We start from the raw sequence: 72,089 nt of genomic DNA, 5'->3' as shown, positions 1-72,089 counted from the left end.
ACGCTTTTCCTTCCTACTTGCTTATGTTCTACGCCGGCAGAGCCCGGCCCCGCGCATACCTCAGCCGCGTTAGCCCGACCGGAAACCAGGACGGGACCAAGGAGTGAGGGGCTACGTGACAAGTTAGGCTCCTGAGTCGCGATGCTCAGGAGTCCCCCTTGGCGCACGAACAACAAGTAGGGAGGTGTGATGTGGGTGGATTTACCGTTCTACGTCTGCAGAGCCCGGCCGCGCGCATACCTCAACCACCGTTAGCCTTTCGGAACTAAGGAGTGAGGGGCTACGTGACCAGTTAGGCTCCTGAGTCGTGATGCTCAGGAGTCCCCCTTGACGCTCAAACGGCCTTCGTACCTTGGCTCCGCTCGGGGAGAGACGCGCGACGAACCAGGCCCGGGGGGGGCCTGGCTGGGTGGCGTGCGTCTGGGCGTGACCCAGGCGCAGCCCCCGTGCCCAGCCCCCTCGCGCGGCACTCCCGAGGGGAGGCGTTACGATGAGGCTAGACACTGAGCTCTGGGCTCCCCGAGGTTGATGCGGCCCGGGGGCCGCCCTCAGTTGTTTATCACCAGCGCGGAGCATAGCGCTTCCGTATGTGTACGGGCATAGCCGCTCCTCGGCAGTGTCGTCAGCCAGCGCGGAGCATGGTGCTTCCACTGGTACGTGGGAGGGGGCTCCCCTCCGGGAGGAGCCCCCGGGGCGTGTACAGCCCCGCCCTGACACGTGGCTGGCACGGTAGGGCCTGGCGAGGTGTATCTGGGCACCCGTGAGCCAGCGCGGGACTCACGGGGCCCTACCTCTAGGCGGGTTGCGCCTGGCACTGGGCCTTATCTTGTGATGTGTCCCTGCAAATTTGGTTAGATGCCGGCACTCTACGTCCTCGGGTCCCGGCCCTCGAGCTGGTCTCAGCCGTCGCTGGTATGCCAGGTCGCGATGCCGTGGACAAGGCCAGAGGGTGAGGGCTGGAGAGCCAGTAAGAGCCCTGAGTCACGATGCTCAGGTACCCCCCCTTTAACGTGCAAGTGGTCGGCATGGAGAAGAAGAGGTGCCGTGGACAGGCATCAAATAATCAAGCATGGTGGGTCGAACGCATAGCCGGAAATAAACGCAAAAGGGATACATGCCGCTGGGTCTGGCCCGAGCGACTTGGGGATGATGCAGCCCGTGGGGCGCCCCCAACAAGGTAAGCTAACAACATGAAATAAAAGGGATACATGCCGCAGGGACGGACCCACGCGACCTGGGAATAATGCAGCCCTGGGGGGCGCTCCCAGCTGGAAATGAAACTTGAAAGATGTCACCTGATGATGTTGAGGACGAAGGAGTGTTGGTGTAGCAGACTCGGTGGGCTGCGGAAGCCGATCCTCACGAGCCCCCAGGCCCAGGGGCCTCAGGAGGCTCCGGAGGCACTGGTGGCTCCTCGCGGACCATCTCCATCTCCGCCAGGGCTGCGGAACGCCTGGCCTCTTGAGCCTCCATGATACCCCTCATGAGGCGCTGGTACGTGGCAGCCGCGTTCGGCAAGCCGTGAGGCATGCGAACGTAGCTGTGGGGTGGACCTTCGCAGCGTCCCACTCACGAGGGCCAGTGGCGCTCCAGAGAGGCGACTCGATTGAGCCCTGGTATGTCAATGCAGATGCGCAGCCTACCATCCTCGCCTGGATGGGGAGCCACAACTGGTAGGCGGCGGCCGCCCTTCATGACTCTTGACTCCTGTAGCTCCTGGATGGCCTTGCTGACGAACTCCTGAGGGTCCGGCTCTCCTTGCCTTACTCCTTCTTAAGGGAAACATGCTTCGAAACACGCCTCCATGTGGTGCCCAAGCGCCTCCCTCGTGACCTTAGCCAGGTCGGTGGCCCTCTAGGGGAGAGCCCCCGAGCCCTGCCTGAGGAGGGCGCTGGGCGCGCTTTCCTATGTGATGGAAGGAGGTTCCCCCTGGGCAAGCGCGGGCCCTGAGGGGCCTGCCTCCTGAGGGGCCGGGCCGGACGATGTCTTCTTCTTCTTGGGGGCGGTCTCGGGAAGCCTCCTGCTTCCGCGATCCGGGTCTTCCAGTGATGCGGCCTGAAAGGCTCGTTCCAGGGAACACACCGCGTCCTTCTCTTCACAGGGCACCGTGATGACTCCGCCACCTCCTGGCATCTTGAGGACGTTGTAGCCGTGGTGAGTTACGGCCATGAACTTGGCCAGCGCTGGGTACCCAAGGATGGGGTTGTACGGCAGGCGAATGTGAGCGACGTCGAAGTCGATGAGCTCGGTGCGGTAGTTGTCGCGTGCCCCGAAGGTGACAGGGAGGCGGACCTGCCCAATCGGGACCGTGGAGCCGTCGGTGACTCTGGAGAAAGGCTTGGTTGGCTGAAGCTGGTTGTAGGGCACTTGGAGATTGTTGAATGTTTCCACGGACAGGACGTTGAGCCCTGCCCCGCCATCGATGAGGGTCCTGGTGACCACCACGTTGCTGATGATTGGGGAACAAAGCATCGGGAGGACTCCGGCTGTGGCCGCACACTTGAGCTGATCTGCTGAGCTGAACATGATGGCGCACGCCGACCACCTGAGAGGGCGCGTGGCTTCAAGCTTGGGGAGGACTGCATTCACTTCGCGGGCGAACTGCTTGAAGATGCGTTGAGAGGCTGGGGCTTGAGCCCCGCCCAGGATGCAGGCGATCGCGCGCGGCTCCTGGAAGCCCCCAGCCCCCTCGTCCTGATGGCGGTCCTCGTTTCTCCTTGGCTGCGGCGGCAGCGGAGGGAGGCCTGCGTTGCCTTGCGGGCGATCCTCGCGAGGCTGATCCCTCCAGTCTCCCTCGCGAGGCGGGTCTTGCCAGCGATCCTCGCGAGGTCGATTGCGCCACCCTTGGCGCGGGCAGCGATCTTCCCAGCGTCCTGTGTTCCTTCCTCCTCCTCGACCGTAGCCCCGGTCACCGCGGTCGGGGCGACGGCCGATCCTTCCTTCTCGCACGGCTCGGAGCTCTTGACATTCGTTGGTGTTGTGGGTGTGGAGGTCGTGGTACACACAGTACCGACTGCCCTTGGAAGATTCGGGCTGATCTCTGCCCCGCTTGGTGTCTGGTTCTGCCGCGAGCACGGCAGCCCCCTTGCGCTTCACATCCTTGGCCTTGGGCTTCTTCTCTTCTGGGTCTGCGGCAGGCAGCTCGAGGAGGGAGAGACGCCCTTCCTCAGCCCTGGCGCACTTGGTTGCCAAGTTGAACAACTCCAAGGAAGTGCACAGGTCTTCATGCATCGCCAGCTCCTCCTTCATCTTGACATCGCGCACGCCGTCGGAGAAGGCTGAGATGATGGCCTCCTCGGTCACCTTGGGAATCTTGAGGCGTGCGTTGTTGAAGCGCTAGATGTACTTCTGCAGGGTCTCTCCGGGTTGTTGCTTGATGCGGCGCATGTCGCTCACATCGGGTGGCCGGTCGCGAGTACCTTGGAAGTTGGCGATGAAGCGGGTGCGCATCTCGTCCCAGGATTAGATCGTGCCTGGAGCCAGGTTCAGGAGCCAGGTGCGGGCCCTGTTCTTGAGCGCCATGGGAAACCAGTTCGCCATGACCTTCTCGTCTCCGTTGGCAGCTTCGATGCCCAGCTCATAGAGCTGGAGGAACTCCGCAGGGTCGGCCGTGCCGTCGTAATGAGGAGGCAGGTCTGGCTTGAACTTGCCGGGTCACGCGACGCTGCGTAGCTCGGTGGTGAAGGCATGGCAGCCTGCTGTGACCACGGGAGGCCTTGGGTGACGGAGAGCTTGGTCTCGCATGTCCCCACGCGCTGCAGCTGGGAGCAGCACGGGGTCTTGACGTGCGGGAGCAGGAGCATGGTCGTGACGTGCTAGAGCAGGGAGCGCCCGGGCAGCTTCTTGCGGGCGAGGGACTTCTTGGCAGCTCTGCTCTTGCCGCGCTGGCACCTAACGGAGCGGGTTCCGCCCAAGGGCCATGCTCCTTGGAGCCATGGCGCCTTCTTGAGGAGGAGGCGGCTGGGGCACCCCCGGAGCTTCGTCGCCCGCGCGGGGCGGGGTGCGGCACAGCGGAACGGACGGCGCAGGAGAGCCCCCTGCGGCGCGGACGAGCTCGGCGACGCGGTCGAGCCATTCTTCGTAGACGGTGTCGATGGGACGATAGCGCAGGAGCTCGTTTGTCGCGATGAGCGCAGCTCGAGCCTCCATGGGTGCGCGGAGCGCGCGGGATGAAGAACCAGCTGGGGTGAGCGAGGGAGTAGCGGTGCGGCCATCTTGCCGCACGGACGGATGCTGAGACGACGCTTGCTGCTCGTCCCCCGCCGGGCCGGTGGCGGTGTTGACTGCAGGTGACGGGGAAGCGAGAGCGTCCCGGCGCTCGGCGCGGGCCCGACGAGCGTCAGACATGGACGCGATGGTCGGATGAGAATAGGGTGGTGGAAGACGAATTCCGGCGCACCCCTACCTGGCGCGCCAAATGTCGGATTTCAGGTTCCGGCAGACCCTTGAGGTTCGAACACTGGGGTGCGCGCGGAGATTTCGCCTTCTACCTACCTGCACCCCTCCACCTCGCTAAGATCTAAGCTATGGAAAGAACAGCACAAGAGACACAGGGTTTATACTGGTTCGGGCCACCATTGTAACACCCTCGATGCGACTATATCTCCCACGTGTCGAGGCACGACTTAGAGGCATAATCGCATTGAAGGCATATGTCGCAAGTTAGGCAATCTTCACAACATCCCATATAATATAAATATAATAAAAAGGGGAGATAACATAGTTGGCTTACACTCGCCACGTCAATCAAGTACATAAATAACATTACATCATCCAAACACTCATGGCCCGACTACGGCGCCAAAATAAAAGATAACCCAACATGCGACACGGTCCCGATCACCCCCAACTGGGCACCACTACTGATCATCAGGAAAGGAAACATAGTAACGTTGAGAGTCTTCGTCGAACTCCCACTTGAGCTCAAGCGCGTCACCTGGAGCGGAATCATCAGGCCCTGCATCTAGTGTAATAGTAATCTATGAGCCACAGGGACTCAGCAATCTCGCACCCTCGCGATCAAGACTATTTAAGCTTATAGGTAAGGCAAGGTAAATATGTGGAGCTGCAGCAAGTGACTAGCAAATATGGTGGCTAACTTATTCGCAAAAGAGAGCGGGAAGAGGAGGCAAAGCGCGAGCGAGAAACTAGAGAGCAACCTGCGCAAACATTACTCCAACACCGTGTCCACTTCCCGGACTCCGCCGAGAAGAGGCCATCACGATAACACACTCAGTTGATTCATTTTAATTAAGTTAAGGTTCAAGTTATCTACAACCATACATTAACAAATTCCCATCTGCCCATAACCGTGGGCACGACTTTCGAAAGTTCAAATCCCTGCAGGGGAGTCCCAACTTAGCCCATGATAAGCTCTCACAGTCATCGAAGGAATATACCTCCTCCCAAGACATTCTGATCAGACTCGGTATCTCGGTTACTCAAGACAACTCCGACAATGGTAAAACAAGTCCAGCAACACCGCCCGCTGTGCCGACAAATCCCGATAGGAGATGCACATATCTCGTTCTCAGGGCACACCGGATAAGCTAAGCGTATGCGAGCCAACATAACCCAAGTTGCCAAGGGACGGCCCCGCACGGTGCTCTAGGTTGGACCAACACTCAGAGGAGCACTGGCCCGGGGGGGGGGGGGGTTAAAATAAGATGACCCTTGAGTCCGCGAAACCCAAGGGAAAAAGGCTAGGTGGCAAATGGTAAAACCAAGGTTGGGCATTGCTAGAGGAGTTTTATTCAAGGCAGACTGTCAAGGGGTTCCCATTATAACCCAACCGCGTAAGGAACGCAAAATCCGGGAACATAACACCGATATGACGGAAACTAGGGTGGCAAGAGTGGAACAAAACACTAGGCGAGAGGCCGATCCTTCCACCCTTTACCAAGTATATAGATGCATTAAGATAACATAGCAATATAATGATATCCCAACAAGTAAATAAATGTCCCAACAAGGAACGGCCTCCAGTCTTCGCCTGCAGCTAGCAACGCTATAAGAGGGGCTGAGCAAAGCGGTAACATAGCCAATCAACGGTTTGCTAGGACAAGGTGGGTTAGAGGCTTGACATGGCAATTTTGGAGGCTTGAAAGCAAATGGTAGGCATCGTAGCAATGCCATAGCAAAAGAGCGAGCAAACTAGCATAGCAAAGATAGTAGTGATTTCGAGGGTATGATCATCTTGCCTGCACAGTTGTCAGAGTTGACTGGATCCTTGAAAGCAAACTCAACGGGCTCCTCATTGGCGAACTCGTCTCCCGGCTCTACCCAACAAGACAAACAAGAAACAAGGACACAATCAACCACGTGCAAGACTCAAACAAAATGATGCGATGATGATATGCTATGCGGGATGCGATGCGGGATGCAAAATGCAAGATATGACAAGAAATGCAAGAACCTGGCCTCAACTTGGAAATTCAAGTGTGCCACTGGAAATATGAGATGAAATCGCTTGAAAACGATATAAAGAACGCCAGAATCGGAATTACGGTTTGGAAATGGCAAGCGATTAAAATATGACACCGGTCTGCGATTTACAGCAAGTAGCCATCTAAATGCAATGAGATGAACATGCTATAGCACCCAAACATGACAACAAAATACATGGCAGGGATGCATTCAAGATGCTTAACAAAAGTCTAGCACTGAGCTACAGCCAATTCATCCATTAACATGTTCAAACAAGCATGGCAAAAATGCATATGACAAACAGATTTCAGACTTAGTGAAATCAACACTTGTCTGGAATTTCAGATCAGGTAGCACACTTTGGAGCAACAAAACTACATGCTACAGGACCTGAACATGGCAAAGTAAAGCATGTCATGGAGCTACTCAAAGAGCTTAACAAAAGTACCTTAGTGACCTTGAGCCAAAAGGGATCAGAAAATACAATTGCAGGCATGTGAACATAGCAAAAACATAATCAGTTTTCAGACAGTGAAAACTGGCACATGCTGAAACATAACTCAACTAGGCATGTTTACGAGCTCGATGCACTCACTACGGTGCAATTCATGACAAGACAAGCATACATCCAGCAAGAAGGCACAAAATTTAAGCTAGACATGGCAAGAACAATAGCATAGAATGCACGGATCAACTACAACATCATCGGCAAAATTGCAAACAAGTTGACAATCTGCCAAGATTCACAAAGTAGCAAAATAGAGCTCGATTGACTCAAGCTAGGTTGCTCCATAATTGCAAACAAATACATGGATGGATAGAGCACTACAAGATTAACAAAACATCCTTACTGATCATCCTCAAAAGAGGCACAGATCACTAGGAAACAACATGAACATATGGCATCATGAGATAGACAGATCGAGGACTTAGTGGAATTGCTAAGTCCCTGAAAACAGAATTACCAAGCGCACCACTTTGCAAGCTTGCACTAGTCACCACACTCATCACAAAAATACATGGGTTGCACCTCTGGAAAGATGACAAAACCCTTAACAAAACACATGTAGAGCATCAGGGCATATCATGCACACATTAATCATGGCAAAAAATGACAAAAACCTAAATGGAGTAGCAGATCTGACAATTAACTCAAGTAGCCCTCTTCTAACCGCATTTCGGGCATCAATATGAACTCAAATGAAAATGATCCATTGGAATGAAATGATGTACTCTTTGAGATGAACATTTTGATATGCTATATGCATGAATCAGAGCTACGGATGCAAAGTTACGGGACTATGAACATGAGCATATGGACTAGAAAATTCCGAGGACTTAGTGGAAAAATCAACCTCTCCGGGACAGATCTAGGGTTTTGGCGGGCACGCGGATCGAGGCGGCGCTCTCGCCGGAGTTGACGAGGACGACGGCGGGGCGGCGGTAGAGGAGGTGGCAAGGCCGGCGATGGCGACGGCGGCACCGGCTCGGGTCGGTCGCGGTGGTGGCGGTCGGGGCGGCCGGCGACGACCTAGGCGGCGCGGGGCGGCGGCTGCTCCGGTGCGGCGGGCGGCGAGCGACGGCGCGCCGGCGGGTAGGCGGTGGATGGCGGCGGGCGCGGGCGCGGCGCCGTGGAGGAGAAGGGCGTGGGCCGGCCGAGGCGGCGGATGGCGGCGCGAGGCGGCGGGCGGCTACAGGTCGCGGGGGCCGGCCCCGGGCCGAGCGGGCTTCGGTGGGAGGAAGTGGCGGCACGCCATGTGGCGCTCTGCCAGTGGCCGCGGGTGGCGGCGCGGCGTGTCCGGCGGCGGACGGACACGTCCGGCCGGTGCGGAGGCGAATTTCTAGGGTTTGGACAAGGGGGGATCCGGATTTCGGGGAAGGGGTCTATTTATAGGCATAGAGGGAGCTAGGAGACCCCAAATGAGGTGCGGTTTTCGGCCTCGCGATCGTGATCGAACGCTCTAGATGATGGAGAGGGCTTAGGTGGGTTTTGGGCCAAATTGGAGGGGTGTTGGGCTGCAACACACACGAGGCCTTTTCGGTCCCTCGGTTAACCTTAGGAGTACCAAACGAAGTCCAATTGATACGAAACTTGACAGGCGGTCTACCGGTAGTAAACCAAGGCCGCTTGGCAAGTCTCGGTCCAATCCGGAAATTTTTAATCCCCACACACGAAAGAAAGCTAGAAATGACCACCGGAGGAGAACAAAGCGCCGGAATGCAAAACGGACAACGGGGAAAATGCTCGAATGCATGAGACGAACATGTATGCAAATGCAATGCACATGATGACATGATATGAGATGCATGACAACGACAACAACACATGGAGACAAAGACCCGAACCCGAGAAAATAAATTAACTTAACGCCGGAAATGGCAAGAGTTGGAGTACAAATTGGGAAAGTTACATCCGGGGTGTTACAACACTCCACCACTACGAAAGGATCTTGTCCCGAGATCTAGGACTGAAAGAACGCCGGGTACTCATAACGGAGGTGATCCTCGCATTCCCAGGTAGCTTCACGGTCGGAATGGTGTGACCACTTGACTTTGAGAAATCTGATTGACTTGTTGCGAGTCTTGCGTTCAGTCTCTTCGAGAATAGCAACTGGGTGCTCACGATAAGAGAGATCTTCTTGGAGCTCAATGTCCTCGAAGTTGATGGTGCGGTCAGGAGTCTTGAAGCACTTTCGAAGCTGAGAGACATGGAACACGTCATGAACATTTGCAAAGTTTGAAGGAAGCTCGAGTTGATAGGCGAGGTCGCCTCTCTTGCTGACAATCTTGAAAGGTCCCACGTATCTGGGGGCAAGCTTCCCTTTGATACCGAAGCGACGAGTACCTTTCATAGGAGAGACGCGGAGGTAAACATGATCTCCGATCTCGAAAGCCAAATCACAGTGCTTATTATCATAGTAGCTCTTCTGACGGGATTGGGCTGCTTTGAGGTTATCTCAAATGACTTTACACATTTCTTCTGCCTCTGTGATTAAGTCATTACCCAAAAGCTGACGTTCACCGGTTTCAGACCAGTTGAGAGGTGTACGACACTTCCTGCCATACAGAATTTCAAATGGGGCCTTGCCCGAACTTGCTTGAAAACTATTGTTGTAGGAGAATTCTGCATAAGGAAGACAATCCCCCCACTTCATGCCGAAGGAGATCACACAAGCCCTGAGCATATCTTCAAGAATCTGGTTGACACGCTCGACTTGACTGCTAGTTTGAGGATGGAAAGCTGTGCTGAAGCGGATGTTAGTGCCCATGGCCTTCTGAAAAGAATCCCAAAACTTCAAGGTAAAGATGCTGCCACGGTCTAAAGAGATCACTTGGGGAATACCGTGCAGAGAGACAATTCGAGAGGTATAGAGTTCCGCCAATTGAGCTGCAGTGATCGACTCTTTGATAGGCAGAAAGTGAGCCACTTTAGTGAGTTTGTCGATGACAACGAATATAGCATCATTGCCACGCTTGGACTTTGGAAACCCAGTCACGAAGTCCATTCCAATGTGGTCAAACTTCCATTATGGAATGGCAAGAGGTTGGAGGAGACCAGCTGGCCTTTGGTGTTCTGCCTTCACTCTTCTGCAGACATCACATTCATTCACGAATTGAGAAATCTTGCGCTTCATTCGAGTCCACCAATAAGCTTGCTTGAGGTCCTGATACATCTTCGTGCTCCCAGGGTGGATGGAGAGGAGAGAATTGTGAGCCTCGTTCATGATCACTTTACGGAGGTCACCTTTGGGTACAACAATTCGATCCTCGAAGAAGAGAGTGTCCTTGTCATCAAGGCGGTAGCACTTGTACTTGGGCTGACTCTTAGCAATCCCAATCTTCACCTTTTTCACCATAGCATCAAGAAGCTGGGCTTGGCGAATCTGATCTTCCAAGGTAGGAGAGACTTGAAGGTTGGCGAGGAAACCTTGAGGAACAACTTGTAGATTAAGCTTGCGGAAAGCTTCACAAAGCTCGGGTTGATAAGGCTTGAGAATCAGACTGTTGCAATAAGCCTTCCTGCTCAATGCGTCAGCAATCACATTGGCCTTGCCTGGAGTATACTCAATACTCGGATTATACTCTTGAATCATTTCGACCCATCGAGTTTGCCTGAGGTTGAGATTAGGCTGAGTGAAGATGTACTTGAGACTCTTGTGATCAGTGAAAATGTCCACTTTTCTTCCCAATAAGAGATGTCTCCAAGTCAAAGAGCATGCACAACTGCTGCCAACTCGAGATCATGAGTGGGGTTGTTCTTCTCATTAGGCTTCAACTGGCGAGATGTATAAGCAACAACTTTCTTCTCTTGCATCAATACTGCGCCAAGACCTTGGAGAGAGGCATCACAAAAGACCTCGTACGGCTTGGATTCATCAGGCGGAGTGAGAACTGGAGCAGTGATCAATTTCTCTTTCAAAGTGTTGAAAGCAATGTCACATTCCGGAGACCAAACGTACTTGACGTGCTTCTGGAGAAGATTTGAGAGAGGCTTCGCGATCTTAGAAAAGTTTTCAACGAATCTTCGGTAGTAGCTTGCGAGACCGAGGAAACTATGGAGTTGCTTCACGTTCTGTGGAGGTTCCCAATTCACAATTGCAGACACCTTCTCAGGATTCACCGCAATGCCCTTGGCAGAGATGATATGACCAAGATAAAGAACCTCATCGAGCCAAAATTTGCACTTGGAGAACTTGGCGTAGAACTGATGTTCTCTGAGCTTATCAAGAACCAAATGCAAGTGCTTGGCATGATCTTCCTTGTTCTTCGAGAAAACCAGAATGTCATCGAGATAGACCAAAACGAAGTCATTGGTGTTGGCGTTGAAGATGAAGTTCATCATGCGAGAGAAAGTCGGAGGAGCGTTGACGAGGCCAAAAGACATGACAGTGTATTCGTATGAACCATAGCTTGTCCTGAAAGCCATCTTGGGAATATCTTGCTCACGGATTCGAATCTGATGATAACCCATACGGAGATCAAGCTTGGAGAATACTTGGGCACCTTTGAGTTGTTCGAACAGCTCATTGATGTTGGGAAGTGGGTATTTGTTCTTGATGGTCTTCTTGTTCAATGGACGATAATCAACACAAAGTCGGTCCGTTCCATCCTTCTTCTTCACAAAAAGAACACCACAACCCCACGAAGAAGAACTAGGCCGGATGAGACCCATTTTCTCTTGAATATCGAGTTTCTTCTTCAGCTCCTTCAACTCTTCAAGTCCGAGCTTGTAAGGACGTTTGCACACAGGTTCCGTGCTGGGCTCAAGATCAATAACGAATTCAACTGGCCGGTGCGGAGGCATTCCTGGAAGCTCTTCTGGAAAGACGTCTTGATATTTGCAAACGACTGGAATTTGCGAGATGGCATCGAGTTCACCCTTCTCATTGAGAGAAAATAGACGGATGGTATCGTCATTCGCGGCAAAGACAATTACATCCTCAGACGAATGAGTCAATTGAATCTGCCTGGCTACACAATCAAGCTGAGTATTGTGCTTAGAAAGCCAATCCATTCCGAGAATAAGATCAATATCCGAGTTACCAAGAACCATTGGAGAAGCCAGAAACTTGAAATCACCCATCATGATAGAAACATCCGGGACTATTGAAGTAGCCCTCATAGACTTAGCCAGAGAAACCACTCCCATAGGTTTACCCAACATTTGCGAAACGAAGTCATGCTTGGAAAAAATGATCTTGACATGAAACAATGGGATGCACCAGTGTCAAAAAGAACTTTAGCAGGAACATCGTTAACTGGAAAGTTACCCATGATGACATCTGATGAATCCTCTGCCTGAGCTGCATTTAGCAAGTTGACCTTGGCGTGCTTGGGGTTATGCTTGACCACAGCTGTACTTGCCGATCTGACAGGAGGAGGAGGAGGAAGACGCCTCTGGTTGAAACACTTGTTGGCATAGTGACCCTTCTGTTGGCACTTGTTGCACGTGACCTCTGAAAGCGAACGGTGATACGGAGCACTCGATCTTGGAGCTTGAGACGAAGTCTTGTTCTGAAAGCCAGGGTTGGGTGGGTGGGAAGAACCACTGCCACCTTTGCTCTTCTGCTGATACGGCTGACGGAACAGAGGAGGAGGAAGCCAATACTTCTGCTGCTTGGCCACTTGAGTAGAGGAAGAAGGAGTAACATCTCTGACTCGCTTCTTGGAAGCATCACACCTCAACTGAGCAGCCTCTTGCTTCAGTGCCATGTTGTTGAACTCATCGTATCTCAAGGGCTCAAAGAGGACAAGAGCTAGCTGAATTTCTTCTCTGAGACCACCCCTGAACTGGTATATCATGCTTTTCTCATCAGGGACGTCCTGCTTGGCAAAGCGGGCGAGCTTCTGGAACAACTTGTTGTAGTCATAGACAGACAAAGAGCCTTGCTTCAGATTGCGGAATTCCTCTCGCTTGCTTTCAACCACGCTCTAAGGAATATGATGAGCTCAGAAATCTCGACGGAAATCATCCCAAGTGATAACACGTCCACCTGTGGAGTCCTTGTACTGCTGGAACCATTCTGCAGCTTGATCTTTGAGTTGGAAGGAAGCGAACTTGAAAAAGTCCTCAAGCCTGACGTTACTGCACTCGAAATGCTTGCACAGATCCACAAGCCAATCGTCAGCATCGGTTGCCTCAACACAATTGCTGAAAGTCTTTGGCCCGTTAGCAAGGAACTGGTTGAGTGTAGCAAAGTGATTCTGATTGTTGCCTTGATTCCCTTGGTTGCCTTGATTGCACTCTTGAAGAATTTGCATGATCAACTGTGTGTTTGCATTGGTTGCGGCCATCACAGCTTGCCATGCCTCCGGAGGAGGTGGAGGTGGTGGCAGATCAGGATTCGGAGTTGTGCGTGTTGGAGGAGCCATCCTGAAGAGGTTGACCACCATTAGCACATTGATAGACAAATATTGAAGCTGAATCCAATGGAATGAAAATTGCAACATATAGTCTTCACATCCGAACAAAATGAACGAATGCATTCCTCTTGAAATGGTCACATATCCATAAATTGAGAAGCCACGTAGAATTAAGGTAGAGAAATAAATCAACAAGGTACGGATCAAGAACGAATAATCGATAAGAAATCCCAATCTCAAAGCAATATCCATGGAAGAAGAACTAGAGCTACAAGAATTCCCACCTATGAAACTCCCGAACCTTTCCAGTTATGCAATTAGGTGTTGGGGATACAGGGGAAGCATAATATCTCACCCAAAGTAGCAAATCCTACATCCAGCTATATCCATCCTTCAACACATAACCAAGAAACCTTCGGAAACCATCTACCTCAACCTTCGAAAAGCATCCATTATACAAGTTATGGCGATACTCCCGAACTCCCGCCCCAGTACTGGGTGGCATCGAGGTTATCTCACCAACGAACTGCATAAAAGAGATTTTTGATGTCGGCGTACTAAACTCAGGTATTCTAGAACTGCAACGATAAAATTATGATGACAACACCTTAGAGCTCAACTCCCCGGGACACTTCCACTAAACCCCTGACAGGAGGCACCAAGACAATGTTCTCATTATAAAACCATCGGAACGATTCCAAGATACCCGCGTGATCCTAAATTTTTTTTAGTGAAATTTGAGAAGAGAAGAGTCAAAACTCTACGTCAGGATGCCTTACCAGAGCGATGAGGAGACTGGGGAGTAAAAAGAATTCCTAAACTCTCCGATATATAATTCCTAAATGACTCAAAACATTTTTCTAGACACAACTCGGCTGCTAAAAACGATCAAGCAATGGGGCTCCTAAGGTCAGGGAAGGCTCTGATTACCAACTTGTAACACCCTCGATGCGACTATATCTCCCACGTGTCGAGGCACGACTTAGAGGCATAATCGCATTGAAGGCATATGTCGCAAGTTAGGCAATCTTCACAACATCCCATATAATATAAATATAATAAAAAGGGGAGATAACATAGTTGGCTTACACTCGCCACGTCAATCAAGTACATAAATAACATTACATCATCCAAACACTCATGGCCCGACTACGGCGCCAAAATAAAAGATAACGCAACATGCGACACGGTCCCGATCACCCCCAACTGGGCACCACTACTGATCATCAGGAAAGGAAACATAGTAACGTTGAGAGTCTTCATCGAACTCCCACTTGAGCTCAAGCGCGTCACCTGGAGCAGAATCATCAGGCCCTGCATCTGGTGTAATAGTAATCTGTGAGCCACAGGGACTCATCAATCTCGCACCCTCGCGATCAAGACTATTTAAGCTTATAGGTATGGCAAGGTAAATATGTGGAGCTGCAGCAAGCGACTAGCAAATATGGTGGCTAACTTATTCGCAAAAGAGAGCGGGAAGAGGAGGCAAAGCGCGAGCGAGAAACTAGAGAGCAACCTGCGCAAACATTACTCCAACACCGTGTCCACTTCCCGGACTCCGCCGAGAAGAGGCCATCACGGTAACACACTCAGTTGATTCATTTTAATTAAGTTAAGGTTCAAGTTATCTACAACCGTACATTAACAAATTCCCATCTGCCCATAACCGCGGGCACGGCTTTCGAAAGTTCAAATCCCTGCAGGAGAGTCCCAACTTAGCCCATGACAAGCTCTCACGGTCATCGAAGGAATAGACCTCCTCCCAAGACATTCCGATCAGACTCGGTATCTCAGTTACTCAAGACAACTCCGACAATGGTAAAACAAGTCCAGCAACACCGCCCGCTGTGCCGACAAATCCCGATAGGAGATGCACATATCTCGTTCTCAGGGCACACCGGATAAGCTAAGCATACGGGAGCCACCGTAACCCAAGTTGCCAAGGGACGGCCCCGCATGGTGCTCTAGGTTGGACCAACACTCAGAGGAGCACTGGCCCCGGGGGGGGGGGGGTGGGGTTAAAATAAGATGACCCTTGAGTCCACGAAACCCAAGGGAAAAAGGCTAGGTGGCAAATGGTAAAACCAAGGTTGGTCATTGCTGGAGGAGTTTTATTCAAGGCGGACTGTCAAGGGGTTCCCATTATAACCCAACCGCGTAAGGAACGCAAAATCCGGAAACATAACACTGATATGACGGAAACTAGGGTGGCAAAAGTGGAACAAAACACTAGGTGAGAGGCCGAGCCTTCCACCCTTTACCAAGTATATAGATGCATTAAGATAACATAGCAATATAATGATATCCCAACAAGTAAATAAATGTCCCAACAAGGAACGGCCTCCAATCTTCGCCTGCAACTAGCAACGCTATAAGAGGGGTTGAGCAAAGCGGTAACATAGCCAATCAACGGTTTGCTAGGACAAGGTGGGTTAGAGGTTTGACATGGCAATTTTGGAGGCTTGAAAGCAAATGGTAGGCATCGTAGCAATGTCATAGCAAAAGAGCGAGAAAACTAGCATAGCAAAGATAGTAGTGATTTCGAGGGTATGATCATCTTGCCTGCACAGTTGTCAGAGTTGACTGGATCCTTGAAAGCAAACTCAACGGGCTCCTCGTTGGCGAACTCGTCTCCAGGATCTACCCAACAAGATAAACAAGCAACAAGGACACAATCAACCACGTGCAAGACTCAAACAAAATGATGCGATGATGATATGCTATGCGGGATGCGATGCGGGATGCAAAATGCAAGATATGACAAAAAATGCAAGTACTTGGTCTCAACTTGGAAATTCAAGTGTGCCACTGGAAAGATGAGATGAAATCGCTTGAAAACGATATAAAGAACGCCGGAATCGGAGTTACGGTTTGGAAATGGCAAGCGATTCAAATATGACACCGGTCTGCGATTTACAGCAAGTAGCCATCTAAATGCAATGAGATGAACATGCTACAGCACCCAAACATGACAACAAAATACATGGCAGGGATGCATTCAAGATGCTTAACAAAAGTCTAGCACTGAGCTACAGCCAATTCATCCATTAACAGGTTCAAACAAGCATGGCAAAAATGCATATGACAAACAGATCTCAGACTTTGTGAAATCAACACTTGTCTGGAATTTCAGATCAGGTAGCACACTTCGGAGCAATAAAACTACATGCTATAGGACCTGAACATGGCAAAGTAAAGCATGGCATGGAGCTACTCGAAGAGCTTAACAAAAGTACCTTAGTGACCTTGAGCCAAAAGAGATCAGAAAATACAATTGCAGGCATGTGAACATAGCAAAAACATAATCAGTTTTCAGACTTAGTGAAAACTGGCACATGCTGAAACATAACTCAAGTAGGCAGGTTTACGAGCTCGATGCACTCACTACGGTGCAATTCATGATAAGACAAGCATACATCCATCAAGAAGGCACAAAATGTAAGCTAAACATGGCGAGAACAATAGCATAGAATGCACGAATCAACTACAACATCATCGGCAAAATTGCAAACAAGTTGACAATCTGCCCAGATTCACAAAGTAGCAAAAGTAGAGCTCGATTGACTCAAGCTAGGGTGCTCCATAATTGCAAAGAAAGGCATGTATGGATAGAGAACTACAAGATTAACAAAACATCCTAACTGATCATCCTCAAAAGAGGCACATATCACTAGGAAACAACATGAACATATGGCATCATGAGATAAACAGATCAAGGACTTAGTGGAATTGCTAAGTCCCTGAAAACAGAATTACCAAGCGCACCACTTTGCAAGCTTACACTAGTCACCACACTCATCACAAAAATACATGGGTTGCACCTCTAGAAAGATGACAAAACCTTTAACAAAACATATGTAGAGCATCAGGGCATATCATGCACACATTAATCATGGCAAAAAATGACAAAAACCTAAATGGAGTAGCAGATCTGACAATTAACTCAAGTAGCCCTCTTCTAACCGCATTTCGGGCATCAAGATGAACTCGAATGAAAATGATGCAATGGAATGAAATGATGTACTCTCTGAGGTGAACATTTTGATATGCTATATGCATGAATCGGAGCTACGGATGGAAAGTTACGGGACTATGAACATGAGCATATGGACTAGAAAATTCCGAGGACTTAGTGGAAAAATCAACCTCTCCGGGACAGATCTAGGGTTTCGGCGGGCACGTGGATCGAGGCGGCGGCGCTCTCACCGGAGTTGATGAGGACGACGACGGGGCGGCGGTAGAGGAGGCGGCAGGGCCGGCGATGGCGATGGCGGCGCCGGCTCGGGTCGGCCGCGGTGGTGGCGGTCGGGGCGGCTGACGACGACCTGGGCGGCGCGGGGCGGCGGCTGCTCCGGTGCGGCGGGCGGCGAGCGACGGCGCGCCGGCGGGGAGGCGGCAGATGGCGGCGGGCGCGGGCGCGGCGCCGTGGAGGAGAAGGGTGCAGGCCGGGCGAGGCGGCGGATGGCGGCGCGAGGCGGCGGGCGGCTACGGGCCACGGGGGCCGGCCCCGGGCCGAGCGGGCTTCGGCGGGAGGAGGTGGCGGCACGCCACGTGGCACTCTGCCAGTGGCCGCGGGTGGCGGCGCGGCGTGTCCGGCGGTGGACGGACACGTCCGGCCGGCGCGGAGGCGAATTTCTAGGGTTTGGACGAGGGGGGATCCGGATTTCGGGGAAGGGGTCTATTTATAGGCATAGAGGGAGCTAGGAGAGTCCAAATGAGGTGCGGTTTTCGGCCACGCGATCGTGATCGAACACTCTAGATGATAGAGAGGGCTTAGGTGGGTTTTGGGCCAAATTGGAGGGGTGTTAGGCTGCAACACACACAAGGCCTTTTCGGTCCCTCGGTTAACCGTAGGAGTACCAAACGAAGTCCAATTGATACGAAACTTGACAGGCGGTCTACCGGTAGTAAACCAAGGCCGCTTGGCAAGTCTCGGTCCAATCCAGAAATTTTTAATCCTCACACACGAAAGAAAGCTAGAAATGACCACCAGAGGAGAACAAAGCGCCGGAATGCAAAACGGAGAACGGGGAAAATGCTCGAATGCATGAGACGAACACGTATGCAAATGCAATGCACATGATGACATCATATGAGATGCATGAAAACGACAACAACACACGGAGACAAAGACCCGAACCCGAGAAAATAAATTAACTTATCGCCGGAAACGGCAAGAGTTGGAGTACAAATTGGGAAAGTTACATCCGGGGTGTTACAACCGTTGTGGTGTAATACCCTACTCCAGTGTGTGGTGTGGTGGATTGCCTCTTGGGCTGATGATGATGAGCAATACAAGGAAGAACAGCCTCGCGAGGGTCTGTTCTTGGTTGGGGGGATGAACTGCTGGGAGGAGTTCAGTCACCCCTCTCTCTCTCTCTTTTCGATTCTCTCTCCGATTTCGATCTCGATCCCGATCTCGATCCCGATCTCAATCTCCCTACCCTGGGGGTGGCTAGTCCTATTTATAGGCAAAGGCCCTGGGCCTCTTCCCAAATATTGAGCGGGAAGGGCGCCAACAATTGGCCATTTTGAAGGGGAACATCTGGTACACTTATCCTGACTAAAGTTGGTCCTCGCCTGCCAAAGGCTCTGGTGGTGACGCTAGCTTGGGCTCCACAATGACTTCCTCCCTGCCGTTGGACTGGTCTTGGTCTCGTTGCACCAAAACGGGTGCCTTTGCTTGATGCTCTCGCCTGCGCTTGCTCCCTTTGCACCAAAGAGGAAAGGAGGACACTGCGCGGCTGGCGCCCGCCTGGCGCCTTTGGTCGTCATGGCTTGCATCACGGGCATCTCGTGAGGTACCCCGCCTTGATCTCTCCGCCTCCTCGCGAGCCAGCCTGATGAGGCCGTGCCTGAGGAAGCTCCGTGTCGTCTACCCCGCGAGGCTTGGCCCCTCGCGAGGGTCTTGGGTCTATGTTGATGAAGACGGGCCGTGCTGGGCCCCCTTTTGAGCCACGCCGCAGGCCGCAGGCAGGCAAGTCTGGGGACCCCCGTTCCCAGAACACCGACATATACGTATTTATATTTAATGGTGGAGCTGTCAGTTGGTGCAGTTCCAAGCAGAGCATTGTGGCGGGATCTACGTGTGAAGCGGAGTACATAGCTGCTTCGGAAGCAGACCATGAAGGAGTCTAGATGAAGGAGTTCATATCCGATATGGGTGTAATAATCAGTGCACTGGGTCCAATGGAAATCTTTTGTGACAACACTGGAGCAATTGCCTTAGCGAAGGAATCCAGGTTTCATAAGAGAACCAAACACATCAAAAGACGCTTCAACTCCATTCGCGAAAATTCAAGGATCGAGACATAGAAGTTTGCAAAATACATATGGATCTGAATGTAGTAGACCCGTTGACTAAGCATCTTCCGTGAGCAAAACATGATTGAGGGAGTCCTGGACTAAGGGGTCCTCGGGCGTCCAGCCTGTTAACTATGGGCCGGACTGATGGGCCGTGAAGATACGAAGACCGGAGATTAAACCCGTGTCTGGATAGGACTCTCCTTGGCGTGGAGGGCAAGCTTGGTGATCAAATATGTAGATTCCTTTCTCTGTAACCGACCTTGTGTAACCCTATATCCCTCCCGTGTCTATATAAACCGGAGGGCTAGGTCCGTAGATAGGCCGAATATTCATTACCATAGTCATACAGGCTAGACTTCTAGGGTTTAGCCATTATGATCTCGATGTAGATCAACTCTTGTAATACTCGTATTCATCAATCTAAATCAAGCAGGACGTAGGGTATTACCTCCATAGAGAGGGCCCGAACATGGGTAAACATCGTGTCCCCTGTCTCATGTTACCATCGACCTAAGACGCACAGTTTGGGACCCGCTACCCAAGATCCGCCGGTTTTGACACCGACATTGGTGCCTTCATTGAGAGTTCCACTGTGCCGTCGACGAAAGGTCCGATGGCCCCTTCAATCGTTGATAGTGACGTTGTCCAAGGATAAACCTTCCTCCCCAGACAGATCTTCGTTTTCGGCGGCTTCGCACTACGAGCCAACTCGTTTGGCCACCTGGAGCAGATCGAGAGCTACGCCCCTGGCCATCAGGTCAGGTTTGGGAGCTTGAATTACATTGCGGACATCCGTGGAGATTTGATCTTTGCCAGATTCAAGACCGCGGCGACCGCTCCTGGTCACCTTGATGAACATGACCTAAGTTTGTCATTAGACTGCATCCGGGAGATAGCTCATGTAGCCACTCTGGCATTAGAGCCGAAGCACACCGCGACATCCAAGGATTGGAGGCTCAACCCCACCACGGAGGCCATAGATTCCCCGACGTTGGAGCCGCAAATGGACTTAACCTCACACAATATTTGTGTCACCAGAACTTCGGACTCGTCTTTGGGTGTAAGTTCTGAACCATGTGAATCCGCGGATGCCGGACTTGATCGGTTGTCGATCTTTGAGTTCAGCATCGCAGACATCTTCCAGCACTCGCCTTTGGGCAACATGCTAAACTCATTAAAGAACCTGTCCTTGGCGGGGGACTCCGAGCCGAACTATGTACGGTTTGAACTAGAGGCTGATGGTGGGGAATTTTGCTTCCCACCCGCCACCCACTTCATAGCTACTGTCGAGGATTTAACCGACATGCTTGAGTATGGCTCCGAAGACATCGCCAGTACGGACGACGATGCCGACAAGGAGCAAGGCCAAAACCCGCCATTCACTAGAAGACGGACGGCCAATTCTTCCTACGACGTATACATGGTGGACTCACCTGGAAAAACTAACAACGATGACAAACAGGATCCAGTTGAGGATAAACCTCCTGAGAGACAACCCAAGCACCAACTTCCTCGACGCCTCTCTAAGTCACGTCGTTCCAAAGACTGCAGTACGGGTACCGGAAAAAATAATACTCCGGACGATGCCAAAAATAATGAAGATCCCGTCAAGGTAGCCTCCGAACAGGGGGAACGGGATAACGGGCAAGTTTGCCCTGATGAGCAGGCCATACTCGGAGACTCGGAGGACAGTAATTATTTTCCGCTCTCCGAGGAAGAGGAGAGCCTCGACAACGAGGATTTCATTGTGCCTGAGGAACCTATCGAGCAGGAGTGCTTCAAACGCCGGCTAATAGCCACTGCAAGGAGCCTGAGAAAGAAGCATCTGCAGCTTCAAGCGGACCAAGATCTGCTCAATGATAGATCGACCGAAGTCCTGGCCGCCAAAGAATACGGCCTTAGTGGCCCAGCCAAAAGCTACCTGAAGCGTAGATTGCTAGCTCAGTTCGATGACGAGGCGCTGGAGCCCGTACCATCATCGCACAATGCGGCGGGTCGACCACAACTTGGTCCGGATAAAGCGGCAACTCAAGCCGAACACCAGACCACCCCACCTCCCCGTAAAGGCAAGAACAGAACAACTCGAGGTTGTACATACGACCTCCGACAGGACTTGGATAGTAGAACAGGACACACAAGATCGATCTACGGATCGCGAGGACATGCCTCGACACGCGACGATGGCTACCTATTCGGACGTGACAAACCTAGCCACGCCCGGGCCGAAAACCGCAAATGGACTCCATCAGAGGTACGTCAGAGTGTGGCCCAACATAGAGGCGCCGCACACCCTCTTTGCTTCCCAAACGAAGTAATAGAGCATGAATTCCCAGACGGGTTCAAACCCATGAATATCGAATCATACGACGGAACAACGGATCCCCCGGTATGGATTGAGGACTTCCTCCTCCATATCCACATGGCCGGCGGAGATGACCTTCGTGCCATCAAATACCTACCACTAAAACTCAAAGGACCAGCTTGGTACTGGTTAAACAGTCTGCCGGAAAATTCTATTGGCAGCTGGGAAGATTCGGAAGACGCCTTTTGCGACAACTTCCAAGGAACATATGTCCGGCCACCGCATGCCGATGACTTAGGTCACATTGTCCAGCAGCCCAGAGAATCAGCCAGGAAGCTCTAGACTAGGTTCTTAGTTACAAAGAACCAAATAGCCGACTGTCCAGATGCAGAAGCCCTTGTGGCCTTCAAACACAGCGTCCGGGATGAATGGCTTGCACGCCACCTCGGTCAAGAAGGACCTAAATCCATGACAGCCCTTACCGCTCTAATGACTTGCTTTTGCGTGGGAGAAGACAGCTGGCTCGCTCGCAGAAGCAACAACGCTAGCGACTCGGGCACTTCCGGAATCCGAGACGGTAATGGCAAGCCACGACGAACAAAACACAACAGTCGCAATGATAATGAAAGATCATGCGACACAGCGGTCAACGCCGGATTCAGCAATCCCAAACCCGGTCAACGGAAAAAGCCATTCAAGGCGAACCGATAAGGACCATCCAACCTAGACATAATATTGGACCGACCCTACCAGATTGGCGGACACCCTGATAAACCAGCTAATCATACCAACAGAAGCTGTTGGGTCTTCAAGCAGGCCAGCAAGCTCAACGCCGAACACAAGGGGAGGAGGCCGCCAGGTGATAGGGATGATGGATATGTTCACCAACCAAATACTGGGGTCAGACGCAATTTCCCCCCGAGGATCGATCAACCCCGGAGCAGAAATAGCAGTTTGGCTTCCGCCACCCGCCTCATATACCCATAAAATTTGCACCGCGCATACATCACTACGCACTCAAGATACCATGGGCATTTGCGGAAGCACAATACGGACAAGCCGGCAAGCATTCCCGTAACATTTATTATCTGCTTTCCTTTTTTCTTTCTTCATTATCTCTTAAAAACAGGTGACGCAAAGGACAAACATCTAAACTGGCTCTATCGGAGTTCGGATCCGAACACTCACCTACGGGGCTACTTCCGTCAAGGATTCCCCTCACCAAGGACAGGCGGTCCAAAACAACTTTTTGTAAACCGCACTCTTTATTTCGAGCCTGTAATATGCCTTTTTCCTCAGCCTTCGACCCCGGGCATGTCAAATAGCCGGGGTTGTGGTCTTTTTATATATAAAGTAATCATCGGCATATCACTTAGGTCCTAGTAAACGTAGTCCGCATTAATCATTCATTTCTTTTTCACAATTGAATTTGGCTCCTATAGCTGTTTCACAGCCATACCTCGGCACAACCTGCCAGGGGCTCGGTATGAGAACAAATGAGTTGCCAACAAAGTCTCAACAACTTTATAAGCGTACTTCGGCGTCGCAAGTTTGGCCTTATATGCATCAGCTCCGAATCATGTCTTGTGTCAATGGTTGGGTTGCCCGGTTCCTGTGCTTGCTACCTTATGTTCCGCTCTATCGGCTAGGGTAGTAAAGGGAGAACTACTGCGATTGTGCTTCCGATTCATCTGGTCAAGCACCTCAGTAGAGAAAGCCGAAAACCGACTGTCATGATGCTGTGAGAGCTGGCCAACCACTCGACGACTTATCGGAATCTGCCGCGGTTCCCTTCGTGAAACACGAAGGACCTTTTTTTTCCAGGTCATATATGTAACGCACCATATTGGAATAAGCCGTACACATACTAGGGGCTATATCGTAGTCCCCCCTATAAAACTCCTATGGCTAAGTGGAAGTGTTAGCACCCTATAGTCTGATTGCCTGGTTCGCCGCATTGTCACCTCCTTCATGGACCAAGACGTTGGGTCAAGAGTGATTAAATGCTTTTCTGAACACCCCCATAGTTCCTATGTGGGGGCTGAAGCCGACGACTGGAAAACTTTTAGATTATATAAAAATGGCCGCATAGGAGGAACACAAGCTTTCGAGCAAAACATAAAAATAGATTAACTATAAAATTGTCTTTTACAATTCCCATACACCTCACTCGAATATTATGTTTTTCGAGCATTGATCCTCTATTAAGCGGGCGGCCTCTAAGACATCTTCAAAATAATGCTCCGGTGTGTGACAGTCCTTGCCCTTGGGTGGACTCTTCTCCGCAACATCGATGGCCTTCATCTTCCCCCAGAATGTCTTGACACGGGCAAAGGCCATCCGCGCACCCTCAATGCACGCCAACCGCTTCACAGTGTCGATACGTGGCACCACATCAACAAACCACTGCACCAAGCCAAGTAGCTATTCAGAACAGGCTCAGTCGGCCACAGTCGGATTATGACGTTCTTCATGGCAGCACCGGATATCCTATGAAGCTCGGCCCATTGGGACATCTGTTCATTCAGCAACAAGGGGTGGTTTGATGCGCCAAATTGTGACCAGAAAAGCTTCTCTGTTCCATACCCCTCTCGCACTTGGTAAAACTACGCCGCATCGGATGAACTCTTCGACAAGTCTAAAAACTTGTCCGGAGAACTCCACACTTGGTTAAGCTAAGCATAGTTCAGATCGCCGGACTTACCCTGTAGCAAAAAGGGCTTACCAGCCGCAATCTCCCCAGCTTGCCGGATCTCCTCACGAGCTGCTCTGGATTCAGACCGCGCTTCTCTCGCCTCTCGCAAGGCCTTGTCAAGTTCAACCATTTTGGCTTCATTCTCCTTCCCAAGAAGTTCACAGCGGCTAGCAGCATTTTTTAGTTCAAGCGCCATTGTGGATATCTTCTCCTCGTCTTGGTGCCTAGAAGCTTGTTCGACCTTTAACTCAGCCGACGCCTTTTCGGCAGCCGCATTACTAAACCGGGCCTGCTCCTTGGTCTGGGCCAGCTCTGCCCGAAGAATTTCAACGGAGGCAGCACCATCTGCAGCCATGCATAACTTTCAGCGTCACGCTTATATCACAAAAATGTATGTGAAGGGACTGCCCCGACTACATACCTTGCGACTCGTCAAGACGCATATTGATTAACACAATGTGTTCCCCGGCCACATCAAGCTTCCGCTGCAGCTCGGCAATATCCGTAGTCTGGGAAGTAGCCAGGGGGAAACAGCCTGTGTTCATGTTAATCAGATTAGTCCTTGAATATTTCTTCTTGATCCTCCGTTTGCCTCCCATGGGAAGCCAACCCGAGTCTCAGGGGCTACTACCTATACATAGGTGCATCTTTGCAAATAAAATATAGTCGAAAACATTACATCACAAACCTCGAAGCCTCTTAGCAGGCTCATGAAGCTTCATTTAATCCGCTCTTCATGGACAGAATCTTCTCAACCACCGTGCCCATCAAGGTATGTTGTTCCCCCGAGACAGATGCTTTTTGCAGCATATCCCTCAATACATCCGGCGCCACCGGGTCTTCGGAAGCCGTTGTAGGAGCATGACCATCCTTTAAGGGAACTCGTTCACCCGTCTCCAGAATCATCGTTGGCTGAAAACCGGACAGTCCGAGGCCTTCATTATCGGCCCCCCGAATCCCGAACGATCGGAGGTCCACCTTCAGGTACTGCCTCTTTCATTCCCTACACAACTTGTTGATCAAGAAAAACCCTCTGAGATGGCACTTCGGAGTCATCTGCCTTACTGGGCGAGGAGGTCGGGGGAGGCGTCTCGCTTTCCATCAACTCTGGGACGAGATCTCCCTAAGAAGAGGATTGCCCAGAAAAACTTTGTGCCGAATTGTAAAAAAAATACACAGGCACATTACGTATCTCTTCGGTAACAGGAAAGGAGTGGGACGCTATCAAAGCACCCCGGATTCACGTACGGTTTGGTTGAGGGATTGACCTCATGACAGAACTATTCAGCGGCATCGCCTTCTAGTCCCGAGCCGCTCGACAGTGGTATCTTGCCCCTCTTAGGAGACTGCCCCTCCCGACCTTTGGAGGCGGCCCTTTTCCTCCCAAATGGAGAAGGGACACTGGCTTCTTTTTCACTTTTGTCTTCGGATTAGGGAATTTTGATTCCTCCAGACACAATGTCTGATGTACCCTGGGAATAGGGGCCATCTTTGGTTTTCCCACTCTCCGTCTCGCCCTCCCTCATGGGCCTCTGGTATGGTGCCAGGGCCAGCATCCTTGTTAGAACAGGATTCGCTGGGCCTTCAGGAAGAGGGGCCGAACACATAATTAGTTCCGCCTTCTTTATCCAGCCCTGGAAGAAGATATCATGCTCAGTACCATATTATGGTATGTGTAATTACAAAGTGTTCGGGAGACAAGTGCTTACCAGGGTATCTGGACGGTTGCAGTTAAGGCCAGCGTCCTCGTTAGTGTCCGACCAATGTTTTGGTTCCAGAAAAACAACTTCCACATCCCTTCGTGTGTAGTGCCGAAGAAGTGTTGGAGGGTTTGTGATCTTTCTGGATTAAACTCCCACATACGGCGCGACCTACACTGGCATGGCAGGATTCGGCAAACTAGTGTCACTTGAATCACATTGACAAGATCGATGTCTCTCTCAAGGAGGGTTCGAATGCGGCTTTGTAGAGTCTGCACTTCATCAACTGATCCCCAGTCCAGCCCCTTGTTAAACCATGATGCAAGCTGTGGCGGAGGGCCGTAACAGAACGCAGGTATAGTTGCCCACTTGGTACTACAGAGTTCCGTGACATAAAACCACTCTCGCTGCCATTGGTTGGAGGTTTCGGTGAAAGAGCCTTTTGGCCAGGAAGTGTTGATAAATTTGCTCAGTACAACACCACCACACTCTGCCTGTTCCCCATCAATTACCTTCGGCTTCACAGTAAAGGTCTTGAGCCATAAGCCGAAGTGTGGGGGGATTCAGAGGAAGGCCTCGCATGTGTTGATAAACGCCGAGACGTGGAGGAAGGAGTCCGGAGCTAGATCGTGAAAATATAGTTTGTAATAAAACATTAGCCCCTGGACAAAGGGGTGAAGAGTGAACCCTAGCCCTCGGAGGAAGTGGGAGATGAATACGACCCTCTCGCCAGATCTGGGGGTCGGAATAACCTGTCCTTGAACAGGAAGCCTGTGCTGTATCTCCGTGGTCAAGTATCTGGCCGCCCGGAGCTTTGCAATATCCTCCTATGTAACGAAGGAAGCTACCCATCGGCCTTGAGGGCCGGGTCCGGACATGATGGGGAGGCTTGAAGCAATGAAATCGAACCTTGGGTGCTAGAACTCGAGGTTGGGAAGGCTGAGGAGAAGTTTGGCGTAAAAAAGACGGCCCTTGGTTCCTTTATAAAGGCAGCGGGTATTGGACGCCTCCTCCTAAAGCCTAAGAACCTGCCTATTCCTAAGGAATCTTTCCCGCGGGATGGTTGGGTTACCCACACTCGTATTGATGAAAATCCTGCAATAAGGGGACACGATCTCTGCTTCGACAAGACGTGCCAATAAAAACCACGCCCCGAAATGTGGAATGGCGGGACGGGAAACGGTTCGAAATAATGACCGGGAAAGCATGACATCACATTACTAAAGTTGTCAGCAGATCGGATTCGTGAAATACTATACTCTCTACGGCTATGTGTTGCAGATCCAAACACAATTTTTTTCGTCCGAAGACTATCTTGGAGTTCGGAAGGAGGAACCCGCCTTGCAATGCCGAAGACAGATCTACGCACCGGATACCTTGTCATTGAAGCCAGGTTCAGGGGCTACTGAGGGAGTCCTAGACTAAGGGGTCCTCAGGCGTCCAGCCTGTTAACTATGGGCCGGACTGATGGGCTCTGAAGATACGAAGACCGAAGTATGCACCCGTGTCCGGATAGGACTCTCCTTGGCGTGGAGGGCAAACTTGGCGATCAAATATGTAGATTCCTTTCTCTGTAACCGACCTTGTGTAACCCTAGATCCCTCCCGTGTCTATATAAACCGGAGGGCTAGGTCCGTAGATAGGTCAAATCTTCATTACCATAGTCATATAGGCTAGACTTCTAGGGTTTAGCCATTACGATCTCGAGTTAGATCAACTCTTGTAATACTCGTATTCATCAATATATCAATCAAGTAGGACGTAGGGTATTACCTCCATAGAGAGGGCCCAAACCTGGATAAACATCGTGTCCCCTGTCTCCTGTTACCATCGACCTAAGACGCACAGTTCGGGACCCCCTACCGGAGATCCGCCGGTTTTGACACCGACAATGATCGACACCAAGACTCCATGGGTGTTAGATTCATTACAATGTAATCTAGATTATTGACTCTAGTGCAAGTGGGAGACTGATGGAAATATGCCCTAGAGGCAATAATAAAGTTGTTAATATTATATTTCCTTATTCATGATAAAGGTTTGTTATTCACGCTAGAATTGTATTGATCGAAAACTTAAATACATATGTGGATACATAAACAAATACCATGTCCCTAGTAAGCCTCTACTAGACTAGCTCATTGATCAAAGATGGTTAAGGTTTCCTAACCATAGACATGTGTTGTCACTTGATAACAGGATTACATCATTAGGAGAATGATGTGATGGACAAGACCCATCCGTTAGCTTAGCATATGATTGTTCAGTTTATTGTTATTGCTTTCTTAATGTCAAATACATATTCCTTCGCCTATAAAACATCACAACGTAACTGGGTGATCATAAAGATGCTCTACAGGTATCTTCGAAGATTTTTGTTGTGTCCTCATGGATCGAGATTAGGATTTTTCATTCATTGCATCGGAAAGGTATCTCTGGGCCCTCTCAGTAATGGATATCACAAGAAGCTTGCAAGAAAAGTGACTAAGGAGTTATTAATGAAATGATGTATTACGGAACGAGTAAAGAGACTTGCCAGTAATGAGATTGAACTAGGTATGAAGATACCGACGATCGAATCTCGGGCAAGTAACATACCAACAGACAAAGGGAACTACATATGTTGTCATAGAGGTTCGACCGATAAAGATCTTCGTAGAATATGTAGGAACCAATATGGGCATCCAAGTTCCGCTATTGGTTATTGACCAGAGAGGCATCTCAGTCATGTCTACATCATTCTCAAACCCGTAGGGTCTGCACGGTTAACGTTTGTTGACAATATAGTAATATATGAGTTATGTGATTTGGTGACCGAATGTTTTTCGGAGTACCATATGAGATCGTAGACATGACAAGGATCTCCAGAATGGTCCGGAGGTAAATATTGATATATAGGATGATGCTATTTGGACACCGAAAAAGTTTCAGAGTGTATCGGGTAGCCATCGGATCACCGGAAGGGGTTCCGGGAAGCCTTGAGAGGTTAATGGGCCTTTTGGGCCAAGAGGGGGGAACACACCATCCCACAAAGGGGCTAGCGCACCCCTTCCCTTGGCCGCCAGCCCTAGGGATGGAAAGGAGGCATGGCTAGCTGAGGGAGTCCTGGACTAAGGGGTCCTCGGGCGTCCGGCCTTTATCTATGGGCCGGACTGGTGGGCTGTGAAGACATGTAGGCCGAAGACTGCACGGTGTCCGGTGATGTCTACTACACAACCTTATTCTTGTAGACGTTGTTGGGCCTCCAAGTGCAGAGGTTTGTAGGACAGTAGCAAATTTCCCTCAAGTGGATGACCTAAGGTTTATCAATCCGTAGGAGGCGTAGGATGAAGATGGTCTCTCTCAAGCAACCCTACAACCAAATAACAAAGAGTCTCTTGTGTCCCCAACACACCCAATACAATGGTAAATTGTATAGGTGCACTAGTTCGGCAAAGAGATGGTGATACAAGTGGTATATGGATAGTAGATAATAGTTTTTGTAATATGAAAATATAAAAACAGCAAGGTAACTAATGATAAAAGTTAGCGTAAACGGTATGGCAATGCTAGGAAACAAGGCCTAGGGTTCATACTTTCACTAGTGCAAGTCCTCTAAACAATAATAGCATAATTGGATCACATAACTATCCCTCAACATGCAACAAAGAGTCACTCCAAAGTCACTAATAGTGGAGAACAAACGAAGAGATTATGGTAGGGTACGAAACCACCTCAAAGTTATTCTTTCCAATCAATCCGTTGGGCTATTCCTATAAGTGTCACAAACAGCCCTAGAGTTCGTACTAGAATAACACCTTAAGACACAAATCAACCAAAACCCTAATGTCACCTATATACTCCAATGTCACCTCAAGTATCCGTGGGTATGATTATACGATATGTGTCACACAATCTCAGATTCATCTATTCAAACCAACACAAAGGACCTCGAAGAGTGCCCCAAAGTTTCTACCGAAAAGTCAAGACGGAAACGTGTGCCAACCCCTATGCATAGGTTCATGAGCGGAACCCGCAAGTTGATCACCAAAACATACATCAAGTGGACCAATAGAATACCCCATTGTCACCACGGGTATCCCATGCAAGATATACATCAAGTGTTCTCAAATCCTTAAAGACTCAATCTGATAAGATAACTTCAAAGGCAAAACTCAATCCATTACAAGAGAGTAGAGGGGGAGAAACACCATAAGATCCAACTATAATAGCAAAGCTCGCGATACATCAAGATCGTACCACCTCAAGAACACGAGAGAGAGAGAGATCAAACACATAGCTACTGGTGTTGGGTTTCGTAGTAATTTCAAAAATTTCCTACGCACACGCAAGATCATGTGATGCATAGCAACGAGAGGAGAGAGTGTTGTCTACGTACCCACGCAGACCGACTGCGGAAGCGTTGACGCAACGTAGAGGAAGTAGTCGTACGTCTTCCCGATCCAACCGATCAAGCACCGAAACTACGGCACCTCCGAGTTCGAGCACACGTTCAGCTCGATGACAATCCCCGGACTCCGATCCAGCAAAGTGTCGGGGAAGAGTTCCGTCAGCACGACGGCGTGGTGACGATCTTGATGAACTACAGCAGCAGGGCTTCGCCTAAACTCCGCTACAGTATTATCGAGGAATATGGTGGCTGGGGGCACCGCACACGGCTAAGGAATAGATCACGTGGATCAACTTGTTGTACCTTTGGTGCTAGCCCTGCCCCTCTATTTATATGTTGAGCTCCGGGGTCGAAACTTGGAGCAAAAGCCTCCTCAAAGTCGGTTTTGCCCGAAAGGCAAGAGTCCCACTCGGACTCCAGGACCAAACGCCACAATCCTTGGCGTCTGGCCCAGACGCCATGGGCCTCGGCGTCTGGCCCAGGGCCAGACGCCAGGGTCTCCGGCGTTTGGCCCCCTGGCCTCCGCAAAACTCCTTTTGCACCGACCTAAAGCCTCATGGGCTTGACCCCTTGGCCTAACCATATCATCCAATATATGAATCTTTACGTCTCGACCATTTCGAGACTCCTCGTCATGTCCCCGATCTCATCCGGGACTCCGAACTCCTTCGGTACATCAAAACATGTAAACTCATAATATAACTGTCATCGTAACCTTAAGCGTGCGGACCCTACGGGTTCGAGAACAATGTAGACATGACCGAGACACGTCTCCGGTCAATAACCAATAGCGGGACCTGGATGCCCATATTGGCTCCTACATATTCTACGAAGATCTTTATCGGTCAGACCGCATAACAACATACGTTGTTCCCTTTGTCATCGGTATGTTACTTGCCCGAGATTCGATCGTCGGTATCCAATACCTAGTTCAATCTCGTTACCGGCAAGTCTCTTTACTCGTTCCGTAATACATCATCTCACAACTAACATATTAGTTGTAATGCTTGCAAGGCTTATGTGATGTGTATTACCGAGAGGGCCCAGAGATACCTCTCCGACAATCGGAGTGACAAATCCTAATCTCGAAATACGCCAACCCAACATCGACCATTGGAGACACCTGTAGTACTCCTTTATAATCACCCAGTTACGTTGTGACGTTTGGTAGTACCCAAAGTGTTCCTCCGGTAAACGGGAGTTGCATAATCTCATAGTCATAGGAACATGTATAAGTCATGAAGAAAGCAATAGCAACATACTAAACGATCGGGTGCTAAGCTAATGGAATGGGTCATGTCAATCAGATCATTCTACTAATGATGTGACCTCGTTAATCAAATAACAACTCATTGTTCATGGTTAGGAAACATAACCATCTTTGATTAACGAGCTAGTCAAGTAGAGGCATACTAGTGACACTTTGTTTGTCTATGTATTCACACATGTATTATGTTTCCGGTAAATACAATTCTAGCATGAATAATAAACATTTATCATGATTATAAGGAAATAAATAATAACTTTATTATTGCCTCTAGGGCATATTTCCTTCAGTCTCCCACTTGCACTAGAGTCAATAATCTAGTTCACATCGTCATGTGATTTAACACCAATATTCATATCTGTATATGATTAACACCCATAGTTCACATCATCATGTGACCAACACCCAAAGGGTTTACTAGAGTCAATAATCTAGTTCACATCGCTATGTGATTAACATCCAAAGAGTACTAAGGTGTGATCATGTTTTGCTCGTGAGAGAAGCTTAGTCAACGGGTCTGTCACATTCAGAGCCGTATGTATTTTGCAAATATTCTATGTCTACAATGCTCTGTACGGAGCTACTCTAGCTAATCGCTCCCACTTTCAATATGTATCCAGATTGAGTCTTAGAGTCATCTGGATTAGTGTAAAAGTTTGCACTGATGTAACTTTTACAACAAACTCTTTTATCACCTCCATAATCGAGAAACATCTCCTTAGTCCTTACTAAGGATATTCTTGACCAATGTCCAGTGATCTACTCCTAGATCACTATTGTACTCCCTTGCCAAATACAGAGCAAGGTATACAATAGGTCTGGTACAAAGCATAGCATACTTTATAGAACCTATGACTGAGGCATAGGGAATGACTTTTCATTCTCTTTCTATTTTCTGCTGTGGTCGGGATTTGAGTCTTACTCAATTTCATACCTTTGCAACACAGGCAAGAACTCTTTCTTTAACTGTTCCATTTTGAACTATTTCAAAATCTTGCCAAGGTATGTACTCATTGAAAATCTTATCAAGCGTCTTGATCTATCTCAATAGATCTTGATGCTCAATATATAAGTAGCTTTTTACTGAGGTCTTTTCTTTTTAAAGAACTCCTTTAAAACACTCCTTTATGCTTTGCAGAAAAAATTCTACATCATTTCTGATCAACAATATGTCACTCACATATACTAATCAGAAAGGCTGTAGTGCTCCCACTCACTTTATTGTAAATACAGGCTTCATCGTAAGTCCATATAAAACTATATGCTTTGATCAACTTATCAAAGCGTATATTCCAACTCCGAGATGCTTGCACCAGTCCATAGATGGATCGCTGGAGCTTGCACATTTTGTTAGCACCTTTAGGATTGACAAAACCTTCTGGTTGCATCATATACAACTCTTCTTTAATAAATCCATTAAGGAATGCAGTTTTGACATCCATTTGCCAGATTTCATAAAATGTGGCAATTGCTAACATGATTCAGATAGACTTAAGCATCGATACGAGTGAGAAAACCTCATCGTATTCAACACCTTGAACTTGTTGAAAAACTTTTGCAACAAGTCGAGCTTGGTAGATAGTAACACTACTATCAGTGTCCGTCTTCCTCTTGAAGATCCATTTATTTAACATGGCTTTGCTGATCATCGAGCAAGTCAATCAAAGTCCATACTTTGTTGTCATACATGGATCATATCTCAGATTTTATGGCCTCAAGCCATCTCGCGGAATCTGGGCTCATCATCGCTTCCTCATAGTTCGTAGGTTCATCATGGTCTAGTAACATGACTTCCAGAACATGATTACTACACCACTCTGGTGCAGATCTTACTCTGGAAGACCTACGAGGTTCTGTAGTAACCTGATCTGAAGTTTTATGATCAATATCATTAGCTTCCTCACTAATTGGTGTATTTGTCACAGGAACTGATTTCTGTGATGAACTACTTTCCAATAAGGGAGCAGGTACAGTTACCTCATCAAGTTCTACTTTCCTCCCACTCACTTCTTTCGAGAGAAACTCCTTCTCCAGAAAGGATCCATTTTTAGCAACGAATATCTTGCCTCCGGATCTGTGATAGAAGGTGTACCCAACAATTTCCTTTGGGTATTCTATGAAGACGCACTTCTCCGATTTGGGTTCGAGCTTATCAGGATGAAACTTTTCCACATAAGCATCGCAGCCCCAAACTTTAAGAAACGACAACTTGGGTTTCTTGCTAAACCACAGTTCATATAGTGTCGTCTCAACGGATTTAGATGGTGCCTTTTAACGTGAATGCAGCTGTCTCTAATGCATAACCCCAAAACGACAATGGTAAATCAATAAGAGACATCATAGATCGCACCATATCCAATAAAGCGCGGTTACGACGTTCGGACACACCATAACATTGTGGTGTTCCAGGTGGCGTGAGCTATGAAACTATTCCACATTGTTTTAATTGAAGACCAAACTCGTAACTCAAATATTCGTCTCCGTGATCAGATCGCAGAAACTTTATTTTTCTTGTTACGATGATTTTTCCACTTCACTCTGAAATTCTTTGAACCTTTCAATTATTTCAGACTTATGTTTCATCAAGTAGATATCCCCATATCTGCTCAAATCATCTTGTGAAGGTCAGAAAATAATGATACCTGCTGTAAGCCTTTCATCGGACCACATACATCGGTATGTATGATTTCCAACAAATCTGTTGCTTGCTTCATTGTTCCGGAGAACGGCGTTTTAGTCATCTTGCCCATAAGGCATGGTTCGCAAGCATCAAGTGATTCATAATCAAGTGATTCCAAAATCCCATCAGCATGGAGTTTCTTCATGCGCTTTACACCAATATGACCTAAACGGCAGTGCCATAAATAAGTTGCACTATCATTATTAACTTTACATCTTTTGGTTTCAATATTATGAATATGTGTATCACTAAGATCGAGATCCAATGAACTATTTTCATTGGGTGTGTAACCATATAAAGTTTTATTCATGTAAACAGAACAACAATTTATTCTTTTACTTAAATGAATAACCGTATTACAATAAACATGATCAAATCATATTCATGCTCAACGCAAACACCAAATAACACTTATTTAGTTTCAACACTAATCCCGAAATTATAGGGAGTGTGCGATGATGATCATATCAATCTTGGAACCACTTCCAACACACATCGTCACTTCACCCTTAACTAGTCTCTGTTTATTCTGCAACTCCCGTTTCGAGTTACTAATCTTAGCAACTGAACTAGTATCAAATACTTAGGATTTGCTATAAACACTAGTAAAGTACACATCAATAACATGTATATCAAATATACTTATGTTCACTTTGCCATCCTTCTTATCTGCCAATCACTTGGGTGATTCCGTTTCCGGTGACCAGTCCCTTTGCAGTAGAAGCACTTAGTCTCAGGCTTAGGACCAGACTTGGGCTTCTTCACTTGAGCAGCAACTTGCTTGCCGTTCTTCTTGAAGTTCCCCTTCTTCCCTTTGCCCTTTTCTTGAAACTAGTGGTCTTATCAACCATCAACACTTGATGTTTTTCTTGATTTCTACCTTCAATGATTTCATCATCACAAAGAGCTTGGGAGTTGTTTCCGTTATCCCTTGCATATTATAGTTCATCACGAAGTTCTACTAACTTGGTGATGGTGACTAGAGAATTCTGTCAATCACTATCTTATCTGGAAGATTAACTCCCACTTGATTCAAGCGATTGTAGTACCCAGACAATCTGAGCACATGCTCACTAGTTGAGCGATTCTCCTCCATCTTTTAGCTATAGAACTTGTTGGAGACTTTATATCTCACAACTCGGGTATTTGCTTGAAATATTAACTTCAACTCCTGGAACATCTCATATGGTCCATGACGTTCAAAACGTCTTTGAAGTCCCGATTCTAAGCCGTTAAGCATGGTGCACTTAAACTATCAAGTAGTCATCATATTGAGCTAGCTAAATGTTCATAACGTTTGCATCTGCTCCTGCAATAGGTCTGTCACCTAGCGGTGCATCAAGGACATAATTCTTCTGTGCAGCAATGAGGATAATCCTCAGATCACGGATCCAATCCGCATCATTGCTACTAACATCTTTCAACACAATTTTCTCTAGGAACATATCAAAATAAACACAGGGAAGCAACAACGCGAGCTATTGATCTATAATTTGCAAAATACTACCAGGACTAAGTTCATGATAAATTTAAGTTCAATTAATCATATTACTTAAGAACTCCCACTTAGACAGACATCCCTCTAATCCTCTAAGTGATCACGTGATCCAAATCAACTAAACCATGTCCGATCATCACGTGAGATGGAGTAGTTTCAATGGTGAACATCATTATGTTGATCATATCTACTATATGATTCACGCTCGACCTTTCGGTCTCCGTGTTCCGAGGCCATATCTGCATATGCTAGGCTCGTCAAGTTTAACCTGAGTATTCTGCGTGCGCAACTGTTTTGCACCCGTTGTATTTGAACGTAGAGCCTATCACACCCGATCATCACGTGGTGTCTCAGCACGAAGAACTTTCGCAACGGTGCATACTCAGGGAGAACACTTCTTGATAATTTAGTGAGAGATCATCTTATAATGCTACCGTCAATCAAAGCAAGATAAGATGCATAAAAAGATAAACATCACATGCAATCAATATAAGTGATATGATATGGCCATCATCATCTTGTGCTTGTGATCTCCATCTCCGAAGCACCGTCATGATCACCATCGTCACCGGCGCGACACCTTGATCTCCATCGTAGCATCGTTGTCGTCTCGCCAATCTTATGCTTTCACGACTATCACTACCGTTTAGTAATAAAGTAAAGCATTACATCGCGATTGCATTGCATACAATAAAGCGACAACCATATGGCTCCTGCCAGTTGCCGATAACTCGGTTACAAAACATGATCATCTCATACAATAAAATTCAGCATCATGCCCTGACCATATCACATCACAACATGCCCTGCAAAAACAAGTTAGACGTCCTCTACTTTGTTGTTGCATGTTTTACGTGGCTGCTACGGGCTTAAGTAAGAACCAATCTCACCTACGCATCAAAACCACAACGATAGTTTGTCAAATAGACTCCGTTTTAACCTTCGCAAGGACCGGGCGTAGCCATACTTGGTTCAACTAAAGTTGGAGAGGCAGTCGCCCGCAAGCCATCTCTGTGCAAAGCACGTCGAGGGAACCGGTCTCGCGTAAGTGTACGCGTAAGGTTGGTCCGGGTCGTCTCGTCCAACAATACCGCCGAACCAAAGTATGACATGCTGGTAGGCAGTATGACTTGTATCGTCCACAACTCACTTGTGTTCTACTCGTGCATATAACATCAACATAAATAACCTGGCTCTGATACCACTGTTGGGTTTCGTAGTAATTTCAAAAATTTCCTACGCACACGCAAGATCATGTGATGCATAGCAACGAGAGGAGAGAGTGTTGTCTACGTACCCACGCAGACCAACTGCGGAAGCGTTGACGCAACGTAGAGGAAGTAGTCGTACGTCTTCCCGATCCAACCGATCAAGCACCGAAACTACGGCACCTCCGAGTTCGAGCACACGTTCAGCTCGATGACGATCCCCGGACTCCGATCTAGCAAAGTGTCGGGGAAGAGTTCCATCAGCACGACGGCGTGGTGACGATCTTGATGAACTACAGCAGCAGGGCTTCACCTAAACTCTGCTACAGTATTATCGAGGAATATGGTGGCTGGGGGCACCGCACACGGCTAAGGAATAGATCACGTGGATCAACTTGTTGTACCTTTGGTGCTAGCCCTGCCCCTCTATTTATATGTTGAGCCCCGTGGTCGAAACTTGGAGCAAAAGCCTCCTCAAAGTCGGTTTTGCCCGAAAGGCAAGAGTCCCACTCGGACTCCAGGACCAAACGCCACAATCCTTGGCGTCTGGCCCAGACGCCATGGGCCTCAGCGTCTGGCCCAGGGCCAGACGCCAGGGTCTCCGGCGTTTGGCCCCCTGGCCTCCGCAAAACTCCTTTTGCACCGACCTAAAGCCTCATGGGCTTGACCCCTTGGCCTAACCATATCATCCAATATATGAATCTTTACGTCTCGACCATTTCGAGACTCCTCGTCATGTCCCCGATCTCATCCGGGACTCCGAACTTCTTCGGTACATCAAAACATGTAAACTCATAATATAACTGTCATCGTAACCTTAAGCGTGCGGACCCTACGGGTTCGAGAACAATGTAGACATGACCGAGACACGTCTCCGGTCAATAACCAATAGCGGGACCTGGATGCCCATATTGGCTCCTACATATTCTACGAAGATCTTTATCGGTCAGACCGCATAACAACATACGTTGTTCCCTTTGTCATCGGTATGTTACTTGCCCGAGATTCGATCGTCGGTATCCAATACCTAGTTCAATCTCGTTACCGGCAAGTCTCTTTACTCGTTCCGTAATACATCATCTCACAACTAACATATTAGTTGTAATGCTTGCAAGGCTTATGTGATGTGTATTACCGAGAGGGCCCAGAGATACCTCTCCGACAATCGGAGTGACAAATCCTAATCTCGAAATACGCCAACCCAACATCGACCATTGGAGACACCTGTAGTACTCCTTTATAATCACCCAGTTACGTTGTGACGTTTGGTAGTACCCAAAGTGTTCCTCCGGTAAACGGGAGTTGCATAATCTCATAGTCATAGGAACATGTATAAGTCATGAAGAAAGCAATAGCAACATACTAAACGATCGGGTGCTAAGCTAATGGAATGGGTCATGTCAATCAGATCATTCTACTAATGATGTGACCTCGTTAATCAAATAACAACTCATTGTTCATGGTTAGGAAACATAACCATCTTTGATTAACGAGCTAGTCAAGTAGAGGCATACTAGTGACACTTTGTTTGTCTATGTATTCACACATGTATTATGTTTCCGGTAAATACAATTCTAGCATGAATAATAAACATTTATCATGATTATAAGGAAATAAATAATAACTTTATTATTGCCTCTAGGGCATATTTCCTTCAACTGGTACATACCCTCAACCCCGAGGGAGAACTACTCCCTCCTCGTCATGGAGAGCACTGGGATGATGCAGATGGCCACCGGAGAGGGATTCCCCCCCCCCCTCTAGCAGGGTGGCAGAATGGGTCTAGATTGGTTTTGGGTGGCTACGGAGGCTTCTGGCGGCGGAACTCCCGATCTATTGTGCTCTCCGATAGTTCTAGGGTACATGGGTATATATGGGTGAAAGAGATACGTCAGGGGAGCCACGATGGGCCCACGAGGGTGGAGGGCGCGCCCTAGGGGGTGGGCGCGCCCCCCTGCCTCGTGGCTCCCTTGTTCCTTTCCTAACGTGCACTCCAAGTTTTTCCGGTAGCTTTCCTTCCAAAAATAACTTCTCGAGTTGGTTTCATTCCGTTTCGACTCCGTTTGATATTCCTTTTCTTCGAAACACTTAAATAGGCAAAAAACAGCAATTCTAGGTTGGGCCTCCGGTTAATAGGTTAGTCCCAAAAATAATATATAAAAGTGGATAATAAAGCCCAATATTGTCCAAAACATTAGATAATATAGCATGGAGCAATCAAAAATTATAGATACGTTGGAGACGTATCAAGCATCCCCAAGCTTAATTCCTGCTCGTCCTCGAGTAGGTAAATGACAAAAACAGAATTTTTGATGTGCAATGCTACCTAACATATTCATCATGTATTTCTCTTTATTGTAGTATGAATGTTCAGATCCATAAGATTCAAGACAAAAGTTTAATATTGACATAAAAATAATAATACTCTAAGCATACTAACAAAGCAATCATGTCTTCTCAAAATAACATGGCCAAAGAAAGCTATCCCTACAAAATCATACAGTCTGGCTATGCTCCATCTTCACCACACAAAGTATTTAAATCATGCACAACCCCAATTACAAGCCAAGCAATTGTTTCATACTTTTGATGTTCTCAAACTTTTTCAATCTTCAGGCAATATATGAGCGTGAGCCATGGACATATCACTATTGGTGGAATAGAATGGTGGTTGTGGAGAAGATTAAAAGGAGAAGATAGTCTCACATCAACTAGGCATATCAACGGGCTATGGAGATGCCCATCAATAGATATCAATGTGAGTGAGTAGGGATTGCCATGCAACGGATGCACTAGAGCTATAAATGTATGAAAGCTCAACAAAAGAAACTAAGTGGGTGTGCATCCAACTCGCTTGCTCACGAAGACCTAGGGCATTTTGAGGAAGCCCATCATTGTAATATACAAGCCAAGTTCTATAATGAAAAATTCCCACTAGTATATGAAAGTGACAACATAGGAGACTCTCTATCATGAAGATCATGGTGCTACTTTGAAGAACAAGTGTGGTAAAGGATAGTAGCATTGCCCCTTCTCTCTTTTTCTTTCATTTTTTGTTTGGGCCTTCTCTTTTTTTATGGCCTCTTTTCTCTTTTTTTATTTGGGCTTTGTCCTCTTTTATTTATTTATTTTCATCCGGAGTCTCATCCCGACTTGTGGGGGAATCATAGTCTCCATCATCCTTTCCTCGCTGGGACAATGCTCTAATAATGATGATCATCACACTTTTATTTACTTACAACTCAAGAATTACAACTCGATTCTTAGAACAAAATATGACTCTATGTGAATGCCTCCGGCGGTGTACCGGGATTGCAATGACACATGAGTGACATGTATGAAAGAATTATGAGAGGTGGCTTTGCCACAAATACGATGTCAACTACATGATCATGCAAAGCAATATGAAAATGATGAAGCGTGTCATAATAAATGGAACGGTGGAAAGTTGCATGGCAATATATCTCGGAATGGCTATGGAAATGCCATAATAGGTAGGTATGGTGGCTGTTTTGAGGAAGGTATATGGTGGGTTTAAGGTACCGGCGAAAGTTGCGCGATACTAGATAGGCTAGCAATGGTGGAAGGGTGTTAGTGCGTATAATCCATGGACTCAACATTAGTCATAAAGAACTCACATACTTATTGCAAAAATCTATTAGTTACGAAACAAATTACTACACGCATGCTCCTAGGGGGATAGATTGGTAGGAAAAGACCATCGCTCGTCCCCGACCGCCACTCATAAGGAAGACAATCAATAAATAAATCATGCTCTGACTTCATCACATAACGGTTCACCATACGTGCATGCTACAGGAATCACAAAATTTAACACAAGTATCTCTCAAATTCACAACTACTCAACTAGCATGACTCTAATATCACCATCTCCATGTCTCAAAACAAATATCAAGTATCAGACTTCTCATAGTATTCAATGCACTTTATATGAAAGTTTTTATTATATCCCTCTTGGATGCCCATCATATTAGGACTAAATTCATAACCAAAGAAAATTAGCATGCTGTTTAGGACTCTCAAAATAATATAAGTGAAGCATGAGAGTTCATCTATTTCTACAAAATAAATCCACCACCGTGCTCTAAAAAGATATAAGTGAAGCACTAGAGAAAACGACAAACTACTCCGAAAGATATAAGTGAAGATCAATGAGTAGTCGAATAATTATGCAACTATGTGAAGACTCTCTAACATTTAATAATTTCAGATCTTGGTATTTTATTCAAATAGCAAGCAAAGCAAAAAAATGACATTCTAGGAATAGCAAACATCATGTGAGGAAGCAAAAACTTAGGATCAACCGAAACTAACCGATAGTTGTTGAAGAAGAAAGGTGGGATGCCAACCGGGGCATCCCCAAGCTTAGATGCTTGAGACTTCTTGAAATATTATCTTGGGATGCCTTGGTAATCCCCAAGCTTGAGCTTTTGTGTCTCCTTAATTCCTCTCATATCACGGTCTCCCTAAATCTCAAAAGCTTCATCCACACAAAACTCAACAAGGACTCGTGAGATAAGTTAGTATAAACCATTGCAAAAACCTTATCATACTCTACTGTATAAAATCACTAAAATTGTTATTCAAAATTGCATACTAAATGCCTCTGCATATTTAATAGTCCTATCCTCAAATAGAATCATTAAAGAAGCGAACATATGCAAACATAACAGCAATCTGCCTAAACAGGACAGTCTGTAAAGAATGCAGCAACATACACACTTCCCTACCTCCAAAAATTATAAAAGAAAAATCCCAATGTAGTAAATTTATCAGAGATTAATATTCAAAAGGTTTCAACATTTTATCAGAATCTTACTTTTCTAGGGAATTATTGCAACAGCGGTAAACTTTCTGTTTTCAAACAGCAACATGTGGACTTCTAACATTAGCATAGTAAAGGCTATCAATGCCACTTTTATTGAAATAAAAGATGCAAAACATTGTTCTAAATAAAAGAAAGCAAATCCTAACAAATAAATTGACGCTCCAAGCAAAACACATATCATGTGGTGAATAAAAATATAGCTCCAAGTAAAGTTACCGATGAACGAAGACGAAAGAGGGGATGCTTTCCGGGGCATCCCCAAGCTTAGGCTCTTGGCTATCCTTGAATATTACCTTGGGCTGCCTTGGGCATCCCCAAGCTTAGGCTCTTGCCACTCCTTATTCCATAGTCCATCGAATCTTTACCCAAAACTTGAAAACTTCACAACACAAAACTTAAGAGAAAACTCGTAAGCTCCGTTAGTATAAGAAAGCAAATCACCATCATAAGGTACTGTAATGAACTCATTGTTTATTTATATTGGTGTTAAAACTACTGTATTCCAACTTATATATGGTTTATAAAATATTTTACTAGCCATAGATTCATCAAAATAAGTAAACAACACATGAAAAACAGAATCTGTCCAAAACAGAATAGTCTATAGTAATCTGGATCAAACATATACTTCTGGAACTCATAAAATTCTCAAATAAATTTATGTACGTGAGGAATTTATCTATTAATCATCTGAAAAATAATTAACTAAATAGCACTTTCGAAATAAAAATAGCAGCAATTCTCGTGAGCGCTAAAGTTTCTGTTTTTTACAGCATGATCAACAAGACTTTCCCCAAGTCTTCCCAAAGGTTCTACTTGGCACAAACACTAATTAAAACATAAAACCACATCTAAACAGAGGCTAGATTAATTATTTATTACTAAACATGAGCAAGGAACAAAAATAAAATTGGGTTGCCTCCCGACAAGCGCTATCGTTTAACGCCCCTAGCTAGGCATGATGAGTTCAACGATGCTCACATAAAAGATAAGAATTGTAACATAAAGAGAGCATCTTGAAGAATATTACTAGCACATTTAAGTCTAACCAACTTCCTATGCATAGGGATTTTGTGAGCAAACAACTTGTGGGAACAATAATCAACTAGCATAGGAAGGTAAAACAAGCATAACTTCAAAACTTTAAGCACATAGAGAGGAAACTTGATATTATTGCCATTCCTACAAGCATATTTTCCTCCCTCATAATAATTTTCAGTAGCATCATGAATGAATTCAACAATATAACCAGAACCTAAAGCATTCTTTTCATGATCTATAAGCATAGAATTTTTTTTACTCTCCACACAAGCAAAATTCTTCTCATGAATAATAGTGGGATCAAACTCAACGAAATAACTATCATGTGATTGAAAATTAAGATCAAGATGACAAGTTTCATGGTTATCAATATTCTTTAAAGCATACGCGTCATCACAATAATCATCATAGATAGGAGGCATGCTTTCATAATAAATTTGCTCATCAAAACTTGGGGGACAAAAAATATCATCTTCATCAAACATAGCTTCCCCAAGCTTGTGGCCTTGCATATCATTAGCATCAAAGATATTCAAGGAATTCATACTAACAACATTGCAGTCATGCTCATCATTCAAAGATTTAGTGCCAAACATTTTAATGCATTCTTCTTCTAGCACTTGAGCACAATTATCGGAATCCTTTTTTTCATGATAGATATTAAAAAGTTGAAGCATATGAGGTAACCTTAATTCCATTTTTTGGTAGTTTTCTTTTATAAACTAAACTAGTGCTAAAACAAGAAACAAAAAGATTAGATTGCAAGATCTAAAGATATACCTTCAAGCGCTAACCTCCCCAGCAACGGCGCCAGAAAAGAGCTTGATGTCTACTACACAACCTTCTTCTTGTAGACGTTGTTGGGCCTCCAAGTGCAGAGGTTTGTAGGACAGTAGCAAATTTCCCTCAAGTGGATGACCTAAGGTTTATCAATCCATAGGAGGCGTAGGATGAAGATGGTCTCTCTCAAGCAACCGTACAACCAAATAACAAAGAGTCTCTTGTGTCCCCAACACACCCAATACAATGGTAAATTGTATAGGTGCACTAGTTCGGCGAAGAGATGGTGATACAAGTGGTATATGGATAGTAGATAATAGTTTTTTTAATCTGAAAATGTAAAAACAGCAAGGTAACTAATGATAAATGTGAGCGTAAACGGTATTGCAATGCTAGGAAACAAGGGCCTAGGATTCATACTTTCACTAGTGCAAGTCCTCTCAACAATAATAGCACAATTGGATCACATAACTATCGCTCAAAATGCAACAAAGAGTCACTCCAAAGTCACTAATAGCGGAGAACAAACGAAGAGATTATGGTAGGGTACAAAACCACCTCAAAGTTATTCTTTCCAATCAATCCGTTGGGCTATTCCTATAAGTGTCACAAACAACCCTAGAGTTCGTACTAGAATAACACCTTAAGACACAAATCAACCAAAACCCAAATGTCACCTAGATACTCCAATGTCACCTCAAGTATCCGTGGGTATGATTATACAATATGCGTCACACAATCTTAGATTCATCTATTCAAACCAACACAAAGGACCTCAAAGAGTGCCCCAAAGTTTCTACCGGATAGTCAAGACGAAAACCTGTGCCAACCCTTATGCATAGGTTCATGGGCGGAACCCGCAAGTTGATCACCAAAACATACATCAAGTGGATCAATAGAATACCCCATTGTCACCACGGGTATCCCACGCAAGACATACTTCACGTGTTCTCAAATCCTTAAAGACTCAATCTGATAACATAACTTCAAAGGGAAAACTCAATCCATTACAAGAGAGTAGAGGGGGAGAAACATCATAAGATCCAACTATAATAGCAAAGCTCGCGATACATCAAGATCATTCCACCTCAAGAACATGAGAGAGAGAGATCAAACACATAGCTACTGGTACATACCCTCGACCCCGAGGGAGAACTACTCCCTCCTCGTTATGAAGAGCACCAGGATGATGAAGATGGCCACCGGAGAGGGATTCCCCCCCTCCGGCAGGGTGCCGGAACGGGTCTAGATTGGTTTTCGGTGGCTACGGAGGCTTCTGGCGGTGGAACTCCCGATCTATTGTGCTCTCCGATAGTTTTAGGGTACGTGGGTATATATGGGTGAAAGAGATATGTCAGGGGAGCCACGAGGGGCCCACGAGGGTGGAGGGCGTGCCCTAGGGGGGTGGGCGCGCCCCCTACCTCGTGGCTCCCTCGTTCCTTTCCTGGCATGCACTCCAAGTTTTTCCGGTAGCTTTCCTTCCAAAAATAACTTCTACAGTTGGTTTCATTCCGTTTCGACTCCGTTTGATATTCCTTTTCTTCGAAACACTGAAATAGGCAAAAACTAGCAATTCTGGGCTGGGCCTCTGGTTAATAGGTTAGTCCCAAAAATAATATATAAAAGTGGATAATAAAGCCCAATATTGTCCAAAATAGTAGATAACATAGCATGGAGCAATAAAAAATTATAGATACGTTGGAGACGTATCATCCAGATTGGACTCTACTTGGCGTGGAAGGCAAGCTTGGCAACCAAAGATTCGTTCTTGTGTAACCGACTCCATGTAAACCCTAGATCCCCTCGGTGTCTATATAAACCGAAGGGGATAGTCCGGAAAGGACACGATATGTACTCATTACGATACCCACATAGGCTAGAATTCTAGGGTTTAGCCATTACGATCTCGTGGTAGATCCACTCTTGTAACACTCATATTCATGAATATCAATCAAGCAGGACGTAGGGTTTTACCTCCATAGAGAGGGCCCGAACCTGGGTAAACATTGTGTCCCCCATCTCCTGTTACCATCGATCCTAGATGCACAGTTCGGGGCCCCCTACACGAGATCTGCCGGTTTTGACACCGACATTGGTGCTTTCATTGAGAGTTCCACTATGCCGTCGACAGAAGGCTCGATGGCCCCTTCGATCATCAGTAATGACGTTGTCCAGGGTGAAACCTTCCTCCCCGGACAGATCTTCGTATTCGGCGGTTTCGTACTGCGGGCCAACTCGTTTGGCCATCTGGAGCAGATCGAAAGCTACACCCTTGGCTATTAGGTCAGATTCAGAAGCTTGAATTACGTCGCATACATCTAGGGAGATTTGATCTTCGACGGATTCGAGGCCGCAACATCCGCTCCCCATTACCTCGATGAACATGGCCTAAACCTATCATCGGGCCGCATCTTGGAGATAGCTCTTGTAGAGGCTCTGGCCTTAAATCCGGAGCAGATCAAGTCGCCCAAAGATGGGACGCTCGACCCAATCACGGGGGCTACCGATTCAGCGACGCTGGGGCCGCACACAGATCCCACTTCATACGTTATCCGCATCAACGGAACCTCGGACTCGCCTCTGACGCCGAACTCCAAACCCTGCGAGCCCGCGTATACCAAACTCGATTAGTTGTCGATCTTCAAGTTCAGCACCGCAGATGTCTTCCAACACTCGCCCATGGGCGACATGCTAAACTCACTAAAAACCCTATCCCTGGCAGACGACCTGTCGCCGAACTATATTCAGTTCAAACTTTCGACGGATGATAGAGAATTTTGTTTCACACCCTCCACCCACTTCGTAGCCACTGTTGGAAACCCAACCAACACACCCGACCCCGCTCCGAAGACATCGATGGTGTGGACGACGATGAGGGGAAGGGCCAAAGCTTACTACCTGCTCGACATGGGACGACTACTTCCTGGTACGACATATGTATGTTAGGCACACCTTACAACACTCTCGATGATGATAAGGAGGATCCGATCGAGAATAGATCGCCTGGTACACAGCCCGGACACCGGCAACCTAGGTAACATCGCCCAAGAGAAAACACTGCCAGCACCAGAGAGGACGGCACTTCGGACAACAAAGACCCTGTTGAGGTAGAATCCGAGCAGGATGAACAAAAAGGCGGGCAAGAAAGCTCTGATGAACAGACCACATACGGGGACTCGGAGGACAGCAATTATCTCCCACCCTCCGAGGAAGAGGAGATCTTCGGCAACGAGGATTTTACCATGCCCAAGGAACCTCTCGAGCAGGAGCGCTTTAAATGCTGGCTTATAGCCACTCCAAGGGGCCTACGAAAGAAGCAGCTGCAGCTTCAAGCAAGCCAAAATTATCTTAATGACAGATGTACCGAGGTCTTGGCCGCTGAAGAATACAGCCTTAATAGCCCAGTCAAAAGCCACCCCAAGAATAGGTGGCTCCCTCAACACGAGGGCAGAGTGATGGAACCCATACCACCATCGAGCAATGCGGCAGGTCGACCACAATCCGGTCCAAACAAAGTAGCAGCCTAGGCAGAGCACCACACCAACCCATCCGGCCGTCAAAACAAAACATCTCGGGGGAACACCAACGATATCAACCAAGACATGAAGGGTAGAGCAAGACACACAAGATCGATGTACAGATCACAAAGATATACCCCGACCGACGACGATGGTCGCCTATCCGGACACTTCAGAGCTGATCACGCCCGGTCCGAGCAACGTAAACGAAGCCCGTCGGAGGTACTTCATAGTGTGGCCCAACATAGAGGAGCCTCACACCCCCTCTGCTTCACGAACGATGTAATGGAACACGAATTTCTAGAGGGGTTTAAACCCATTAACATCGAATCATACGATGGGACAACAGACCCCGCGGTATGGATCGAGGATTACCTCCTCCATATTCACATGGCCCACGGAGACGACCTCCATGCCATTAAATACCCACCTCTCAGGCTTAAAGGGCCAGCTCGGTACTGGCTAAATAGTTTGCCAGAAAATTCTATTGGCAACTGGGAGGATTTGGAAGACGCCTTTCGAGACAACTTCCAGGGAACATATGTCTGGCCATTATGCGCCGATGACTTAAGTCACATTGTCCAGGAGCCCGGCGAGTCAGCTAGGGAGCTCTGGACCAGGTTCTTAGTCAAAAAGAACCAAATTGTCGACTGTCCGGATGCAGAAGCCCTCGCGGCCTTCAAACATAGCGTCCGGGAAGAATGGCTCGCGCGTCACCTCGGCCAGGAAGGACCCAAATCCATGACAACCCTCGCCGCTCTAATGAACCGCTTCTACGCGGGAGAAGACAACTGGCTTGCTCGTAAAAGCAATGATGCCAGCGGCCCGGGCACTTCCGATATCCGAGATAGCAATGGCAAGCCACGATGAACCAAACATAACAACATACGCGACACGACGGTGAATGGCGGATTTCACAATCCGAAGCCCGGTCAACGGGAGAAGCCACTAAAGGCAAACTAGGATGGACCATCCACCCTTGATAGGATATTGGACCGACCTTGTCAGATTCACGGTCTCCCTGATAGGCCAGCTAATCATACCAATCGTAACTATTGGGTCTGCAAGCAGGCAGGCAAGCTTAATGCTGATCACAAGGGGAGGAGGCCACCGGGTCACAAAGACGACGGATCGGCTCACCAGCAGAACACCAGGGGCCAGAAAAAGTTCCCCTCCGATGTTCGACCACTCCCGGAACGCAAATAGTAGTTCGGCTTCTGCCACCCACCTACTGTACTGGCGAAATTTGCACCACGTGCACATCACTATGCACTCAAGATACCATGGGCATCGGCAGAAGCACAACCGGGACAACCCTACAAGCATTCCCGTAACGCTTTTTATATGTTTTTCTCATTTTTTCTGTATCATGTTTAAAGAACAGGTGACAAACTGGAAAGCATCTACATCGGACTCTATCAGAGTTCGGATCCATGCACTCACCTAAGCGGTTACTTCCGTTAAGGATCCCACTCCCCGAGGATGGGCTACGCAGATGTGCGACAGGAGGTCCAAAATTACCTTTGGTAGACCGCACTCTTTACTCCGAGCCTATACTATGCCCCTTTTCCTCTGATCCTGACCACGAGGATGTCAAATAGCCGGGTCCGTGGTTTCTCTATATGTATACATAAATTTATCATTGGCACATCGCTCCGTTCTCAGTAAGCCTCACCCGAACCGATCTCTCATATCCTTTTAACAATAAAGTGCGGCCTTATCGGCTGCTTTGCAGATGCACCTCGGCACACCCTGCCAGGGGCTCGGCATGGGAACAAATGAGTTGCCAGAAAAAGTCCGAGCAGCTCTATAGCATACTTCGACGTCGCAAGTTTGGCCTTATATGCATCAGCTCCGAATCATTGTCTTGGGTCAATAGTTGGGTTGCCCGGCTGCTGTGCTTGCTACCCTACGTTCTGCTCTATCGGCTAGGGTAGTAAAGGGAGAACTACTGCGATTGTGCCCTGGCCTAGACCGGGCGAGCACCTGAGTAGATAAAGCCAAAAACTGACTGTCGTGATGTGGCGAGAGCTGTTCAACCACTTGACGACTTATTGGAATCTTTAGCGATTCTCCGTGTAATATGAGGGATCTTTTTCAGATCAGATATGTAAGGCATCAAACGCCGCATACACACCAGGGGCTATGTCGTAGCCCCACCATAAAACTTCTATGGCTAAGTGAAAGTGTTAATGCCTCATAGTCCAATTGACTGGTTCGCCGCATTATCACCTCCTTCATGGACCAAGACGTTGGATAAAGAGTGATTAAATGCTTTTCCGAACACCCCCGTACTTCCTATGAGGGGGCTGAAGCTGACGACTGGAAAACTTTCAGATTATATTAAAACGACCGCATAGGAGGAATTCAAGCTTTTCAAGCAAAATAGAAATAGATTAACTATAAAGTTGTCTTTTACAATCATCATACACCTCACTCGAACATTATGTTCTTCGAACATTGACCCTCAATCGAGCAGGCAGCCTCCAGGACGTCTTCAAAATAATGCTCTGGTTTCAGACGGTCCTCGCCCTTGGGCGGACCCTTCGTTGCGACATCGATAGCCTTCATCTTCCCCCAGAATGTCTTGACTCGGGCAAGAGCCATCCGTGCACCCTCAATGCACACCGATCGCTTCACAGCATCGATTCACGGCACTGCATTGACAAGCTTCTGCACCAAACCGAAATAGCTATTCGGCACAGGCTCGGTCGGCCATATCCGGACTATGACATCCTTCATGGCAGCGCCAGATACCCTATGAAGTTCGGCCCATTGGGACATCTGTTCATTAAGCAGCAGCGGGCATTTTGACACACCAAACTGTGACCAAAAAAGCTTCTCCGATGCATATCCAACTTGCTCTTGGTAATACCGCGTCGCATTGGAAGAACTCTTCGGCAAGTCAAAATACTTGTCCGGAGAACACCACACTTGGTTCAGCTGAACATAGTCTGGGTCACCAAACTTAGTCTGTAGCAGAAAAGGCTTTCCAACCAATATCTCTTTCGCCTGCCGAACCTCCTCACGGAGTGCTCGGGATTCTGATCGCGCTTCTCTTGCCTCCTGTTGGGCCTTGTCCAGTTCAGTCGTTAAGGCTTTATTCTCCTTTTCAAGAAATTCGCAGCGGCCAGTAGCACCCTCAAAAGTGAGTGTCATCGTGGATATCTTCTCCTCGCCCTGGCATCGTGCAACTTGTTCGGCCTTCAGTTCAACCGATGCTCCTTTAGCAGCAGCATCACTAAGCTGGGCCCGCTCCTTCGCCCGGATTAGCTCCGACCGAAGAGCCTCCACGGCGCAGCACCATCTGCATTTTATGCACATCTCATATAAAGCTCTTCCCCGCATCAAGCACACTAATGTAAAGAATGTTCGAAATACATACCTTGCGAGTCGTCAAGACGCCTGTTGATCAATGCAACGTCATCCTCCGCAATATCCAGCTTTCGCTGCAGTTCGGCCACTTCCGTATTCCAGGCAGCCGCAGGAGGGGAAGCAGCCTGTATTTCAAATTAAACCGAGGTTAATACCTGACCATATCTCTTTGATCCTCCGATCGCTCCCTTCGGAAGACAATCCGAGTCTCAGGGGCTACTACATATACAACAGGTGCATTCTGTCATGGAAATTCAATTGACAAAGCCACATCACAAACCTCAAAACCTCTTAGAAGGCTCGTGAAGTCCTCGTTCAGTCCACTCTTCATGGATAGAACCCTTTCGACCATCGTAACCATCAAGGAATGATGCTCTTCTAAAATGGACGCTCGTCGTAGCATGTCCGTCAGCATCTCTGGCGCTCTTGGGTCTTCGGAAACCACCGCTGGAGTACGACATTCCAGTGAAGGAACCCGCTTGCTTGCCTCCAGAACCGTCTCCGGCTGTAAACCGGACGGTTCGGGGACGCCGGTTTCGATCCCGGAACCTCAGGTGACGGAGGCACCGCCTTCGGGTGCCCTTTGGGATGATACCTCAGTATCATCTCCTCTGTTGGGCGACGGGGCCGGAGGAGGCGTGTCACTCTCCATCATCTCTAGAAGAAGGTCCCCCGAGGAGGAGGACGATGGAGAAGCACCAAGTGTTAACCTGCATGGACGAACATATATCGGATGATTACTTCACCCCAAAAAGAATGAGGTGCACTTAAAGTACCCCAGCCTCGCTTACGGTCTGCCTCGAGGTTCGTCCTCGTCATCAAACTCTACGGCAGCCTCGCTCGCCTGGCCCAAGCCGCTCGACGACGACATTTTTCCTCTCTTGGAAGGCTTCCCCTCTTGATCTTCGGAGGCGACCCTCTTCTTGCCCTGGAAGGCTCCCTATGCACTCTTGCCCTTGGGCAGAAGGATTTCGGTTTCCTCGGACGTAGCCACCTGGTAGGACGTTGGAATCAGCATTCTCGTCAGCAGGTCGGTCGCAGGGCCTTTGGGAAGAGGCGCCGGACACCAGATTAGCACCACTTTCTTTATCCAGTCCTGAGCAGGGATGGGTTGTTCAATATCTCGTTAAAAGATGCTCGAACAAAAGGTGCTCGAGTACTTACCGAAGTAACCGGACGATTGCAGTCAAGGCCAACATCTTCGGTAGTGTCCGGCCATTGCCCTCGTTCCCCAAAATACAATTTCCACATTCCTTTGTGCGTAGTGCCGAAGAAGTGCTGTAGGGTCCGCCGCCCTTCTGGGTTAAACTCCCACATACGAAGAGGCCGCCGCTAACATGGCAGGATCTGGCGGACTAGCATTATTTGAACGACACTCACAAGATCGATGCCCTTCTCGGTAAGGCATCGGATGCGGCTTTGCAGAGTCTGCACTTTGTTGATGGATCCCCAGTCCAATCCCTTATTGACCCATGAAGCAAGCTGAATTGGAGGACCGGGGCGGAACACAGGTGTAGCCGCCCACTTGGAGCTCCGCAGCTCGTTGATATAAAACCACCCCTGCTGCCATAGGTCGGGAGATTTGGCAAAAGATCCTTCGGGCCAATCCGCGCCGGCCAGCTTGCCTATTATGATGCTGCCGCACTCTGCCTGCTCCTCCTCTGTCACCTGCAGCCTCACACCAAAGGTCTTGAGCTACAAACCGAAGTGTGGAGGAGTCCGGAGTAAGGCCTCACATGTGACGATAAATGTCGAGATGAGGAGAATAGAGTCCGGGTCCAGATCATGAAAATCCAGTCCATAAACATGAGCCCCCGGACGAAGGGGTTAAGCGCGAACCCTAGCCCATGACGGAAGTGGGATACAAATACTACCCTCTCGCCAGATCTGGGGGTCGGTATGACTTGTCCTTGTGCCGGGAGCCGATGAAAGATTTCCGAGGTCAGATACCTCGCTGCACGGAGCTTCACAATATCCTCCTTTTAGATAGAAGAAGCCACCCACCGGCCCTGATGGTTGGATGCGGACATGACTGAGGCTGGTGGCGATTGGAACCCGAAGGTTGAAACTCGGGGTGGCTGGGGTTGAGGAAGAAGCAAGCGCAAAGGAAGAAAACGAGATTGGGTCACTATATAAAGGCCCCAAGTATTTGGCGTGTCCCCCAGGGTCTCTAAGCTTACCTATTACCAAGGAGTTGTACCCAGGGGACGGTTGGGTTACCCACGCCTACGTTAATGAATATCCCGTAAATAAAGGAACACGATCTCTGCCTTGACAAGGCATGCCAGTAAAACCGCACCGGAGACATGGGGCGGCTCGCTAGCCGACGGTTGGAAATAGCAACCAGGCAGGCATGATATGATGTCATGAACAATTATCAACAGGTTGGGCTCATGGGGTATTATATTCTCTACCATTATATACACAGGTTTGGATATGCTTACTTCGTCCGAAGACTATTCTGGAGTTCGAAAGGAGGGAACCCGCCTTGCAATGCCGAAGACGAATCTGCGCGCTGGACTCCTCGTCATTGAAGCCAGGTTTAGGGGCTACTGAGGGAGTCCTGGACTAAGGGGTCCTCGGGCGTCCGGCCTGTTATCTATGGGTCAGACTGGTGGGCTGTGAAGACATGAAGGCTGAAGACTGCACCATGTCCGGATTGGACTCTACTTGGCGTGGAAGGCAAGCTTGGCGACCGAAGATTCCTTCTTGTGTAACTGACTCCATGTAAACCCTAGATCCCCTTGGTGTCTATATAAACCGAAGGGGATAGTCCGGAAAGGACATGACATATACTCATTACCATACCCACATAGGCTAGACTTCTAGGGTTTAGCCATTACGATCTCGTGGTAGATCCACTCTTGTAACACTCATATTCATCAATATCAATCAAGCAGGATGTAGGGTTTTACCTCCATAGAGAGGGCCCGAACCTGGGTAAACATTGTGTCCCCCGTCTCCTGTTACCATCGATCATAGACGCACAGTTCGGGACCCCCTACCCGAGATCCGCCGGTTTTGACACCGACACTAGCCCCTCTTTCCTTCCTTCTACCTAAGCAGAAGGAAAGGGGGGCACCTCCTCCTGCCTCCCCCCCGCAAGCATACAATGAGGGGGCGCTAGAGGGCAGGATCCCAAGGGGGCCGGCCAGCGACCGTTGGGGTGCCTCCTGGCTGCCTCCCCTCCCCCACCTATATATATGGTTTAGGGGGCGCCATACACACACACACACACACAGACACACACACACACATATATATATATATACATACGAGAGAGGGGGCGCCACACAACCCCACGACAATCTATTAGCCGTGCGCGGCGTCCCTGTCCACAATTTAGTCCTCCATCTAGTTTTCCGCAGTGCATGGCGAATCCCCGCGGGAACGAGTTCACCATCACCGTCACCACGTCGTCGTGCTGCCGGAACTCATCACCTACTTCGCCTGTCTTGCTGGATCAAGAAGGTGAGGACGTCATCGAGCTGAGCGTGTGCTGAATGCAAAGGTGCCATACATTCGGTACTTGAACGATTGGATCACGAAGAAGTTCGACTACATCAACTACATTAATAAACGCTTCCACTTTATGGTCTACGAGAGTACATAGACATACTCTCCCCTCTCATTGCTATGCATCTCCATGGATAGATCTTGCGTGTGCGTAGAATTTTTTTGTTTCCCATGCAACGTTCCGCAACAATCATTGTTGAGAGATTGTGCACTAGTGAAAGTATGAATCCTGGGCCTTGTTTTCAAGCGTTCCAATACCGTTTTGCTCACTTTTACTACTTTCTACCTTGCTATTTTATATTTTCAGATTACCAAAACCTATATCTACTATCCATATTACACTTGTATCACCATCTCTTCACCGAACTAGTGCACATATACAATTTACCATTGTATTGGGTGTGCTGGGGACACAAGAGACTCTTTGTTATTTGGTTGCAGGGTTGTTTGAGAGAGACCATATTCATCCTATGCCTCCCACAGATTGATAAACCTTAGGTCATCTACTTGACGGAAAATTGCTACTGCCCTACAAAACTCTGCGCTTGGAGGCCCAACACGAGTCTACAAGAACAAGTTGTGTAGTAGACATCACACATAAGGTACTACAATCTGTTTTTTATTGGCCTACTCTTTTCAGGGATGCTCGTAAGTTTTTCTTATCTTGTGATGAATGTCAAAGAATTGGTAATATTGGTAGACGTCATGAAATGCCTATGAATTATTCACTTGTTATTGAACCATTTGATGTTTGGGGATTTAATTATATGGGACATTTTCCTTCCTCTAATGGGTATACACATATTTTAGTTTTTGTTGATTATGTTACTAAGTGGGTATAAGCTATTCTAACTAGTAGTGTTGATCATAACACTTCTATTAAAATGTTTAAAGAAGTTATTTCCCGAGGTTCGGAGTCCCTAGATACTTAATGACTGATGGTGGTTCACATTTTATTCATGGTACATTCCGAAAACTACTTGATAAATATGATGTCAACCATAGAATTGCATCTCCCTATCATCCTCAATCATGCGGTCAAGTTGAGTTGAGCAATAGAGAAATAAAGTTAATTTTGCAAAAGACCGTTAATGGATCTAGAAATCATTGGTCTAAGAAACTTAGTGATGCATTGTGGGCATATAGAACTGCTTATAAAAATCTTATGGGTATGTCTCCGTATAAAATGGTTTATGGAAAAGCATGTCATTTACCTCTTGAGTTAGAACATAAAGTATATTAGGCAATTAAAGAACTAAATTATGATTTCAAACTTGCCGGTGAATATTAGGTCGTTAGACGAATGGAGAACCCAAGCTTATGAAAATGCCAAGTTGTTCAAAGAAAATATTAAAAGATGGCATGATAAAAGAATTCAAAAACAGGAATTCAAAGTGGTTGAGTATGTTCTATTGTACAATTCTCGTTTTAGATTTGTTTCATGAAAACTTCTCTCTAAATGGGAAGGACCATATATCATCGAAGAAGTCTATCCTCTGGAGCTATTAATATCAATAATTTCGGAAGGTACTAATCCGAGGATGGTTAATGGAAAAATAATTAAGCATTATATCTCAGGTACACATATTAATGTTGAAACCAACATTATTCAAGCTATGACACCAGAGGAATACATAAGAGAGACCTTCTAGAACACTCCAGAACCTTGAAAAGGAATAGGTATGTGATATGGTAAGTAAACTAACTTCAAAAATTACATAAAAATACTTTCTACCAGCTTTGAAATATTAGAAAAAAATACAAAAATAAGAAACAACTGAGGGGACCCACGAGGTGCACATGAGGCACCAGGGCGCGCCCACCCCCTGGGTGTGCCCTGGTGGCTCGTGGGCCCCTCGTGAGCGTTCCCGACTCCGATTTATTTTGGAGTACTTGTTTTGGTAGATAAAAATTCTTTATATATATACTTCCGGACGTTTTGACCACCGTGTCATGGAAATATCCTCTGTTCTTGTTTCGTGTTGTTTTCTATCAGATCTACTAAGCCAAGCATCATGTATTCTTCCTCCTCCAATAATGTAGAAGACGATGCTTGGTTGCTGCAGATGGAACTAAGGACAGAGGGAGCTGAGGAGGCCACCATGGAAGAAGATGAAGGAGACTTGCTCGGTGTCCACCCTCCGGCCTCGGAGAGGGGCACACTGGCTGGCATCTCCACTACTCCGAACCCCCACCAAGCCATGAGGCTGTTGAACGACCAAGGGAATCATGAAGTGCAAGGAGGGCTTCCTCCTAGGAGGCCCTTACACAGATTACATCAGAACAATTTTCATAATTTGGTTCATAACTATGGGGACGAAAATAATCCTCGTATGCACATACCATCCAATTGGGACATACCTCGCCCAAGAGAAAGTGATGTAGGAACGGACTCTTGGGGACCGGAGAATAAACATATTGTGGCTGAGGTGGAAAAGAATACCAAGTTAACTTGTCAAGCCCACTACATCATCACCATCATCATCATCAAAGAAAAAAAATTAGAGTACATAGGTATGGGCACTCCCCTTGGCTTGTGCCAAGCTAGGGGTGGTGCCCTGGTATCGTATCGCCAACACTTTTATTATCTTTACCTATTTTTAGTTTGATCCTTAGTTAGTTCATGATTTAGTTGAATAAAAGTATATTATGATCTATTTTCGGGTGCTAGTTGCTACCTCTAGTTACTTCGTGATTTAGTTGAATAAAAGTATAGTATGATCTATTTTCGCGCGTAAGTATTTCCCTCAGTTTTTGAGAATCAAGGTACCAATCCAGTAGGAGGCTACGCGCGAGTCCCTCGTACCTGCACAAAGCAAATAACTCCTCGCAACCAATGCGATAAGGGGTTGTCAATCCCTTCACGGTCACTTACGAGAGTGAGATCTGATAGATATGATAAGAAAATATTTTTGGTATTTTTGTGATAAAGATGCAAAGTAAAATAAAAGCAAAGTAAAAAAGCAAAGGAAATAACTAAGTATTGGAAGATTAATATGATGAAGATAGACCCGGGGGCCATAGGTTTCACTAGTGGCTTCTCTCAAGAGCATAAGTATTTTACGGTGGGTGAACGAATTACTGTTGAGCAATTGAGAGAATTGAGCATAGTTATGAGAATATCTAGGTATGATCATGTATATAGGCATCACGTCCGAGACAAGTAGATCGACTCCTGCCTGCATCTACTACTATTACTCCACTCATCAACCGCTATCCAACATGCATCTAGAGTATTAAGTTCATGAAAACAGAGTAACGCCTTAAGCAAGATGACATGATGTAGAGGGATAAATTAATGCAATATGATTAAAACCCCATCTTGTTATCCTCGATGGCAACAATACAATACGTGCCTTGCTGCCCCTACTGTCACTGGGAAAGGACACCGCAAGATTGAACCCAAAGCTAAGCACTTATCCCATTGCAAGAAAGATCAATCTAGTAGGCCAAACCAAACTGATAATTCGAAGAGACTTGCAAAGATAACCAATCATACATAAAATAATTCAGAGAAGATTCAAATATTGTTCATAGATAGTCTTGATCATAAACCCACAATTCATCGGTCTCAACAAACACACCGCAAAAAAGAAGATTACATCGAATAGATCTCCACAAGAGAGGGGGAGAACATTGTATTGAGATCCAAAAAGATAGAAGAAGCCATTTAGCTAATAACTATGGACTCGAAGGTCTGAGGTAAACTACTCACACTTCATCAGAGAGGCTATGGTGCTAATGTAGAATCCCTCCATGATCGATGCCCCCTCCGACGGAGCTCCGGAACAGGCCCCAAGATATATATAGGAGGAAGGAGTACGTCGGTGGAGCAACAGGGGGCCCACGAGGGTGGAGCACGCCCCTGGGTGGGGGGGGGGGTAGGCGGGCCCCCTACCTCGCGGCCTCCTCCTTTAATCCTTGACGTAGGGTCCAAGTCTCCTGGATCATGTTCGGTGAGAAAATCATGTTCCTGAAGGTTTCATTCCGTTTGGACTCCGTTTGATGTTCCTTTTCTTCGAAACCCTAAAATAGGCAAAAAACAACAATTCTGGGTTGGGCCTCCAGTTAATAGGTTAGTCCCAAAAATAATATAAAAGTGGATAATAAAGCCCAATAATGTCCAAAACAGTAGATAATATAGCATGGAGCAATCAAAAATTATAGATACGTTGGAGACGTATCAAGCATCCCCAAGCTTAATTCCTGCTCGTCCTCGAGTAGGTAAATGATAAAAACAGAATTTTTGATGCGGAGTGCTACTTGGCATAATATTAATGTAATTCTTCTTACTTGTGGTATGAATATTCAGATCCGAAAGATTCAAGATAAAAGTTCATATTGACATAAAAATAATAATACTTCAAGCATACTAACAAAGCAATCATGTCTTCTCAAAATAACATGGCCAAAGAAAGTTATCCCTACAAAATCATATAGTCTAGCTACGCTCTATCATCACCACACAAAGTATTTAAATCATGCACAACCCCGATGACAAGCCAAGCAATTGTTTCATACTTTTGGAATTCCCAAACTTTTTCAATCTTCACGCAATACATGAGCGTGAGCTATGGATATAGCACTATATGTGGAATAGAATGGTGGTTGTGGAGAAGACAAAAAGGGAGAAGATAGTCTCACATCAACTAGGCATATCAACGGGCTAGATGCCCATCAATAGATATCAATGATAGTGAGTAGGGATTGCCATGCAACGGATGCACTAGAGCTATAAGTATATGAAAGCTCAACAAAAGAAACTAAGTGGGTGTGCATCCAACTTGCTTGCTCATGAAGACCTAGGGCATTTTGAGGAAGCCCATCATTGGAATATACAAGCCAAGTTCTATAATGAAAAATTCCCACTAGTATATGAAAGTGACAAAATGAGAGACTCTCTAATATGAAGATCATGGTGCTACTTTGAAGCACAAGTGTGGTAAAGGATAGTAACATTTTCCCTTCTCTCTTTTTCTCTCATTTTTTTATTTGGGCCTTTTCTCTTTTTTATGGCCTCTTTTCTTTCCCTTTTTTATTTTATTTTTCGTTCGGAGTCTCATCCCGACTTGTGGGTGAATCATAGTCTCCATCATCCTTTCCTCACTGGGACAATGCTCTAAAAATGATGATCATCACACTTTTATTTTCTTACAACTCAACAATTACAACTCGATACTTAGAACAAAATATGACTCTATATGAATGCCTCCGGCGGTGTACCAGGATATGCAATGAATCAAGAGTGACATGTATGAAAGAATTATGAATGGTGGCTTTGCCACAAATACGATGTCAACTACATGATCATGCTAAGCAATATGACAATGATGAAGCGTGTCATAATAAACGGAACGGTGGAAAGTTGCATGACAATATATCTCGGAATGGCTATGAAAATGCCATGATAGGTAGGTATGGTGGCTGTTTTGAGGAAGGTATATGGTGGGTGTATGATACCGGCGAAAGGTGCGCGGTATTTAGAGAGGCTAGCAATGGTGGAAGGAAGAAAAGTGCGTATAATCCATGGACTCAACATTAGTCATAAAGAACTCATATACTTATTGCAAAAATCTACAAGTTATCAAAGAAAAGTATTACGGGCATGCTCCTAGGGGGATAGATTGGTAGGAAAAGACCATCGCTCGTCCCCGACCGCCACTCATAAGGAAGACAATCAAAAAATAAATCATGCTCCGACTTCATCACATAACGGTTCACCATACATGCATGCTACGGGAATCACAAACTTTAACACAAGTATTTCTCAAATTCACAACTACTCAACTAGCACAACTTTAATATCACCATCTTCATATCTCAAAACAATTATCAAGCATCAAACTTCTCATAGTATTCAACACACTCATAAGAAAGTTTTTACTATTCTTGGATACCAAGCATATTGTATTGTTTAAGCAAATTACCATGCTATTTAAGACTCTCAAAATAATCTAAGTGAAGCATGAGAGATCAATAGTTTCTATAAAACAATTCCACCACCGTGCTCTAAAAGATATAAGTGAAGTACTAGAGCAAAATTATATAACTCAAATGATATAAGCGAAGCACATAGAGTATTCTAACAAATTCCAAATCATGTATGGCTCTCTCAAAAGGTGTGTACAGAAAGGATGATTGTGTTAAACTAAAAAAATAAAGACTCAAATAATACAAGACGCTCCAAGCAAAACACATATCATGTGGTGAATAAAAATATAGCTCCAGGTAAAGTTACCGATAGAAGTAGACGAAAGGGGGGGTGCCTTCTGGGGCATCCCCAGGCTTTGGCTTTTAGGTGTCCTTAGATTATCTTGGGGGTGCCATGGGCATCCCCAAGCTTAGGCTCTTGCCACTCCTTGTTCCATAATCCATCAAATCTTTACCCAAAACTTGAAAACTTCACAACACAAAACTTAAAGTAGAAAATCTCGTGGGCTCCCTTAGCGAAAGAAAACAAAAGACCACTTCAAGGTACTGTAATGAACTCATTCTTCATTTATATTGGTGTTAAACCTAATGTATTCCAACTTCTCTATGGTTTATAAAATATTTTACTAGCCATACATTCATCAAAATAAGCAAACAACACACGAAAAATAGAATCTGTCAAAAACAGAACAGTCTGTAGTAATCTGTAGCTAGCGCAATATCTGGAACCCCAAAAATTCTAAAATAAATTTCTGGACATGAGGAATTTATCTATTAATCATTTGCAAAAAGAATTAACTAAATATCGCTTTCCAAATAAAAATGGCAGCAGTTCTCGTAAGCGCTAGAGTTTCTAATTTTTACAGCAAGATTAACAAGACTTTCCCCAAGTCTTCCCAACGGTTCTACTTGGCACAAACACTAATTAAACACAAAAAAACACAACCAAAACAGAGGCTAGGTAAATTGTTTATTACTAAACATGAGCAAAAAGCAAGGAATAAAAATAAAATTGGGTTGCCTCCCAACAAGCGCTATCGTTTAACGCCCCTAGCTAGGCATAAAAAGCAAGGATAGATCTAGGTATTGCCATCTTTGGTTGGTAATTCTTCAATGAGGCATCTACCATCCTTAGGAATTTCTTTCTTTTTATTGATTATCAAACTTTTAGGCACAATATTGAGAAATTCATTTGTAACAAATGGTTCCTTAATGACAGCAAAAAGATTAGGATGAATACTTATAGATTTGAGATCCGCAGTTTCTTTGCTAGAGGATTCACCTTTATTTTTAGGAACATACATGAGATTGGCAATTTTAGTTGGAGGACTTGGGGTATTCTTTACGGAAGAAAAAGCAGTTCCCAAGTTGGTAATGATACCCTCAAGTTTATCAACTCTAGTGGAATCATGATTTATTCTTTCATTAACTATGGGTTCCTTCTCTTTAATTTTTTTCAAAGTTATTTGTCGGTGTAAAAACCGGCGGATCTTAGGTAGGATGGTAACAGGAGGCATGGAACACGATGTTTACCCAGGTTCGGGCCCTCTTGCTGGAGGTAATACCCTACGTCCTGCTTGATTGTTCTTGATGATATGAGTATTACAAGAGTTGATCTACCACGAGATCGTAGAGGCTAAACCCTAGAAGCTAGCCTATGGTATGATTGTATCTTGTCCTACGGACTAAACCCTCCAGTTTATATAGACACTGGAGGGGGCTAGGGTTACATAGAGTCGGTTACAAGGGAGGAGATCTACATATCCGTATTGCCTAGCTTGCCTTCCACGCCAAGGAGAGTCCCATACAGACACGGGACGAAGTCTTCAATCTTGTATCTTCATAGTCCAATAGTCTGGCCAAAGGATATAGTCTGGCTGTCCGGAGAACCCCTAATCCAGGACTCCCTCAGTAGCCCCTGAACTAGGCTTCAATGATGATGAGTCCGGCGCGCAGTTTTGTCTTCGGCATTGCAAGGCGGGTTCCTCCTCCGAATACTCCATAGAAGATTTTGGACCCAAGGATAGTGTCCGGCCCTACAAAATAATTTCCACATACCACCGTAGAGAGAATAATATTTCCACAAATCTAATCTGCTGACGTGTTTTTACAGCACGACGTTACGTCATGGCCCGGTCATTATTCAAACCGTTTTTCTCAACCAGCACCGCACATCACGCGAGGCAGTTTTCTTGACACGTCTTGTCGAAGCAGAGATCATGTACCCCTTATTACGGGATTCTCATCAATACGGACGTGGGTAACCCACTCGTGCCCGTTGGTATGACTCCTCGATTTTAGGCGAGCCCCAAAATGGCCGGGAGGAGGACGCTTGACATTCACCGTTTTTATAGAGAGGCCAAGACCTGTCCCTTTTTCCTCTCATGCTCAATCGAATCCTTCCCCCACCTCGAGTTCCAACACCCCAGGCTCAGGTCAGGCGCTTCGGACCTTCAACCATGTCCGGATCCAACCTCCAAGGTCGGTGGATGCCTTACTCTGTCACAGAGGAGGACATCAAGAAGCTGAGAGAGGCCAGATATCTGACCACCGAAATCTCGCACAGGCTGCCCACCCGAGGGCAGGTCATCCCCACTCCTGAACCCAACAAGAGTGTTGTGTTCATCTCTCACTTCCTACGAGGACTAGGCCTCGCTCTGGACCCCTTTGTTAGGGGGCTCATGTTCTATTATGGGTTGGATTTCCATGATCTGGCCCCAGATTCCCTCCTTCACATCTCGTCGTTTATCGTCGTATGTGAGGCCTTCCTTCGCATTACCCCCCCACTTCGGCCTGTGGCTCAAGACCTTCAATGTGAAGCCGAAGAAGATCGAGGGGCGGCATGCAGAGTGCGGAGGTGCCATAATAAGCAAAAGCGCTGATGCTCTATGGCCAGAGGGCTCCTTCCCCGAGGTGTCCAGTTTGTGGCAGCGGGAGTGGTTTTACATCATAGCTCCCCGGAGTGCCAAGTGGGTAGCCACCCCTGTCTTTCGCCCAGGCCCCCCACCACAACTGACGTCATGGATCAGCAAGGGGCTAAACACGGGTCCATAGAAGGACGTGCCGATATTGCAGAGTCGCATCCAAGATCTCATTGAAAGAGACGTCAACCTGGTCACAGTGATACAGGTCATGCTAGTTCGCCAGGTCCCGCCTTGCAAACGTAGACCTCTTCGTTTGTGGGACTTCAACTCGGAGGGACCGCGAATCATTCAGCACTTCCTCGACATGACGCTCGAGGCGATGTACAAGTTGTTCTTCGGACCACAAATAAAGTGTCCGGACACCACCGAGGATGCGGGTCTAAGCTGTAATCGCCCGGATACCCAAGTAAGTAATCCCGTAGCCGAACACACTGTTTCTCTTATTTATCACAGCATCACGCTGGAAAGTTGCTCTTTGACCAGGACTAGATAACAAAGGCGAAGATGATCAAGTGTCCGGCCCCCTTCCCGAGGGCTTGGCCAATCCAGTACTAGACAGAATGCTGGAGCCGGCGCCTTATCAGGTGCCCTTGAAGGAAGAGGAAGGGGGAATAAAGAGGCCGAAAGCAAGCCTCGCTCACTACTCGTCCCAACCGGGGGAACGAGCGCCTCCGCGAAGGAGGACAAACAGGGAGAAGAGTCTGACATTCCCTATCCCCGAGGAAGGAAGAGGACCACCTCTGAAGATCCAGAAATAGAGGTTTCCAAATGAGGGAAGAAGTCTTTGCCAGAGGGTCCTGCCCCGGGGGATACCCTTGCCGCACAGTGTCTGCAAGGGAATCAGCCCTCTACCGAGCTGTAAGTAATCAAAAAGTACTTAGTAGTGAAAATATCATACCTTACTTCTGAAGACAATAACCTAAGCTTATATCTTGTAGTTCGGTTCGTAGCCCTTCTCGACAGAGTTCGTCTTTGGGGGATCTTCTTTCGGAGATGATGGAGAGCGAAACACCTCCCCCTGCCACCCCGCCTCATGAGGCGGGCGACCCTGAAGTGTCATCGCGGAGGGTTTCTCCTGATCCGCCAAGGCCAGGGGGTAATCCCTTGGCCACCCAGAGTCCTCAGTATTCGGCTCCTAAAGAGAGCAACAGAAAGAGTCCGGAACCGTATAGTGTCCGGTCGGACGCACTGAAGGATCTTCTGGAGCAAGCGGCCATCTCAGAAATGAATCGTACGCTAATGAGTATAGTAGTTGAAAGGATTTCATCCGCTGAAAGTGGATTGCATGAAGCTTTTATGAGTTTGCTGAAAGGCTTTGAGGTACGTGACATAGTGTATGTTTTTGATAAGACCTCACACGCTAGGTGTGCCCTATGCAGATAGTAGCCCCTGAGACTCTGGTTGTCGTCGAAAACGGCGGCAAACAGAGGATCGTAGTCCCAGGTAATAACCAGACCGCCTTTATGTGCAGGTGGCTGAAGCTTCGGTGGCTAGCTGGACTGATGGGTTTGCCGAGCTAAAGCGGCAACTTGATGCGGCAAATGCCGACATCATGCTTGTCAACAAGCGGCTTGACGAGGCACAGAGTAAGTGATTTCTCCGGTGATCAATGCATAGTAAGAGGAGCATGATGCCAGTATCTTTAATATGTGGTGACTGCAGATGGAGCTACCACCGTGGAGACCCTTCGGGCAGAGCTTACCCGAGCCAAGGAACAAGCAAGGAATAGCGATGCGGCCGCTCTAAAGGCGGTCGAAGAGTTGAGGGCCGAACAGTCCGCACATCGCCAGAGCAAGGAAAGGATAGCCAAGATGGCCATTGAGTTGAAAGATGTTGCTGATCGTTACCAGCTTCTTGATAAATAAAGCCGAGCGAGGGCGACGGACCTGAAAAAGGCCATTGTAGCAGCCAAGGAAGCCCGCTCTAAAATTAGAGCGGCGAAGGAGGAGTTGCATCAAGCTGCGGATATCGTGGCTGGGAAGCCCTTCTTGTTGCGGACTAAGTTCATAGATCCGAAGTATGCTCCTCTTGATCAACTATGGAGTTCGGCGGACGCCTATGTGGATTTGGCGGCAAGTGCTGCTGAGGCGGCCGAGTACTTCAAAGATCAAAAAGATCGCGAAGTGGAAAAGCTGTTCTGGTCACAGTTCCATGTCCCAGTGCGTCTGCTGCTGTTGAATGAGCGAATGGCCAAGTGGGTCGAGCTCCATAGGTTGTCCGGACTCGCCATGAGGCCTGTTGTGGATCATCTGTGGCCGGGAGGGCCAAGGCCAAAGAGTTACTTTAGTTTAGTGCAGCAATTCCTTGGTGATGTGCCACACATCGACGGTATGAAGAGGTTGGCGTGCATAGAGGGTGCACGGATGGCCTTTGCCCATGTCAAGACATACTAGGAAGAGATGGAGGCCACCACTATTGCAACACAGGGCTCGGCCGTGGGCTGAGTGGCTGCCGAGCACTACTTTGAAGAAGTTCTTGAAGGCGCTCGTTCGATAGAGGCTCAGTGCTCGAAGAATATTATGTTCTAGTGACATGTACTCCCATTGTAAGAACAATGTTTTATTGAGTTGTCAAGGCTGTGTTTATACTTTTGCCTAAAAGTATTATGATGCCTCCTTGTCACGACCGGTTTTCCAATAAAAATATTTATTGAGAAACCAATCTTTTGAGTCCAGTATGAGAGAAATCCTCCTCACTGGTAGACAAATTCTTGATACAATAAGCCAGTAGCATAAAATATATTACAGGGTCGAACTACGGTTGCTCAACCAAATTATTACAAGCACGCCAATAATTATACATAATGGCGGACATGACACAGTGGTGTGGAGGCATACTACTGACTCGAGGTTAGGGCGGTGGTGGAGAAACACAGCGGGGAGAGAAATACAAGACTCTAAGTCTGTCATCTCATCGAGCGTCGAGGTGAGGCTCGATGAATTTATTTGGTAGCGGAAGCGGATATAAAACAGTGACCAAATCCAGGGTCGCACGAGACTGACTGGGACTCCTCTAGGTGTCGGACTCGCTATCAAACTCTTCATCCATGAGATCGCCTTCGTCAGCATCTGGCCAAATCAACAAGCCAGTGAGTACTTTGAAAGTACTCGCAAGACAGTTCGGACGTAAGATATAACAAATGCATGCATGGATGCGTCATGAATAATTCGCCAATGCATATTAAAAAAAATTAGCATAAGAAGGTAAGTAAAAGGGAAACGGCGGTAGTCCGCCTGAAATCCCACAAAACATAAATGAAGACCGATCGGGTGTCTGAAGCGACGCCTCGAAAGGTGAACAAATAAATATAAGGAAATGATGCCACAGTCAGGCGTCTTAGCGACACCACATAAAGGGCTTTAAAAGAAATGCCACAGTCAGACGTCGGGGCGACATCACAGAAAGGGCTTTAAAAGAAATGCCACAGTCGGACGTCGGGGCGACATCACAGAAAGGGCTTTAAAAGAAATGCCACAGTCGGACGTCGGGGCGACATCACAGAAAGGGCTTTGAAAGAAATGCCACAGTTGGACGTCGGGGCGACATCACAGAAAGGGCTTGAAAAGAAAGTAAAATACAACAATGCCACAGTCGGACGTCTGAGCGACATCGCAGAAAGGGCTTTTATTCACAAGTAAATAATACTCATAATAAACATTTAATTCATGAGAATAAATGGGTTAGTCCATCCACAGGAATAATCATTTAACCGGAATTAGCACTCATGGAATCACCGGAGTCTCTGCCATCAAAACTGACATTTGATTAGGATAAGATAATATCGATCTAGGACAGGGAATAGATGATTTGGAGGAATATATGACTCTGCAGAGTTTGTACCAAAATTTTCCCACAGCCAACGGATTTCCGTAGTCACGAAGGACTAGTTCCGTTTACGGTATTTCGGAAGAAAACACAGCTAACCAGTACACACCCATCCTACCTCTCGATGCTAGGAATCACCCTAGACATCGTCCAAGAAAAACTTTTGAGACGGGGAGATCACAATCTCGAATAGCATGGGATCAAATTTATATACGCGCGCTCTAAGGGGGTGCCCCCCTCTCGGTCCCAACCGGAAACACCCATGCCCCCTGACCGGATGACTGGCTTTAATCCAGGGCCATGGAACCATCATCACGGCCTCTCCTTTTTGGTGTGTACCAGAAAAGCGGTTTGCAACTTACTAAACCATATTCCTTGCGGAAAACATGTGGTAGTACATGGAAGGAAATGAGAGGAACTGGACCGATACGGTTTGACACTGAAGTCACATAGTCTGGCATAAGACTGGCATGCTACGACACTGCCATCTTACCCATTCTCATGCCAACACATGGCCATTCATACTCACATCCACCCACTTATGGATCATCGAACTCACTTACCTCATTATTGCATAAAATAACGTTCATCGATATGCTCCTCAACATGTCATGAAACTAACTAAATGCAAAACATGCCAAGACACTCATCATATCAAAAGTTCAAACATGCTTGCCTGGTTCAGAGTAGTCGGAGCCTAGCTCGGTGAAGTTCGCGGCTCCGTCACCTCCTTCGGTATCTACGGTATAAAGAAAATATATGCGCTATCGTAAATACTAAGGGGTGCACAAAAAGTATTCCAAATATTTTTGAAATAAATCTGATAAAAAACTAGACAAAGTTTAAAGAGAACAGAAAAAGAATCAATCAAAAATACTTTTCTGTTTAAAAGTTATAAGGGTTTTTGTCCAGGGACTCATCTGTAATGAAACAGAAGATTTCCAGGGGCTAGCTTATAAAAACAGAAGCGCTTCGGCAGAAACTACGCCAGCCCAAAGGGAAAACGCATTTTGCCCGAAGGCGCTTCCAGAAAACGATTCAATAGAGAGGGCAGAGAGGCTGACGGTGGGGTCCCACCTGTCAGGTTTGAACTTTCAAAAAGGGGGGGGGGGACGAAGCTCGTCGGCGCCCGAGAGCCGCGGTGGTCGCCGGCGGCGATCCACGGCGAGGCAGGGGGATCAGAGGGTACCTCCGTGTTCAGGGCGCCATTCCGCGTCGGTTGGTGGTGGTGGTGGTCGCCGGCGAGTACCACGTCGACGGCGAGCCTGGCTCCGGCGGATGGCGGCTCGGGTGGTTGCGGACTTCGTCGGAGAGAGCTGTGAAGATCAAATTGAAGAGGGGGTTAGGCTCCTGGTAGCTAGAGGGAGTAATTGACGGGGTTAGAGCGCCGGAGATGGCCTCACCGGAGCGAATCGTGGTGGAGGCCGAGGCGGATCGGGGCGGCCGGAGTTGGGGGAGGAGACCTCCTCGAGGTCCTCCTAGTGGCCTAGCGGGGCGTTGGTGAGGAGTGGTGATGATGCATGCACGAGGGTGAGCTCGGGGGCCCTTTTTATAGGCGGCCCGAGGCGGTTGCCGTGAACGGGGGTGTCCGGCGAGTGATTACGGCGGTGTTGTGGATGTGCAGTGGGATTAGGGGCTTGGGCATCGCCGTTGAGGTCCACCGGTTCCATTTAGGTGCTAAACGGGCTGGGATTTGGTGCTATGGGCGAGCTCGACGGAACGGGGGTGGCGCGGCCCGTCGGCGGCAGGGAGCACATTCCGTGCTTGCCGGGCCATGGCGACGGTGCCACGGGCGTGCGCTGGCATGGCAGGGACACGCGGAGAGCCAGGGGGTGTTGGGCGGCGCCGGGTGGCGTGGCGAGAGGGCTCGGGCCCTTGTTGGCCGCCACGGAAGGTGCAGCCACCGCAGAAGCTTCCAACGCCGGCGAGGCTCGTTGCTACCGACGCCAGGAATTGGCCAAGCGTGCGTGCGGGGTGCTGGCCAGGGAGAAGAGGCTGCGTGCAACGCGCCAGGGCGCACTGTGGCCGCATGACCGAGTCTGACGAAGGGAAAACGACTGAATCTCTGAACTTTCTGAACTTTGCAAAGGAACAGTGCAGCTCAGGTGTTCGACAGAATGAATTTGGCCTCTGGGGATTTTTCCTTGAGCTGATTTTTGGTGGAGTGGCTTCTCATTGCTCCAGTAGGCTGCATGATTTTTGGTGGAATTTTTGGAGGAGTGTAGATATGAATTTCATCAAATTTGGCAAATCTGGTCCAAACTTGCAGAGACTGAATTTTGAAAAATTTGAAAAGAGGAGGAGTGGATCAAGATGGTTCTGGGTTGTGGGTACAAAGGACTATCCAGGAGAGTTGGTTTGGGATAAAAACTCAAAGGCAAAGTGGTACTTGCTTTGAAAATCACTAAGGCTCAAAATAATTTTCAGAAATGATTTGAGGGGAAAAATAATTAGAATAAAATCCAAAACTTGCTTGGATTAGTTGGGACAGAGAACTTAGGTTGATTACAAGGAGGGGAGGTTTTGGGAGGGGTTTCACCACATGGGCAAAAATGCCAAGTCATGGGTGGTTTCCAAGATATGAAAATCCCAAATTTTCATAGAGTTTCATTTTAAAAGAAAACAAATTAAACTCCCAAAATAATTTGAGAGGGAACCAACAGAGAAGAAGTTTCAAAAGATCAAACACGAAAGCTTGAATAAAAATAAAAACCTTGCCAAAGAAAAGGAAGTTTTTAAGAGGAAGGTTTTTCTGAAAAAAAATAAATGGCCTCTTTTCAAAAACCACAAAGTTTTTGATAAAAACCAAATTAAAATTTTGGAGTGTCACAACACCTACCCCCTTAGGAAAAATCTCGTCCCCGAGATTTCAGCTGATCCTTAAATAAGTGTGGATGCTCTGCCCGAAGAAAATCCTCGCTTTCCCAAGTTGCTTCACTGTCGTTGTGATTGCTCCATTGGACTTTGAAAAACTTGATGGTCTTCTGTCGGGTCCTCCTTTCAGACTCCTCTAATATTCTTACGGGACGTTCCCGATAAGTGAGGTCTGGCTGCACGTCAATGTTTTCATGGGATACTTGTTTCTCTGGGTTGCTTACGCACTTCCTTAATTGAGAGACGTGGAACACGTCGTGAATGTCTGACAAGTCTTCGGGTAAGTCTAGCTGGTAGGCTAGAGTGCCTCTTCGTGCCACTATGTAGAATGGTCCAATGAATCTTGGTGCTAACTTTCCTTTAATCTTAAACCGTTGCAGTCCTCTCATAGGGGATACTCTCAAGTATACGAACTCACCGGGTTCGAAGCTGACCCTACGATGTTTCTGATCATAATAACTCTTCTGTCGACTTTGAGCGGTCTTAAGTCAGTCTCTGATTAGCTTGACCTTTTCCTCGGCTTCTCTGAGCATGTCTGGTCCGAAGATGCGGCTGTCTCCGGTCTCTGACCAATTTAACGGGGTATGACATCTTCGTCCGTATAAAGCCTCAAATGGTGCCATTTGTAGGCTGGCCTGGTAGCTATTGTTGTACGCGAACTTGGCGTATGGCAGGCTTTCTTCCCAACTGGTTCCATATGTGAGGACACATGCTCTCAGCATGTCTTCTAAAACCTGGTTTACGCGTTCTGTTTGTCCATCAGTTTGTGGGTGGTATGCGGTACTGAAGGCTAGTTGGGTTCCCAGAGCCTGTTGTAAATGCTCCCAAAATCTCGAGATGAACTGAGTGCCTCTGTCGGATATTATAGTCTTCGGGACACCGTACAGACAAACTATGCGGGAAAGATAAATCCTGGCAAGCCTCTGAGTGGTGTGGGTCGTCTTTATTGGAATAAAGTGTGCCACTTTGGTTAACTTGTCAGTGATGACCCATATGGCATCATTCCCGTGTCGTGACCGAGGTAGTCCGACAATGAAATCCATCCCTATTTCATCCCATTTCCACTCAGGTATTTTGTTTGGTTGCAGTAGTCCGGCTGGTCTCTGATGCTCAGCTTTTATGCGTTGACATGAGTCGCAACATGCAATGAAGGTGGCTATGTCCCTCTTCATACCGTGCCACCAAAATCTTTCCTGAATATCTTTATACATTTTGGTTCCTCCAGGGTGGATTGAATATGGAGTGGTGTGTGCTTCAGCTAAAATTTGCTGTTTAAGGTCTTCTATGTTTGGCACGCAGAGCCTTTCTCCGTACCATAATATTCCTTCATTGTCTATGACGAATTCCGAGGCCTTGCCCATACTCAACTTTCTTTTGATGCCTTCGATGCTGGTGTGACCGGGCTGAGCTTCTTTGATTTTCTCCACAAGGTCTGGTTGTATTTCCAAGTTTGATATGGTGCCTTCTGCTACCATTATCAAGTTGAGCTTGGAAAATTCTTGTTGGAATTCGGGCCTCAAGCTGTGCAGATTGTTTTCGTCGGAGCTGGGGTTCCGACTAAGAGCATCGGCCACTACATTTGCTTTTCCTGGATGGTAATGTATACCAACATCATAATCCTTTACCAATTCCAACCAGCGTCGTTGCCGTAAATTTAGTTCTGGCTGCGTGAAAATATATTTGAGACTTTTGTGATCCGTATATATTTCACATCGATTCCCAAGTAAGAAATGCCTCCATTCCTTGAGTGCATGAATAACTGCTACCATTTCTAAGTCATGAGTGGGATAGTTTTCCTCATGCTTGCGAAGTTGCCTTGAAGCGTAGGCGACAACCTTGCCTTCCTGCATCAACACGCATCCGAGACCCTTTCTGGACGCGTCACAATATACTTCAAAATTCTTGTGTATGTCGGGTACAATTAATACCGGTGCTGTCATTAACTTCCGCTTTAGTTCTTGGAAACTTTTCTCGCAGGCTTCTGTCCATTCAAACTTCTTATCTTTCTTGAGCAACTGTGTCATAGGCTTGGCTATGGTGGAGAATCCTTCAATAAATCTGCGGTAATATCCTGCCATTCCCAAGAAACTCCGTATGTCCGTTACGCTGGCTGGTGACTT

The sequence above is a fragment of the Triticum aestivum genome, chromosome 6A, assembly GCF_018294505.1.
Source record: "Triticum aestivum cultivar Chinese Spring chromosome 6A, IWGSC CS RefSeq v2.1, whole genome shotgun sequence".
In the NCBI taxonomy this organism is placed as follows: Eukaryota; Viridiplantae; Streptophyta; class Magnoliopsida; order Poales; family Poaceae; genus Triticum; species Triticum aestivum.
Note: the sequence above shows the minus strand (reverse complement) of the source record.